Below are 72,089 nucleotides of genomic sequence, written 5' to 3'. Positions count from 1 at the left end.
ACATGGAAGAAACTAGGGTGACCTGGTAGGAACGTTAGGTCGGCACGATGACATAGCACGACCATATCCCAAGAAGAGGCTAGAGCTCCCGAGCTCCCCAAAAGGAACCCACACTTCCTGGGAGGTGAAACCCAAGCTCTCCCTAAGTATCCCGAGGTTAACAGAGAAGCCCGCAAGGGGCAGAGCCCGGACTAGCCCACCTCGGGTTAGTCCAGACCATATGCCGGCACCTCGGGACAGTAGGACATACTCCCATTCGAACTCAATACTTCACCTCGCGCACCACTCTGGCACCTCAGCTCCAGGTCGCGCAACTGTGAAACCATACCTGACAGGTTCATACTCTGAGGCAGCACGCCTGACTGGTCTGGATCTGACAGATGGCAATCACACCATAACGGCCACTTGCTACCGCCATCTCGGTTGTGGCAGAGACGGCCCTGATAGAGAGGACAGTGGCGGTTATGTCTGCCCCCCACAGAGGCGGTTATACCTGACTTGGTAAAAACTTGGGAGTGAGTGCACCAGGTGGTTATAAAAGACCTTCTTCCCCCAGAGAAAGAGGTATATGATGATATTTGTGCTTTCTGGTCTTGAAATCTCTTATTTCCCCTTGCCTTCTCAAGAGTATTAACTTGAGCTTCAGAGTTTTTCCACCGGGTTCCTCCCCGGAAATCTCCAATTTCTTCCTTGTTTCAGGCATCTTCGACTCTGTCAGAAGCAAGGTTACTGGCAACTAAGACCGACCGGATTGTGCATCATCAAAAGTGATGCAATCCCTAATTTTTTGGGTAAAAGATGTGATCCCATAAAGAAAGGAATCAGAAGTATTATTTAGGGTGGAATAAGATACGAAGCACTAGTGAAGGGCTGCATAAATAATTTTATTCAAGGGTTGTAAGATTGAAAGTCATTACAAAAAGAAAAATAATTTGTCAAATAAAAATAAACAGTCCTTTTAAATAAAAGAAAAATAAATAGTTTTCTTTAAAATAAAATAAATAAAAGTTAAAAAAAAATAAAACATATACAACCTCTCTTTGCTAAAACCAGGCCCTATCGGGTCCCACATAACTCCTCTCTATCAACACAAGGCCCTCGACATCTCTCTCTCTCTCTCTCTCTCTCTCATGATCCACTTTAGTCATGGTACCAAAACCTAAAATTAACTAAATAAAGTAATTAATTTTATGTGATTGAATTATGTTAAATTGATTTAAATAATTGAATTATGTCAAATAAATTAAATTCATTAAGTGTATGTTTAAATCTTTTGTTAATTACTTTTATATTTAATAATCATCTTTTTTAAAATCACTAAATAAATTAATTTAACATAAGTAATTAAATTAACTTTATTAAAAGCTCAACTATATCAAGTGATTGTTAGGAGATGAGACGGATCAATTGCACCGTGTCTTTCAACTATCTATCTATCTATCTATCTATCTATCTATCTATCTATATATATATATATATATATATATATATTAAAATTGGTCATCCCATGTCAGTAGTCCTCTCCTTGTTTCAAACCCCCTTTCCTAATTTTCTATTTTTTTGAATTTTTTATTTTTAATTCCATATAATTACCCATTAAACCAATAAGAAAATCACATATGTTTTTCTATTTATAACAACCATAAAGAAAGAGGGATTTGCTTCTCTAATGTTTTGCCAAATGGCACCACTTTCCCCCACTTCCTCCTAATTTGTCTCTAATTCCTATTTATCACCTAAATTATCTCTAATTTAGTAGAGATATTCTCTCCTAAACAATCTCTAATTCCTATTTATCCTCTCCCCCACTTTTTATCTATATCTATCTAAAAAAAGTTTCAATTAAAAAATTTAGAACTATTTAAATGTTATAACGAAATTATATACTAAATTTAAAATACTTATTCAAAACACAAAATATTAATAGATTTAATAATATTCATATTATTAATAATTCAATATTTTTACAAAATTCATCATGAAATTATGTAGTAACAACATAAATTATAACTTTACGAATTATTCAATTTAAATGTTATTTAGATAATAAAAGTTTAACATTAAAAAATAAAACATCATTTAAAATTTTCAATAACTAAAAATCTTAAATAAAAGACATTAAAAACGGATAAATAATATAACAAAGTATTTAATATTATGTAATAACATCAAAATAAATAAAATTCAAATAATGAAAAATTTTAAATAGTTAAAATAACAAAATTATGTAATAAATTTAAAAAATTTCTTAAAAGTAGAAATATAATTATAATAGAATTCATAATATTCATATTAATAATAATTTAATATTTTACAAAATTAATAACGAAATATATAATAATAGTATAATAATAATTTTATTGATTACTAAATTCAATAAATAATTAATATTTTAAGAACTTAAATAAAAATATTATTTAAATAAATAAATACTATTGTAAATAAATAATTTCACTTATATCAATTAATAATTACTGAAAATAATTATCAACAAAATTATATTTATTAGTAATAATTTTACAATAATAGTGTATATTCATTATATATTTATATTTACTATAATTAATATTTATTTTATTTTAAATATTTATTTTTTATTTTTTATAAATATGCTTTCAATAATTATTTATAAATGTATTTTTATTTTATTATTTAATATAAAACTATAAATAATTATTGGAGATTAAACAACTATTATTTAACTTTTGAAATTTAATTTATCGTATTTTTTGTATTTTTCTTGTAAAATTATTTTCAGTAATTATATATTTTTATAATTTATAGATTAATACTTATTGGAGGTTAAACTATTTTTTAAGATTACACTATTTATTGACTAATTTAGTATATTTTCAGTATTTATTATATTTTTATAATTATAGTACTTTTATTATATATCTATTATATTTTCATTATAAACTTACTTTCAATGATAGTGTACGTTTGTTATAAATTTTCAATAATTATTGGGGATTAAACTATTGTTATATATCAGAGATTAGATTATATATTTAGTTGAAATTAGGAGTGTTCAATGATTGGCTCAGTTCAGTTGCAACCTGTTTCGCCAACCAAATCGATCTGGTCAAGTCCACAGTTTGTCACTCGAAACCAATTGACCATTAGCGAAAACCCACCAACTCGGGTTGTATAAATTTGGGTCTATTTTCGGTTTAGTTTGTTTGTTCAAAAGATTTAAACTTAAAAAATTAACTTTAAATTTCATAAATTACAATGATATTATTAAAAATTAAATTATAGAATTAAATCTATGATATAAAATTATTTAGACTACCAAATATGAGAATTTTCCACTTTCTTATATTAAAAAATTAAATTTAAAATATAAAATATTAATATATATTTATTAAACCAAAGCCGATCTGAAATACTGGAAAACCAACCAACTCTGGTTAAGTTTGATCGGATTGTTTATTAAAAAGTTCAAATATAAAAAAATTATATACTCTTATGTATTTCTATTGTTTAATTTTTGCTTAACAAAGCCCGTGCATCGCACGGGTTCCTATCACCATGTCTCTCCTTGCTCTATTATCCCGACCTATATTCAATGAGTATTAAATAGTGTTATAACAAAAAGTTAATAAATATGGTTAGTAAATTACCAAAAATTAAATATTCTTATTAGTACGGTAAGTAAATTACCAAAAATTAATAAATGTTGTTATTAATTAACTCATTAGCAACATTTTATAGAAATTGAAAACTCTTTAACTAATTTCTATAAAATTGAGAATTATATTTAACAATTATAATTAATAACCAAATACAAATGGGGGAACAAAATATTATAATGTTAGAAAATGAAATTATTAATTAATTTATATTGAAAAATAAAAGATAAATTAGTGTAATTTTGTTAGTAAGCTACCAAATAAAAAAAATCTATTTAATAACAGTTTTGAAAAATTCAACAAATCCCCATAGTTACACAAATGTAATAAAATTTTCAAAATTTTTCATAAAACTACATTTTGGTAAAATAACATTTTTGAAATTAAAGGATATAAATATTTAAAATTTTATTTATAATGAATTAAATAATTATTGAAAATTATTAGAATATTTTGGAATTATAGGAAAATTTATTACATTTGATAGATTTTGGAAAATCATTGAAACATTATGTGATTTTCATTGCAATTTATTGAAAATCATTAAAGATAAATGACTATGGGAAATGGAAAGCTATAATTTGAACAAATAATTACACAAACTATTAAGATAGATTAGTATAATATTGGAAAAAGGAAATTATTGGTTAGGTTATACTAGAAATTATAAAATAAATTAGTATAATTCTGTAAGTAAACCATTTAAAAAGAAAATAAATTATTTAATAAAAATGTAAATAAATTTGAATAAATTTTCAAAATTACACAAGTATAATAAATTTTCCAAAATTTTCATAAAATTACATTTTTGAATATTAAAGACAATTTAGTGTACTTTTAGAAATTTACCATGTGGTTGATACTCAATATATCCTTTTGATCATTTTTATCATCAAATTGAATATTGGGTTGATGGGGATGTTTTCAAAACTAGATCAAACCAGATGGTTAGACCGAAAAAATTGGGACATCGTTTCACCTCAAAACCGCTTTTTGTCCAAAAACCGTTTATTTGGTTAGCGAACCGCTGACCTTGGTAGTTGAGCTGTCAACATGGACAAACATTTTTGGCCTTTTTTGTTTTTCTAATTTTTTATTTTATTTTTTATCAAAGCGAGTCATCTATTCAACCCCCAGAATGGTTCCCTATCCGGTCCAATTTTAAAAACTTTAGACGAGGAGTGGGTGCCTTGCCTCTTGAGCTAGGCTTGGTGTGCGGCATGGCCTGGCCCAAGGCCCAGCCCATGGACCAGCCCTACCCATGGCATGGAGTGGGTTGTGTCAAACCGACCCCCAAAATTATCCTCGAGGAGGGAGGCACGACCCGAGATGCCTCGTGGGCCAGCACAAAACGACTCGCACTTTGTTCAGGCCACATGCGGGTCGTGTCGTACCGACCCAGCACGACCCAATTTACACCTCTATTTGAACCCACCCAATACTGGGGACAAGGCAGAAAAATTCAAGGATTCTCCATCCTTAATGAGGAGTGGGGTGCCTTACCCCTGAACTTGCCCGACATTGAGGAGTGGTTATTCTGCCTTGAACCCACATGACACTGGGGACATGGCGGGGATGGGGTGCCCTACCCTGAACCCACCCCGTTGTCATTTTTATACAATTATTAATTATTAGCGGAATTAATAAAAAATGTTAGCTTTTATAATTATTTTTATTTATTTTAAAAGTAATCAAATTTTCATTTAAAAATAATAAAAAGAATAAAAATATTAAAATTACTACAAATTATTAATAAAACTAAATTTATTAAAAAATATATTTATTCATATTCAATTAACACTTATTATTTTTTATAAATCAACATTAAATGAAAAAAAAATTATTAAATCTTTCAGATTTTCTTGTACATCGCACAAGTCCCTGCTAGTTTGAAATTAAAGCTCATCGATTCAATAGCTTCAACAAAAACAATTCTTGTTAGGCTTGTATAGTTTATTCTATAAAACAAAACCAAGAAGAAATTTGACACAGATAGAGGTAGCCCGAGAAAGCTATCCTTTTAGGTAAGGTAATGATTCACATAGGACCCATCTCATATGTCAATATCCTATGTTAGTTTTTGGCTGGTCATTGTATCTCACTAGTTTTTATTTGTTATTTTAAATCACTGTCTCTCTCTCATTCTCTCTCTAGGCCCCATCAAGTCCTTCACAACCTTTTCTTTCTCTCTTGACACCAAGCTCCATCAAGTCCGACACAACCATTTCTTTCTCTCTTGACACCCAGCTCCATCACATTGTGTCCCACATACCTCTCTCTCTCTTTCTCTCTATCTCTCTCTTTCTCTCTCTCTCTCTTCGTCCTCTATCTTTTTCTATCCCCTCTCCATTTTGATCCATGTGTAATATAAATTAATTAACTGATCCAAGTAAACTTGATTAAATTAAATAGGTTTTAACAAAGATAAAAAAATAGAAAATAATGAAAAGGTATCAAAGTCAAGCTATTAGTAATATTATAAAGAATATTAAAAAATACAAATTAATTAATTGATTTAAGTTCACTTTGATTAAATTAAAAACATTTTAACAAAGATAAAAATAGAAAAAATAAAAAATCACATCTTCTATTGCTCACATTAAACAATAATAAAAATCATAAAAATATATTTTAAGGATGTTAGTACAATATTAAAAATACAAGAAATAATAAAAAAGTATAAGAACAAAATATTACAATTGTTAAATTAATAGAATCACATCTTCTTCTTTCCTGAAATGACTTGTATTCAAGATTTTTTTTGGCTACGATTTGTGCTAAAGTTTTTTTAATCACCACTTATGATAACGTTAAGTGAAATTAATTAATATAATTAACTTGCTGTAATTTAAGGTTTAAATTATATTGACATAATTGATGGAAGAGAAAACGACTTAAATCATAACACACCACACATCTACCGCAATCAGAGTAAAAAATAAAAAACAAATTCCATACATATAAATGAAATAAAAATGTAAAATATATGCACAAGTTGTTCCAATTGGGGTATGCACACTTAAGTTTAGGGATACAAACAGATTGTATTGGATTTGAAAAGGGTATATTCATCCGATCTAACATTGCTCATGCCGTATCTGATAGGGTTTGATCTGATTCCGAATCCTATCCGATCTTTGGATTTGATTTGATTTAACTTGTTTTCTTTAAAATTTAATAAATTATTAAAAGAAAAAAATAAAATATATCAATTTAAATAAAAAATACAAATATTTTTTAATTATTTTCATCATATGTATATATATTTTTTTCTAAAAAAGTAAATAATATAACAAATTTATAAAAATACAATATAAATAATATATTTATAAATAAATAAATAAATAACATATATATATATATTATATTTATATTTATAAATATATAAAAATATATATTTAAACTTAAATGTTTAAATAAGCTTAAATGTTTATTTAAGGTAATAAACATTTGCACCCCTACTTAAGTTAATAAATTTAAATGTTTTAAGTTAAACAAAATATATGCACAAAAATTAAAGCAAAAAACCATTGGTCGATGAGATTAATTGATGCACCTCACATGGTTAAAGACCCGTCGCCCACTGATTAAAGTCGGGAGTCCAATGGTTAAAAAGACATGTCTAAATTAAAGCAAAAAAACATTTGTTAATGAGATTAGTTGATGGGTTAAAGACCCATCGCCCAATGGTTGAAGTTGAGAGCCTAATGGTTAAAGACCTGTCTAAATTAAAGCAAAAAACCATTGGTCAATGGGTTTTTATATGGTTGTAGACCCATCGCCCAATAGTTAAAATCGGGAGCCTAATGGTTAAAGACCTATCGCCTCACACTTAAAGATATCAATATATAGAAAAGATTCCATTTTCTAAATCCACAGTAATCGGCCGTACAATCAGCCTTCAGCCATCACTCAGTTTGTTCTGTCGAAGAATTAAAGCATCGGTTTGAGTATAACATTACACAATTTGGATATGGATATCTATACGTTTTGAAAATGTATGAATAAAAATGAAATATATGAATATATATATATATATATTTCATAAATACATTAATAACACTAAATTTATGGTCAAAGAGTGGCGGAGCCAAAGGGTGGCGGAGGGAAGCCATGGCCACTTCAAAATTCCTTTTAAATCTATTTAAGTTCCACTTGTATTTTAGCCCCTTTATTCATGTTTCTTAGCTTTTGGCTCCCCTTATCCATGTTTTCTAGGTTTTGGCCCCCTCAATAAAAAATCTTAGCTCCACCCCTAAATAATGTTTAAATATATAAGAAAGTGTACATAAAAATATATCATACAATGCATTAATTAAGAGTCCAAGATTGACTTATTACATTTATCGTAATTATTATATCAATTATTTTCTATTTTATTATTTTTACATTTTAACATTAACAAAAAAGTTAACCAAATATTAAATTCTCAAATATAAATTAAAGTATCTTTTAATAATTTATAAAAATATATAATTTTAACTTAAAATATATAAAATTGGTCAAAATTTCTAAGATATATATCATATGCAAATTCATAATTTTTAATTATTGAAATTTTTATTTGTAATTTTTTTTTGAAATTAAAAATCAAATTTTCATATAAATATAAATTAATGGATTTGATAAATTCAATTTAATATTATATTTTTGAATATTTTGCAGACAAAATTTTATTTTTTGTAAATAATAAATATGTTGTCATCTAATGTTAATTAAAATATTAATTAATAATTATAAAAACATACAAAATTTGTAAGATATATATCATGTACACATTTATAAATTTTAAGTATTAAGATAATTATTCTACTATTAATATTTTATTTGTATAAATTTCTTGAGATTAAAATCATCTTTTGATAGAAATATTTTTTTGTACTTTTATTGTAAGTATAGAATTAATATATTATTATTTATTTTAAATTTTAATTGGAATTATTAAACATAAATATTGATTATTCATTTGGATAGGCGTTACGCCCGGTGTTTCTGATTAAAAAATCGTGCCTCACTCGAGACGCTCTGTTAAAACCGTATCAACGCCCAGTTAAAAGCATGCCTCAACAACTTGAGACCTCCGGTTAAAATCGTCTCTCAGCATCGGGTGCGAGTGCCCGGTTAAAAGCGACGTGAGCAGCGATAAACGTTCGGTTAAAAGTGGCTGGCCCTCGCGCGCTCAGCAACGTTAAGCATACACTTGACCCACACGCTTCTCGTGTAGATACCATTTTGTGAAAGAAAAGAATCCATTTGGCAAATGGACAAGCATCGTCCGTACGCCCTACTTCTTTTAGGATATACATATGAAAAAAAATACAGATAAAAATTAAGACTTACAAGTTTATTTGCATCAGTTATGTAAAATGTGAACTTAAGTGTGCAAATGAAACAAAATTATAAATCAAACCATAAATAAATGGGAAAGTGAACCAGCAGGTGCAAAACCTGTATCTAGTTCAGATTTGCAACGCAAACAAGCAGAACTTCTTAATTTAGTCCATGAGAGGAGGTGTTGCTGCAAAATCCTCCAACCCATTTTTGAAACATAAAATTGCTATTCCCGACAATCGCCCACTAAACAAAAACCTAGGCGATGTACTACAAATTGAGTGATGGGTGGACGTGAATTAGAAAGAAAAGTAAGGAAAACACCATTTAAGGCGATTGCTGGTTTTGGGGGGCATCTCTTCATTCACAAAAATCATAATCACAACAGTTGCCTTGGATTTTTGTGATCGTTTGAATCAATATGTTGACACAGGCACCTGAACTTATGCTTCTCAACTCAACACAGTGTTGAATAAATTACAAAACCAAAATCAATATTGTAAAATCGGTTTATACATACCACGTGAAAATGGGAGTTGAGAAGCATTTTGACACCTTATGATAGGCAAAATGTGATTCCCATTATCCTATGTCGGAATCACCAAAATGAATAAAAAAAGAAAAATGATAATAGTGGGATTTGAATTCCCATTTCTACTGGAACAAACCAGTTAACATATCAACGAGATATTCCTCATTTGGCGAGAAATCAAATAAGGCTGTACGGTTTTTCCTTTCTTTTTTTTTTTCAAATCAAACACAACTTAAATTTTCATATTTTAACAAGGAATAAATACGGCATTAAACAGATCGAAACAGCAAAATATATAATTGAGATGAGACTTGGATGTTGATGATGATGACAGACAACGATTTCAATAGTTTGTCAGGCCTTATCAAAATTGAAGTATAAGTCTCTTTCAGGACAATTGAGGCAAAGAAAAAAAAGTGCTTTGGGAGGGTTTTCATTCAGTGGCTTCTGGTTTTCTAAGATAGGCATTACACACAAAAGTCCAAAAGTTATATTTGGTGAAAAACCTAAAACGTCAGAACACGCTGAAATTGAACTAATAAATTATAAATCAATAAAAATCTAATTCTTGATTGCAAGGCAGGTGGTTCTCAAGTTGAAGAAATACATTTTTTTTTTATCTCCTTATACATAAGATAAGCATTATTAAATAATAACTTTTAGTATTCATTAATCGTTATGGAACGATGATACCAAAAAAAGAGCTATCTCGACTCTTGAGTTGAAAAGTTGCTGGTATTCGTTCATTTCTTTAGTTGGAACTTGGAAGGATGACCGGGGGTTAGCTCGTTATTGGAGTAGAATCTTTAGGTGGGTCTGGCTCTGGGTGTGGAATGGTGTTGCAAGATTCCTCATTCCTCTGGAGCAGTCAGGATGGCTCGTCTGTCGAAGGTTTACTGCTTCTCGCTCGGTTCAGGTGACTGAAGTGTTAGGTATTCATTCGCTTTGGTTGGGGTCGAGTTAGGTGCGCCTTTTGCATTGATATCACTAGGTCAGGTATTTATAGACCAAGGTTTAAAATTTCACAATATCGGCTGATTGGAATATATCCAATTATATAGTTTTAAAGTTTTCCGTCCGTATCGGACTCATATCAGACTATTTCGGGTATACATTGGCTGATACAATCCCGAAACAAGCCGATACTCATTATGCATCAGCCAACTTTAATTTCCTCTTTTTCTCAATTCAAATTTAAATTTAATTCTTCTCTCATTTATTTCAAATTTAATTAAGCCTTTATGTTTGAAACGTCATTAAATGCTAATATTATTTAATTAAATGCTCATTTAAGTTATCTTTAATCAAGGCATTTAATACATCATTAAATGTTATTTAAATCAAATAACTAGTTAAAAATCATAAACTAATGTAACAAATTTTGAACCCTAGTCATTTGCTTATGACAGCAATTAATTAACCACTATGCCAAGTTGCCAACTTTAATTACTTATCATAACAATAACATTTTTTTTTTACATAAAATAATCTTTCTTGCTTTGGTGGATGTTTCTCAACAAATACTAAAATTTGGTTATAAAAACATTATAATAATAAGATTAGTATCAATTATATTTATTTATTAAAAAATAAGATATATGTATAATAAATACTAACTAATAAATGGCTTCTAAAATACATTAAAGAATAAATATTAATAAATTATATACACATACATTTTAATTCTTCTATTATTTTTCAATGGTTCACGTGTATCTATATGGTGTAGCCGCTGGGCCTCACGTGTATCTTACCGTCTGGGCTCAGGGCTGTAATCTAGAAGAGTCAAGCTCAAGTATTTGGGCTAGCTTGAAATTCGACCAGAGCCAATTATAAATAAATTAATACTAACAATATTATAAATAAGAATATATCATAAGCCTCAATTATATATTAAAAATTATAAATAATTAATATCAAGAAATTAATATTTATTTATATTATAAATAAAAATATATTATTATAAAATCGATTAAGCTCACAAGCCACTCGAACTAGGTATTGCAAAACTCAAACTCGATTCAACTAACTAATCACGTGTAATGGTAAAACTTAAAAAACAAAATTAAATTTAGGCCAGTGGATCAGAAAGAACACGTTGAGAAATACCTTGGAATCATGATCAACTAAGTCAGGGTTGAGGACCTTGAGGTTTTAAACTTTTAATACATTAAATTGAGCCAAGTAAACTCAACCCGGCCCAATCTGGACCGAGTTAGAATTAGCAGAATGCCTAGAAAGCAAGTTCTGAACGCCTGTAAATTTTTACCATCTTTCTCTTTGTTCGAAACGGAAAACTGAGGATTAATGTCTACCCACTTACCCAGTAATACACAACACAAAAAATAACAATCTGCCAGTAACCAACTAATCAACAGGTGAATAAATACATTATAGCCTATGATTACACATATGTATGGCCTGAGGCTATCTATTACTTGCGTACACATGTGCAACCACACAACTCATTACCTCAGCAGCTATATGACTACATTATGTCAGAAACATCCTCCTCCGTAATGTGCGATACAGAGACACCTTCTGTAGGATGCTTATGGCTTCTATATACCTCAATCACACTTTTTTAATAATCTGAACCACATCCTCGTCATCAAGCTCATGCTCCTAGTAAGAGTATCAAACAAAAAATCCATTAGTAAAGGAAAATCCATGCACATAATGCAAGGAATAAAAAACAAAGAAACCTGAAATGTAGAATGTAAAATTCTATCAAAGATTATAGATAACCGACCTTGCCCACTCTCTGTGGCTTGTGCTTCACGCTTGACCCCCAAACCAATGCGCTGACCATTTTGATCACCACAAGTTAGCAAAGGGTAATTAAAAAATGGCAAAAGCTAAAAAAATATACTAAATACGGAAATAGGAAGAAGATATCTTTCCGACCAGTGTCGTCAATCATGAATGCGCACGAGATCGGAACCCACATTTCATGAATGTGCATGGTTGCAGAGGCTTTTACTCAGGTAGGAGATACTGCAGTTTGGCGTCCAGTGTTCAGAAGGAATTTAACTGACTGGGAGGTTGAGCAGTGGATGGATGTGATGCTGCAGCTATCTGGTATAACTCCTGGCTCCACAGGCAGAGAGAGGAGAATTTGAAAGTGGGATAAAGAAGGATTTTTCACAGTGAGATCCTTCTATAACAAACTCACGGAGGTGGAGGTGGTGGATTTCCCAGAAGCTGTTGTATGGAAATCCGCAGCCCCTCCAAAAGCTGCTTTTTTATTATGGATGGCAGTAGCGGAGGTTTTGGCCAGAAGAGGGATGAGTGTGTTGCCTAGCAAATACGTTATGTGTGGGGAAGCATCTGAGGACTTGGAACATTTACTAATCCATTGCAGAGTTGCTCGCCTCCTCTGGACAAAGTATTTGGGGCTGCTGAAGCTCAGTTTTGTTTCCCAGAAAATGTGCTAAAAGTACTTCAGAGTTGGCATCTGAGGGGCTCTCAAAAGAAGGCAAGGTAATTTGGAGAGCAGGTCCAGCTTTAGTGATCTAGACAATATGGACAGAAAGAAACAAAAGAATGTTTGAAATGTGTATGTTTCAGAGGGTAATTTATGTAAAGGTTTTTGGGGTAGGATGTATTCATGGGTAGAGCCTCATAATCTGTTCAGGAATAGACCTTATAGCTCCTTTTGTAATGCTGGAGCTCTTTTTGTATCTATGCATACTAATTGAGTAATCTTTTAGTTGATGTACAGCTTTTGATTGGGCACTGCACAGCTCCTTGTTGTGCAGATTTGGTTCATGCTTTTGTCTAATATATTACTTTACCTTTTTCTCAAAAAAAGGGATTATTAACCACATTTCTAACCTCAGTTACCTGTATGTTTCAAGAATTTCTTTGATGGGACCTATCAAATTTTGATTTTCATCTGCATGAGCACCACTTGTGCAGAGCAATTTCAAAAACAGCTTGTTTTTCTTCATGGTTCTAATTCCACTTACAAAAAACATGAAACAATGGAAAGGCAAGAGAAGGAAATACTCACTACTTGAATTGTTTAAGCATGTCTTTGTGTATTCTGTTGCAGAAGTCCTCAACAGTCCTCCTCTTGGAGGACAGGATTACTGGGTCTTCATAGTCCGGATTCATACCCTTGGGCTTTGTGTATATGCGAGTTAAGTCTAGATACTCCCATATCTTCTCCAGAAGTCCATCAAGGTTCCATTCCAGGTGAGCACTGCAACAACATCAAAAAGATGCATCAAGTAGAAAGGTTCATCATGCAGAAGTTGGACACACTGAAAAACCATAGTCAGCTAATCCTGTTTGGTTGGATAGCAAATGAAAAAGAAAAGGTAATTCTCAACAACAGAAAGTCAAATGTCAGACAGTAAAAATTTGGCGTCAGAATCTTCACTTCTAGAATGGTGTTGCCTACAAGTTTTTTTAATGGTGTAGCTCATGATTTTCAGACACCAAGAATCCTACAACCTCACCCCTTTTAGGTCATGCCATGAGAACACAGATCAATCATGGTAAAGTGGAGACAATATGTTTGAACCCATCTTTTTTTGATAAATAAATTGTTTGATTTGATCAAGGAAAAATACAGATACAAGCATATGGAGAGGCATGAGCTGCATCCTCTCCCAACAAAACATAAGACAAAATCAAACTACGAATGTGCCCCAAACAACTGTTCCCTAATTAACCCTTGCTTGGCTAGACAATCAGCTTGGGCTCAGTTTGGAAGGAGTACAAATACAAATATGTGAGTGCAAAACCTTATATTTTGTATGTATTTGCATGGTACATGTTTGCATTTGTACTCTTTAAACTGACCCTTACTGGTCTCCCCACCCATTGCATTCTTACAAACAAACTCCTTGCCAGCCACTTGAATTTTTTAACTTCAATTTTAAAGCACCACACTATCAGACTCTAGGTTCTGTAGCCAACCCACTACCACCTTGGAGTCCCCTTCAATTAACAGCTGTTCCACACCTAGCTGAAACTGCAAACTGTATACCTTGAAGGGAAGCTAGTAATTCCGCTCTAGTAGAGCCCCCAACTCCTAGAGGACCCGAGTAAAAGAAAACCAATTTTCTGTCTCATTCCTAAGATGTTTGAACCCATCTTATGTGCCTTGTCATAAGAAAAATATTTGTTTCAAGCATCAAGGTACTCATATTAAGCATCCTGAATTTACAGTCTATACGTGGTTCATGGGGTAAATTTTCCAAATTTTCACTGGCAACAAGAATATAGTATTGCTGTTGTAACAGAACCAAAATTTTATTAAAAATGGGGAAAAAGAAAAGGCACTTCACATACATTTCTATTAACCAATATATATATATATATATATATATATTGATAATTTCTATTAACCAATATATTTGAACCAGTAATAATGCAGATTCTTAATTCTATGGAGTGTCAGCTGCTGATGGAGATGAAGGTTACACTTTTAGTGAACAAAGTTTATTAGGGCCTGAACTAGTTTCAATCTCGTCCCAGACTTAAAAGGGGAAAGCTCCCAAGGAGTGGTTATTAGGGGAGGAGGACGAGAGAGGGTGAAGGTTACACTTTTAGTAAACAAAGTTTATTAGGGCCTGAACTAGTTTCAATCTCGTCCCAGACTTAAAAGGGGAAAGCTCCCAAGGAGTGGTTATTAGGGGAGGAGGACGAGAGAGGGTGAAGGGGATGGCCTGGAACCAGTTCTCATCTTTTTAGTGCTGGATGATGCATGCAGGTGATTTATTTGAGCTTCAAGCAAAAACCAAAGAAGTAAACAGAAAAGAAACTCAAATTCATCCCTCTACCTGTGATCTAAAACTGAAATATATCAGAACTTGCCCATTCAGCTAGACTACGGAGCTATTAGAGAAAGCTTACTCGGTTCCCATCTGAAATGCCTGAGATGGCATGCTTTATACAAGAACTGAATAAATGAAAACCAATTTAACTAATGAATCTGTGATAGATCATAGGATTTCCTATTCTAGAGTTGAGTCCTGTTAAGGTGACGAAAAGGCATGGTACCTAACAAGCTGATAAGCAGTCAGTCAGTATTTTCTTTCAAATTCATATGAGATCTTGATTGATTAGTGTTTTATGCAGTGATTTAAAGGGCACACCTAGGTGCACGGGTGGCGCACATTAGGATATGCACCTCGCCTAGGTCCCAAGCGCCTGGTGTGCCTTGCACTTCAGAGTTCAGCTCAGGCACATGCCTTCTAAAAATTTGTGCATTTTTTCTGGTTTCTTTTCTTTTTTTTTTTTTTTTGCTTAGCAGATGGGTCGTGGAATTCACCCCCTGGACCCCCAACGAAGCCCCTCAAGGCAAATGACCCCATATTTGCTTGCTAATGTTGCTCATTCACTCATCCTAATAAAAGATATTTTTAAAAGTTATAAAATCTTTTTTTCATAGGGATTAAGAATTTAAGACCCTAATATGGACTTGTTTGGGCTTGCCTCGAGGGGCTTGGTACAAAGGCGGCTAGAAGAATCAGGAATGCATAATGTTTAACATCACATTATCTATTTGAACTAATGCAATTGGGAAAAAAATAAAGAGATTAAGAATTTACCTGCTTGAATATGTTTTATATGTTATGCTTGATTTCATTTTAAATATGTTTTACATGTTATGTTTATGTATTTTAATTTGAGATAACAAGTTTTTTAAAACATGTATTATAAAATTTAATTTTATATTTTTAATTAATAGTGCATTTAATATTGTGCATTTTTTTGAATATTTTTGCTTTTCTCATTTTCTGAATTTTTTAGCTTTTTTTTTTTTGCATTTTTGCACCTTGCTTCAAAAAGGCGCATGCCTTGCCTTGTGCCTTGCACCTCGGGCAAACTATGTTGCAACAGATACAGGAATAGTTAACTTTAAATGTTCAAAGTTAACCATTACTAAGCAAAAAAAAATCTCAAAAACTAACTACACCTTTTTGCATTGAACAACATTGTAAGATAGTTGACAAAGCTACAGATACAATTAGAGATTAAAATACCAAAGAGGTAATCAATTACATAATTACCTGATTGGACAGTAGTGAGGAAGTTTGTCCAGAATTTCCAGCTCTTCAAGTGTTATCTGGTCAATCTTGTTCACAACATAGATGCAGGGCATATATATTCTACTACCCTCGATAACATCTATGAGGTCATCAGCAGTTGCATCATACCTAAGAGTGATATCAGCATTGTGAATTCTGTATTCACCACATATTGCCTTCACCGTTTCAAGGTCTAAGTGTGTGTTTGCCACTGTTGATGTGAAATTAATCCCACCCTTATCTTTCTTCCTAAAGGTCAAATTAGGTGGCTCCTTATTTAACCTGTAAACAGGAAAATGAAAATGTTTGAAGAAGGGAAAACACAGAAATAATACTTAGCAATATACACAAATATCAGAGAAGTAGCACAACTGTAACCACACACAAGTCAGCAACTAAGAAAGTAAAGTTACAGGGTAGAACTGGTCTAACAAAAATATCACCCAAGTAATTTGATCAAGTAAAACCAATACTTAATCAAGGAATAATCACCTGACAATTGCTAAGGTTTAAGGAAAAGATTACATTTACCCTATATAGATATATAAAAGTCAATTTTAAATCAATAGAAACATATAGTAGAAGGAAGAGGATGGGTCATCTAATATCTGATCAAAATATCAAAAGCTTGGGAATATTTGAGGTATAATGGAGCACAGAGGATTTGCTCACATTAGAGACAGGAATCATTTCTTGATCAAGACTGAACAGGTGAATTCCATGTCACACTTTGACCATGCTACACCCTTGACATGCATGTGTAACATATTGAACAATTGACAACATTACACTTCAAGGGCCATGCTACACCCTTGACATATATGTGGGGGCCAACAGTGATATGATCAAATAATAAAAGTAAAAAAAGAAGAAGATTCATTGATCTATTTAAATAATTTTCCCCTTCAAGGGCATAGCCCATATCCATGTAAGATACCTCAATTTTTAGTATACATTCGATGTCACACTTTGGCCATGCTACACCCTTGACATGTATGTGTAACATATTGAACAATTAACAACATTACACTTCCCAAGACATGAAAACAAATGCCTACAATCAGGGAATGACAATGATGTTTTAGCCAATGGACAGTTGCCATGGACCACATCTTTCTGGATGCCCAAGAAATTATATTAATTTTTTTTTATGAGTAATAGTGTAATTTTATTAATTCAGTAACTGATTTAGAGTTGTGACTTTCATACAATATCCCACGGAGAGGCACGAGCTGCAGCCCCTCCTAGAAGCTTACAAGTAATCTAGGAATAAATTACAAAAATCACAGCTGATCCCAAAAATGTTCTTCCCTATTTACCCCTTCCTTGGCTAACACATCAGCCAAAGCATTTACTGATCTCCCCACCCACTGTATAGAAACCAACATGTTCCTTGTCAACCAATTAAATTTCTTCATTTCATTCTTGTAGCACCATATAGCATCCTCAGGGTTTTTCAACCAGCCCACCACCACCTTGGAGTCCCCTTCATTTATCAAATGCTCTACCCCCAACTAGTTTGCAAATTGCACCCCTTATACAGCAGCAGATAGCTCTGCCCTAATAGAGTCTCCAAATCCTAAAGGACCCGAGTAAAGCAAAACAATCTGCCCACTCTCAATCCTCAGAATACCCCCATTAAACAAATTGGCAACCTCCACTTGCATATTGTAGTTCCCAAATTGCAATTAAAGTGGGCAGGTGCCTCTTAGGTGATTTGGCCTGGCAAGGCAAGTCAACATCCAAGCAAATAATTAGGCCTCGTCTAGACAACAAAAATAATAAATAATAAATGTTTATATTCTACAATGTGTGCATACAATAATAAATTAGTATTTAACTACATGTTAGATGCAAAGAGGAATAAAAAGCCCTAATTAACACAAAACCACACTCATATAGACTGAAAGTGGGTAATACATACTTGTATCAACATATAAAACAGTGCATAATTACTTATTTGCTCCCCCTAAATTGTTTATATTGGTACCACCTGCCTAATTGATCATATAGGTGATACATAAGCCTCCCAATGCCTAGTCAGTTGCCTAGCCAAAAACCAGGCAACAATTCAACTACACTGTTTTTCACTTTTTTTTTATCAATAACACCAGCTTCATTAAATTAAGAGAAAAGAGGGAGTATGTATACAAGAGGGAGATATTAGCTCCCCAAATACAGAATACAAAGAGAATACAGAGAGAGAAAATTTAAAAACTAGCCCAAAATACAGACTCCCTATTCACCCCTTGCTTGGCCAACCCATCCGCAAATGAGTCAGCACTCCTTTTCACCCAGTTGTATTGGATCTCAATGTCCCTACACATCCATAAGAACTGTTTCTTTTCATTGTTAAAGTTCCACAAACCACTGCCGTCTTTCTTCAACCAGTTAACCACCACCTTTGAATCACCTTCCAGGATCAATCAGCTGACATTTAATTCCTTTGCTCTTCGAATTCCTTCAAGCGCTGCAAGGATCTCAGCCCTAAGAGAGCCACCTTCTCCAATAGGGCCAGAAAATAGAGCACTAACAACCCCTTTCTCATTCCTGAAAACTCCTCCAATCCCAAAGGGTCCTGGATTCCTTACACTGCTGCCATCAAAGTTCAACTTAATGAAACCCGAGGGGGATGGGACCAAGAGGGACAAAGAGTCCTCTTGCATCTAGCAGTGGAAACAATCTCTTTCTAGTTTCTTAGGAAGTCATCCACAGGAAAGTCTGAAAACAACTCCAAAGATTTCAGCCAGTGGGCAGCCCTTAAAAGGATTAGGTCTAACAGTTCTTCCAGGGTTCTTTCCTTGTCTAAAAAAATACGTGAATTTCTTTCTTCCCACAATGACCAGCACACTGCTGCCCTAACACTCCTCCACATAGTCTTCCCTCGCTTCTTAGGCCATCTGAAAAAAGGAGAGAACAACCTTTGGACACTCTCCGGAGGAAACTAAGAACATCCAAAGCGGGAGCAAACCCACTCCCAAACAGTTTTAGCAACCTTACAAGAGACCATGAGGTGGTAGTCAGATTCCCCATCAGCTTTACAAAGAGTATATCTATTAGGAAGTAGACAATAGTTGGGTCTTAATTCTTTCCAAGAAATTTTCCCAACAAAAAAAGCCAACCTAAGGAGGAATAGGCCTGCTCCAAATTTCTTTAGCCGGAAAGGACAACCCAACGGGGACAGGAGGCTGAGTTAAGGTTTCAAAAAACGAGGCACAAGAAAAAGTACAAGAGCTAGGAGTCCAAAATCTGGTGTCTTCCTTAACAGGATTTAGGAAACATTCTCAAGGGAGGCAGGCAAAGATACCAAGCTATCCAAGTCCATATCCCTAACTGCCCTACACAGGCCTAGGTTCCACCCAAAGCCAAAAGTGGAGTCTGAAGGAACCAAGAAAGAAGAGATAGGTTCGTTTTTCAAATCCGATAGAGCATACAAGGAAGGAAATTGGTCCTTCAGAGGAAAATCCCCAACCCAAAGTTGTTCCCAGAATTTTATTCAGTTACCAAAGTTTAGACCATACCTTATCCAAGGGGAGAAGACAGGAAGCAGATTGTGAATGGATTTCCAAGGAGAAGCAGTTGTAGGCCTTGCCATGATTCCAAGATCCCAACCATTGTCTTCCATCCCATGTGTTAGAATGTTAGAGTGATGTTCGGCTGATAAGAGTTCTTATTAGCCCATACTTATGTTTAACTTATCTTGTAACTGGGTCTGTATTAATGGGCCTAATCCTGTTTAATGATTTAAGTCATTTGAGTGTCCCATCACTAATCAGGGGCATCCCATTAATTTCTTGTACTTTGTACTACATTCATATATAAGTAATAGCATGGTCGACTGACTAGTACAGTTCGACATTCACTGCATTTCAGAGTTTCTCCTCTCCTTTGCTACTTCGAGTACAGCTCCTAAGATTACATGGTATCAGAGCAAGTTCGAACCTAGGGTTTCATCGGATGCACTCTCTTCTCTAGCTGTCTTTTCATCTTCTCTCTTCCTTTTCTAGGTTGCTACAGTAAAGACCTAGGGGTGTAAGAGAGTAAAGCAAGTTCGAACCTAGGGTTTCTCTTGGTTGTAGGACTCAAGGGAAGTAAGACCCAGAAGTAGATGTCCTACTAGATTGTTTCCAGTGTAGTAGCTATTTGGCTACTAAGAGAGGTCTGTATAGGACAGACCTAGTTGAGGACTGATTTCAGCAGTCCTAGCACTAGCCGAAAGGGGGGGAGCTTCCTCCACAGTTGCAGCTTCGGTGCTCCAGCAAGACTTGCGCAGAACAGTGGTAAAGACTTAGCCTCTTCTACAGTTGCAACTTCGGTGCTCCAGCAAGACTCTTACAAAATAGTGGTAAATAGCCCTATTTTTAGGTCGGTTACCAGCCCTAGTTTAGCCCTGCACAGCACAGTGGTAAAGACTTGCACTGCACAGTTGCAGCCTCGAACTTTTACTTGCTATTGTACCCGAACTGGTTCAGTCCAAGTGAAGTTTATCTAGTGTGCTACCAGCACTGTGAACACTTCTACCAGCACTGTGACCACTTCGGCCAGCCCTAAACAGAACCACCTACAACATTGTGAACAACTCTAGGACTGATCAGGATGTCTTCACTATCCGGTGAAGTTTCCTCTAGAGATAACAGACCTGTCACTAGGTCCTCATACCTGGAAAACCCTAATCTGCACAGTTTACAGATTACAAGTGTGCTGCTGGATGAGTATAACTTCAGAGAGTGGTCCGTCTCAGCAAGGTTGTTCATTACCTCTCGTGAACTCACAAGCTATTTGGATGGAGACAAGCCTAATCTGCACAGTTTCTATGACAAAGTGTCGATCAATTTCAATATGTTTTGTCCTGTCATGCTTCAGGTATAGCCTCTGCCTACCTGGAAAACCCTAATCTGCACAGTTTCTATGACAAAGTGTCGATCAATTTCAATATGTTTTGTCCTGTCATGCTTCAGGTATAGCCTCTGCATTTAGTGCAACTTCCACCTCTCTTGCCAAATCAGGTACAACCTTTGCATTTAGTGCAACTAGTTTCATTAATTCTACCTCTTGGGTGATTGATTCCGGAGCCACCGACCATATGACACATATGTCCTCCTTATTCTCTTCGCATCATTTGTTGTCTGGCCAGGATAAGATGAGAGTAGCTGATGGGTCTCTCTCTACCATCTCTGGAAATGGGGTGGTTGACCTAAGCAAGGATCTCTCTCTTAAATTAGTCCTACACGTTCCTAGTCTTACCTCATTTGTTGTTTGTTTCAAAGCTTACAAAAAATTTGAACTGCAGTATAACTTTTTTTCCTTCTCATTGTGTCTTCCAAGACAGATTGACAAGGAGAACAATTGGGAGTGGTCATAAGTATGGGAGCCTCTACTATTTTGATGCAGATATCAACTCAGCCCTACAAGTTTCTGCTACTACTAGTCCGGAAAGTGTAGAGTCAATAGCTAGGCTGCACCTGTGGCATGCTAGGCTAGGTTATTTGTATTTTTCTTCTTTGGCAATGTTGTTTCCCAAATTATGTAAGGGCATTCCAAGTCAGAGTTTAATTTGTGAGGTGTGTCAAATGTCAAAACAATGTAGATCAATGTATCCAATTTCTAGTAATGAAATTCAAGCCCCTTTTGATTTGGTTCATTCTGATGTTTGGGGTCCACCCATTGTTTCCATTGATGGCTTCCGTTACTTTATCAGTTTTATTGACCATTATTGTCGGTGCACTTGGATTTATCTGTAAAAAGGACGTGATGAAGTTCCATGGATAACTATGATGTTTTGCAAGATGGTTGAAACACAATTTGATAAGAATATTAAGCAATTTCGTTCAGAAAATGCAGCTGAATACTTTGAAAGATCCCTGAACTCATTCATGGAAGATGCAGGCATGTTACACCAATCATCGTGTGCTTATACCCCTCAGCAAAATGGGGTTGTTGAGCGCAAGAACAGGCACCTATTGGAGACAGCTCGAGCTCTACTTTCCAACATAATGTGCCCAAGCAATATTGGTCTCAAGTTGTTCTCACTGCATCATACCTGATAAATCGGATGCCATCTAAGGTACTGGGTATGAAGACTCCTTTCTCTGTTTTGTGTCCCACTCCTCTTCCAGAATTTCCTCTTTCCCCACGGGTTTTTGGTTGTATATGCTTCATACATGTGAAGGATCCAAAGAAAACCAAACTGGATCCCAAGGCTACAAAGGGAATTTTTTGGGGGTACTCTCCTACGCAAAAGGAGTATAAGTGTTATGATCCTATCTCCAAGAAAAAATGTCACCAGAGATAGTCTTTTTTGAGTCTCAACCCTATTTCTAGTCTTCTTAGAATCCTCTTCAAGGGGAGACTAGTGGGTTAGAAGAGGATTCTCATTCTCCCTTCTTTTGTGTTCCCCTTTCATCACCTTCCACTACTCCTAGCTGTAACATTCTGGTTCAACCTTCTGAGACTCCCATTGTGCCAATTACTTCTCCAGATTCAGCTTATGCTTCTGAAGGTTCTAGTAGGCAAGAGAAAGAGATACTTACATACAGTAGAAGGAAGAAGGGCCCTCAACCTCATGATTGCAACCAACTGAACTCAGATCAATCTGTCTCTGCAATCCAAGGTAATTCTGACTCACTCAATTCAGATTTGGATCTTCCTATTGCTCTCCGTAAGCCTGTTCGTTCTTATACCACTCGGCATCCCATAGCTGATTATGTTTCTTATTCACACTTATCCCCTGCCTATCATTCCTTTGTGTCTACTCTTTCCTCTGTATGTGTCCCTTCCAGGTACTCAGAGGCGGCATCTGATCCAAGGTGGAAAGAAGCCATGAATGAAGAGATGAAAACCCTAATGAAAGCAAGAACGTGGGAATTGGTAGACCTACCAGAGGGAAAAGGCATTGTTGGGTGCAAGTGGGTATTCACAGTAAAGCACAGGGAAGATGGGTCAATTGAGAGGTACAAGGCTAGACTTGTGGTAAAGGGATTTACACAAAACGAAGGAATTGACTACAAGGAAACCTTTGCCCCAGTAGCAAAGCTCAACACAATCAGGGTTCTACTATCACTAGCAGCAAAATTCTCTTGGGAACTCCATCAACTGGATGTGAAGAATGCCTTCCTAAATGGTGATCTCCATGAAGAGGTATTCATGGAACCCCTACCTGGATATGATGTTCGAAAGAAGGTGTGTAAACTAAGGAAAGCATTATATGGTTTGAAGTAGTCTTCCCGGGCATGGTTTGAGAGACTTTGTATGGCCATGAAGAAAGTGGGGTACACTCAGAGCAGTGCAGATCATACATTGTTTACAAGGAGACAGGATGACAAACTTACAGCACTCATTGTTTATGTGGATGATATGGTGATTACTGGAAATGATGTGAAAGAGATGAAGAGGCTGAAGGAGTTCTTAGCTTCAGAATTTGAGATCAAAGACTTGAGAAATCTGAGATATTTTCTTGGGATTGATGTTGCTAGATCAAGAGAAGAAATCTACATATGTCAACGAAAATATGTGCTAGATCTCCTAGAGGAAACAGGCATGATGGGGTGCAGGCCAGCAGACACTCCAATAGAACCGAACCATGGATTACAAGAATCAATGGGTAAGGAATACTGTGATAAAGAAAGGTACCAAAAATTGGTAGGAAAATTGATATACTTATCCCTTACTCAGCCAGACATTGCTTATGCAGTGCATGTTGTCAGTCAATTCATACACTCACCAAAGACCCCTCATATGAGAGCAGTGGAAAGAATTCTCAGATACTTGAAGACTTGCCCAGGGAAAGGAATTCTATTCAGGAAAAACAGCATACTTGAAATTGAAGCCTACACTGATGCTAATTGGGTTGGGTCTATTGGAGACAGAAAATCAACCTCAGGTTACTGTACATTCTTGGAAGGAAACCTAATCACATGGCGTAGTAAGAAGCAGAATGGTGTGGCTAGATCAAGTGCTGAAGCAGAATACCGAGCTATGGCACACAGAGTTGCTGAACTCTTATGGCTCAAAACTCTTCTTAATGAGCTTGGTATCAAAATTGAGGGTCCTCTCAGGCTGTATTGTGATAATAAAACTGCTATCAACATTGCCAACAATCCCATGCAGCATGATAGGACAAAACATATTGAAATTGATCGACACTTTTTACAAGAGAAAATTATTTCAGGAGAACTCCATGTGCCTTATACTCCATCAGAGATGCAGATTGTAGATGTAATAACTAAAGGGCTGTCAACAACAAAGTTCAGGGACTTACTTGGCAAGCTAAACATGATTGATATCCATGCTTAGCTTGAGGGGGAGTGTTAGAATGTTAGAGTGATGTTCGGCTTATAAGAGTTCTTATTAGCCCATACTTATGTTTAACTTATCGTGTAACTGGGCCTGTGTTAATGGGCCTAATCCTGTTTAATGATTTAAGTCATCCGAGTGTCCCATCACTAATCAGGGGCATCCCAGTAATTTCTTGTACTTTGTACTACATTCATATATAAATAATAGCATGGTCGACTGACTAGTACAGTTCGACATTCACTGCACTTCAGAATTTCTCTTCTCTCCTTTGCTACTTCGAGTACAGCTCCTAAGATTACACCATGTATGCTAGCCACAGTCTCAGTCCACAATTTATCCCTTTCCACTGAAAACCTCCAACCATTTCCCCAGCAAAGCCATATTCCTTTTCTTGAAGTTACCAATCCCAAGACCTCCTAGTTTTTTACACCTAGTAACCACCTCCCAACTCACCCTATGATCTTTCTTCTCCTCTCCAGGCTCCCACAAAAAATTCCGTATTAATTTTTCCAAAAGATTAGAAACCTTTGAGGGTATCTTAAACACTAACAAATAGTAGACAGGTAGGTCAGCTAGGGTAGACCTAATAAGAGTGACTCTCCCACCTAGAGAAAGATAATTTCTCTTCCAAGCCGCCATCCTCTTCTCAAACCTCTCCACTACCGGATTCCAGAAGCTTACATTCTTAGGATTGTCTCCTAAAGGGAGGCCCAAGTATGTCAAGGGCCAGTCCGAGATTGCACATCCTAGCTCACCTGCATATTCCCTTAGGTCCCTTACATCCACATTCACTCCCACCACACAGCTCTTATCAAAGTTCACCTTGAGGTTAGAAATTTGTTCAAAGAGATGTATTGCCAACTTTAGATTCTGGATCCAATTAAGGTTTCCTCCTTCACAAAACAGAATTGTGTCATCTGCATGGATAATGTCATCTTTATCATATCACTTTAAGCCACCGTAAAGTGACTAGCAAAGTTCAGTTTCAAGTCCAAATTGCAAAACTCGTCCCTCACTCAAGCATTCTTTCTCCTGAACCCTCTTAAAATTTTGAATTATGCCTTCAAGATAGTGGGTTTTCCTATTGCATAGTTATTACCATGTGACTATGCCTAACTAACTTCTAGAGGGCTACTGTCAACTTTTGAGTTGTTTTGCATTGCCTTCTCTATAAGAAAAGTTCTTTTTTTTTTGCACATCATTATGGTTACTGTTCAAAAAAATGTGTTAACAACTTCAATCCACACACCCAAGATATTTTAAGATAACCTATTTTAATTTATGTACCTGCAGCCAAGGAAGCAATCAATGAGGAGGATTTTTAAGACCACACAGAAATGAAACCATTTCATTTTGTTTCTGAAAGCACTTTGGATAGATCTATTATGGACTTTTATGCAAGTTCACAGAAACAAGGTTGAGATTCTATTATAGGCCCAAACCTCTTTTAAACAAAGATTATTTTAGGACTTAATTTTATCAGCAAATGAAAAATATTCTGTTAACATATAAAAATAAGATGTAAATATGATAATGACAGTCCATTACTCGACAGTAAAAAAAATAAATAAATAAAGATTCTGGGATAAGCCCAATATGGGATCCCTTTCCGTACTGTACAGGGAAAAAATTCTCATATTACACAGAGATGCCCTAGTAAAGCTCACTCATCAAGAATCCTCTTGTATCCTTTCTAAAAACAAACGAAAAAAAAATGCTAGTGGATTGGCAACACTACAAGCCCAAAAAGGATAAAAGCAATCTCATGAAACCAGAGATCTCACATTCTGTTGAACTCCCAAGGCAAATCACTTTTATATTTTCAGTAAATTCCATTTCCAAATGTTTCCAAATGCCCCACTGAGTACTTTATCCACAGACCTATTTATATGCTATGTCATCACATTTAAAAATTTTAGGCATAAAAAAAAAAAGAAAATCGAACAAAAGTATATGCAGGCAAACTATAGTTTCTTACACTACAGGTGCAATCTTCTCCACTGGACCTCAAATTGGGTATATTCATCAAATTGCAAGCATAACCATCAAATTTATTAGTAAGAGAAACTTTTAACTGTCATGAACTAATCTAGAAAAAAAAGGAAAGGAGGTGCAAGTAGATTTGAGAAAGCAGCCACACTTACACTCTAGAACTACACAACAACTAAATTAGAAAAGCAAACTCCCACAATGACCCATAGAAAAATGGGTAAGAGCGCTGATAACAACCAAGATTACCTTATGCCAAATCCTTCAAGTTCTTTCTCTATCAGACGCTTGTGAGTTATTGGTTTTATTGCATCAAGAACAATTAGAATACAATTGCATGTCCTAGCAGTGCTGATAACCTGGATTACAATGTCATTACATGTAATGCAGAATAATCTAGAAAATCCAGCACATGAATCAGAAACATCTCAGAATAACAAAGTAACCATAAGTAATGTGCAATTTCTGACTACAAAAAGTATCAGTAGCTTAAACACGCATAATGTCTTAAAATTAAAAGAAATATATGAAGTGCACAGTCCAATAAAAATGAATGTTTGATGGCATATCCAACTTCAAAGCAATCAACTAACAAAAAGAGGGTTACCATCCATGGTGCCTTCAAAGTGAATAGTACAAGTTATAAACAAAAGTACAGTACATATTGGAGAATCAACAATTTGAACCACCAAAATAACCTTAAACTGCCTCCTTAATCCAATGAAATAATGATATAATTTCAGGGTATATTGTTCATGTTAGTAAGTCGTATCACTTTGGCCACCCAGCCTTGCTCTATGACTGAATTCAATTCTTTTTCTATCAATAATTTCAACTCTCTTTGGATCACCCTGATTTTAACCATCAATTAAGAAAACAAATCCCACTTGATGTTAACATTTAACAAGTGGAATTTATGCCTAGATTTCCTCCATTAGGATGGTGGCCAAGTCCCACACAATATTTCTGTTCCATTTTTTATAATCATTTTTATTACATTTGATCACATTGGTAGAGCCTCCTGCCACAGAGGAAAACCAATATTCACTAGCTATCCTAAATCCTGTGAGAAGGGCCAGAACTCAGCCTTTGGTCCTAGGTACCAATAAAAGGGAAAGAGAGAGTTGAAATTACTGAGAGTGTTCCCATCTGCATTGACCCACCAATGTCAGCTGGTCCTAGGTTATCAACATCAAACAGAAACATCAACCTCTAGAAAGGAAAGAGAGGGAGGGGGGAACACAGCCACCTGCCTGGGATTATCAAGGATGAATTGGGGTACTTCAAGTTCAAGCAAATTCCATCCAAAATATAACTTTTATCATTGCACCTTAATCTGAGGCGCAATAACAGTTCCTGCTTTAGTAAAATAACCAAATTTCCATTATTACCATTCTTCAAGGCCTAAAGCTCAGCTTTCCTTTAGGCTTTGAACAGGTGATTGTGGAAAGAGATACCCAAGTTGTAATAGGATGAATGCTCTCAGCAGAAGATGGTCCTTAGACACTATCTGATTAGAGAAGATTGATCATTGCCATACTCCTTGAACAGCTTGTTCAGGTGGATACCAAGATCATCAAACTCCTTGCTAATGACTGACTAGAGAAGGTACAGGTACAGGAACAGGAAAGAGATACCAAGATCATCAGTATTAACATGGTTTTGTTTCCCCTACCTCATAACTGTAGGGGGTATATTTCCTTTTTTTTCTAAATGCAACATTTTCTTATCTAAGTACACTGAAAAAGGAAAAAACTGGAACCTATTCTTCATCTTAAAATTTATATACCAAGTTTCTCTTCTATGGGAAAATATGTCCTAGAACCAGAGGGTTTGAACTGTGTCCAAAATTTTCACATAGAAATATAGTACCCACCCAAGTACTTGTTATAATGGCTTCTTTTCTTTTCTTTTTAAGATATTGATGCAATCTGGTGGCATTTTATAAATCGTCTTGATAAACATTGGGTCATCCCTGGTGCTAGCAATTAGGCTCAGTTAATCTTCCAAGGCTTAATGGAGAATAGGTTTGTAGAAGTTACAAGATGGAGGAAAGCAATGAAGATTGAAGCAAAAGACCTCATCCTTGAAGAGTTGAAAATCAGAGGCTTGCAGAGCTTGAAGATTAGGGAGGCAAAGAAAGCTACAATACTGTTGGAAGGTTTGGAAGTGATCGAATGGGTGATGAAGTTTTCTTCAGAAGCAAGTTCTAGAGGTAAACAAGTGAGCTTTATGTAGTTCAACCTAGATGGAAGAAAAAGATATGAGCTGGAATGTAAAAAGAATGCAGAAGGACACTATATAACTCTGCAAGAATTCTTTGGAGGAAGAAAGAAGCAGTTAGTTTGCTTCCCAGAAGGTAGAAGGGGAATTAGGTGGAAGGCTGTGGCAGAGGTACTGAGTGATTTTACTCAACAGCTGAAATCATAACAAATAGAGGTGGTGGCAAAGGAAGAGAAAGTGGGTAAACAAAAGAGAGAAGAAGAATCTATTGAGAGGAAATGGATGATTGTAGAAAAAGGAAAAAGAAATTGTAAACTGGTAGCAACAGCAAGAAAGGAGGACTGGGAGAGGAAATTTGTGGTGGAAACTTCAAGGCCACCAAAGGATTGGAGGGGTATTGCGCAGTCGATACTCAGAGAATTAAACCTGCCAAAACCGATGGTGATTACACCTTATGAATCTAGTAAAGCTCTGATAGATCTGGGTGAAGTTGAAGTAGAGATTTCAGCTTTAAATATTCAAAAAGAAGTTGGTGCTGCCACATTCTCGAAATGGTGTCCTCTCTCAAATACTAAAAGTTTTGAGATTGAGGACAATGTATTAGTCAGACTGCTTGGGTTAACTTTCAATCTCTGGAAGGAGGTATTACAGTCCATTGCCATAACCTGTGGTGCAAGACTAGATGGTGTCTTTGATCTGGATCTTCATTCAGTCGCATTGAAGCTAGGCGGAGTTAAACCCAGTGATATCCCAAGGAAGTTAGAGGTTGTTTTAGATGGTGTAGTATACCCTGTCTGGCTTGCTACCTCCATTGAAGCCCAGCTATGAAGGGGGGGACGAAAGGAGGAAGGTGAAGGAACAGAACAGGCCTGGTTACGTGGGTTGCAAGGCAGTACAGTAACTACAAAAGGGGCTAAGTCATCTGAGGAAATCAAGAAGAAAAAGGAAAAAGAGGAAAACATAAGACTTGGGGAAAGTCAGCATGGCAGGGTGGGCAAAGGGATGGCAGATCCTATGTTCAGACTGCCAGGAGGATTAAATGGAATCAGATATGAGACAGAAGTTCAAATTTCAAAAGAAACTGAACATAGGTCGGCAAGGGCTCAGGTTTCAAACCGGTCTTTGAACCGGTTTATTCTGGTCCAGTGAACTAAGGCCAGTCGCATGAAATTTTAAGTAGACACGTGACTGGTAAAGAGATTGGGGGTTTGGGCCCTGGCCCATCTGAAAATAAAGGGCCTCTTCTTCTGACTGGGCCGTTGTTTTAAAACAGATGGACCCAAGTTTTAAGAAGTCATGTGCCTCTTTAAGTGGGCACGTGACTGGTAAAGAGATTGGGGGTTTGGGCCCTGGCCCATTTGAAAATAAAGGGCCTCCTCTTCTGACTGGGCCTTTTGTTTTAAAACAGGTGGACCCAAATTTTAAGAAGTCATGTGCCTCTTTAAGTGGGCACGTGACTGGTTAAGAGGTTGGGGGTTTGGGCCCTGGCCCATCTGAAATTAAAGGGCCTCTTGGACTGGGCCGGTTGTTTTAAAACAGGTGGACCCAAGCTTTAAGAAGTCATGTGCCCCTTTAAGTGGGCACGTGGCTAAAGGAAAAGGGTTGATAATAGACAAAAACGTTGGTCTATTATCGTCCCCATTGAGCAAGAAGCAGCCACCACTCGCAAGAAAGAAACCCAGCCACAGTGGAGCGGCAAACCAGAACTGGGCATGGGCCCCAAGCTCTAAGAAAACAGTCATCTCCCTAGAACGGCGCATCCTGAGGTTCAAGAAGCACCCGACGACAGTGGAGTCAGGGTGTTCTTTCATTCCAGAGACGGTAAATCAGGAGGTTACAGACCCTTTTGAAGATTGTGTGACGGAGGAAGAAAGCAGTTCAGGATCAGATATGGAAGGTTCCTCAAGTATCGGAAGTGTGGAACTTAAAAAACCAAATCACTCAGTGCTGATGAGAGCTTACACACGGAGCTGTTATTTTTGGAAAATGATAGCTCTGAAATTACAGACTCAGCCCAGAAGAAGCACTCTCAACTACCCAAGGAAATGGAGTTTACCGCAGCTATTATAGAGGAGAGGCAGGGGATACCGGTTTCTAAATATGCTCCCAGTTCACTAGAGGACTAGAGGAACAGAACGAATCTCGGTCACCGATCACAGAGTCATCAATCAGGGGACAACACCTAAAGACAGATTCTGATGCAAGGACTAAAACAACCTATTCTGGAAGGATTAACCGTGACCTTACCCCATGTGTCGTCTCTCCGGAGTCATTGCCCCCTTCCCACAACCTTTCAGGTAATCTTGTCAATTCGCTTTTTTATACTGATGTGGGTTTTGTGCCGGGACCAGGTACCTATGCAGCTCAACTTGAAGCAGCAGCCCATGGATGGAAAGTTTTTAAGTGGGGACAGGGGGGCAAAGAACAAGCGGAAGAGGTGAGGAAGAAGAAATCCTAGGAAGAGGAATTAGAGAAGATCTGGGATCAGATCTGTATGTATTTGGAGGAGTACAAGAAAAAAGAGGAAGTCGTAGGAAAATACGAGGCTCAAGAAATTTTAGTAAAAACAAAAAGCAGCAAAAAAGTTGGGGATGAATCAATCTTGGGAAAGATGCAAAGGGAGGAATTATAGAGGATTTGGGGACAGATTTGTGCTTTCGAAGAGTATAGGCAAAAAGAGGAATCTTTGGAGAAAAATCAAAGAATTGCGGAAGGGCGAAACATAACAAAAGCAGTCTTAAGTAGATCGGACAATAAACAACCGAAGGAAAAAGAAAACATCAGAGGTGGAAAGGTTGATCTCAGATATAGAAGGAGATTTAGAATGCGGATGAGGGGAGAGAAGGAAAGCCTCCAAGTAGGGGCCAATCTTGGGAAAGATGCAAAGGGAGGAATTATAGAGGATTTGGGGACAGATTTGTGCTTTCGAAGAGTATAGGCAAAAAGAGGAATCTTTGGAGAAAAATCAAAGAATTGCAGAAGGGCGAAACATAACAAAAGCAGTCTTAAGTAGATCTGACAATAAACAACGGAAGGAAAAAGAAAACATCAGAGGTGGAAAGGTTGATCTCAGATATAGAAGGAGATTTAGAATGCGGATGAGGGGAGAGAAGGAAAGCCTCCGAGTAGGGGCCTAACCTCAGAAGCGAAAGTCAATTCTCTTATTTCCATGAAAATCATCAGTTGGAATGTGAGGGGCCTCGGAGTGCTAGGAAAAGAAGGCTAATTAAGAACCTCCTTAGAAGAGAAAGGCCGGACATAGTGATGTTACAAGAGACCAAATTAGTTGATATTGATAGAAGATGGGCAATAAGCATATGGAAATCTAGAGGAATAAGTTGAGTTTCAGCACCTTCTTGGGGGGCTTCGGGAGGCATTGCCACTTTTTGGATAGAGGATACGGTGGAGGTTTTGGAGGAACTAATAATTTTTCAGTGTTGTTAAAATTCAAGATGGTAGAGGATGGATTTACTTGGGCACTAACTAATGTGTATGGACCAAGCAACTATAGAGAAAGGAATGCTTTTTGGGAAGAACTTTATGGGATTCAAGGGATTTGGGATGGCCCGTGGTGCTTGGGGGGGGGGGGGGGGGGATTTCAATGTAATTAGTTTTACGAATGAATCAAATAACCCCTAACAGGTCATTACAACCAGCATACGGAGATTCAACGATTTCATTAATAATTGTGAGTTGAAAGAACTCCCATTGTTGCAAGCCCTCTATACTTGGTCCGACGTTCAAGAGACACCAATCTACTCCAAGTTAGATAGGTTCCTTTTCAATGAAAGCTGGGAAAACAAGTGGGAGGACTTGATAACAAGAGCTCTACCTAGAGTCACATCTGACCATTGCCCCATTGGCCTAGGACAGGAGCCGTTTAAGCAAGGACCCCGACCCTTTAGGTTTGAAAACATGTGGTTAACTCACCCGAATTTCGTAAAGAAGGTTGAGGAATGGTGGAGAGAAGACCTAAGGGGGGTGAAGTGGAAAGGAGTAAGATTTCTTAAAAAACTAAAAAGTTTGAGAGCAAATGTGAAGGATTGGAATAGGGAGCATTTTGGAAGAATAGAAGAATTGAAATCCTCTTTGATGACCCAAATAGAGGAATTAGATGCCAAGGAATCCCAAAGAGTCATAAACTCTCAAGATAGAGATCGGAGATGGAAACTAAAAAGAGAGTTAGATGAAGTCATTTTGAGAGAAGAAATTTCTTGGAGACAGTCTAGATGCAGGTGGCTCAAGGAAGGAGATGGGAACACTAAATTTCTTCATGAACTAGCCAATGGAAGGAGAAGGAAAAACCTAGTTTCTAAACTGGAAGTCGATGGACTAGTCCTCGATTCCCAAGAGAGGATAGCCAATTGTTTTGTTGACCATTTCAAATCCATATTAAGGAAGCCCCTAGGTCCTAGTGTGGAGTTGGAAGGTGTGACCTGGTAGAGGCTTCCAGAAGAGAGTAGAAGCTAGATAGAAAGGAATTTTGAGGAGGAAGAAATAAGAAAAGCTGTCTTCTCCATGAACAGATCTAAAGCACCAAGGCCGGACGGTTTCACAATGGCTTTCTTTCAAGATTGTTGGGACATAATCAAGGAAGACTTGATTGAGGTCTTCAAGGTATTCGAGGATAATTCAGTGATTAGTCGTGGAGTTAACGCTACTTTTTTAGCCTTAATTCCCAAGAAGAAAGAGGCCAAGCATCCAAAGGACTTCCGACCTATTAGTTTGGTGACTAGTGTATACAAGATTGTGGCTAAGGTCTTATCTTTGAGGATTTAAAAGGTGCTTCCTTGTCTTATCAACCAAGCCCAAGGAGCTTTTGTTCGGGAGAGACAAATAGTAGATTAGATCCTAATAGCAAATGAATGTGTGGAGGAAATGAGGAGATCGGGTCGTAAAGGTTATGTTTGTAAACTAGATCTTGAAAAGGCTTACGACCTAGTGGATGGGGGATTCTTATTACTCGTGCTAAGGAAGTGTGGGTTTGGGGAAAGATGGTGCAAAAGGATAAATGGTTGCCTTTCCTCTTGCCATTACTCCATCCTAGTCAATAGGGTAGTTAACGGTTTCATCCCAGCTAGCAGGGGTCTGAGACAAAGTGACCCCATGTCACCTTTCCTATTCACTTTAGTTGCTGATGCTTTTAGTAGACTTCTCTCAGAAGCGGATAGGGTCGGATCCTTAAGAGGGTGGAGAATAGGTAGAGAGAGTTTCAGTAACCCATCTTCAATTTGCAGACAACATAATAATCTTTTGTGAAGGTTGTGATCTGATAGAGGTAAGAAATCTGAAGGATTTGATAATTCACTTTGAGAGGGCCTCAAAGTTGAAGATAAATTTTGAGAAAAGTTGTGTTGTGGGAATAAATTTGAGTAGAGAGGAGATGGAGTTTATAGCAACCTCGTTAGATTGCACTTGGTCTTAGTGGCCTCTATCCTACCTAGGACTTCCTTTAGGCGCAAATCCAAAAGAAGGTAGGTTCTGGAACCCGGTGGTGGAAAGGTTCGAAAAAAGATTGACAACTTGGAAGAGAAACTATATTTCCATAGGGGGTATAGTTACTTTGATTAAAGCAACTCTAGCCAATTTGCCTTTATACTTCCTGCTAGTCTTTAGAATTCCTAAAAGGGAGGCAAAGAGGTTGGAAAAACTGATGAGGGACTTCTTATGGGAACCTGGGGAAGAGAAAAAAGATCACTTGATTAGGTGGGAGGTGGTGAGTAGAAGCAAAAATGAAGGAGGCCTAGGCTTGGGGAATGTGGTGAGTAAGAATGAAGCTCTTTTAGGTAAGTGGCTTCGGAGGTGGCCCTTAGAGAGGGAGAGGTTGTGGCATGAAGTAGTGAAGAGTATCCATGGCTGTTCTGAATCAGGTTGGGATGCAAAGGTATCCTGAAGGGCTTCTCTCACAACACCTTGGAAGGCTATTTATGGCATTCTCCCAAAGTTCTTCAGATTTGTAAGGTATGATGCTTGTTCTGGAAACTCCATTCTTTTTTGGGAAGATATTTGGGTGAGCACTTAACCCCTAAAAGACCGTTTTCCTTCTCTCTATTCCATCTCCCTCTTTAAAAAGAAACCAATTTCATGGTTTCTTTCCCCTCCAGTTCGCCCTTTGGATTTAAACTGGAATTTTGGGTTTCAAAGAGGGTTAAGGGATGAAGAACTTCTTTGTGTTTTAGAGCTCTTCTTGCTTCTAGACTCAGTGTGCCTGGACCCCCCCTAACCTAGACAAAAGGGTTTGTCTCTAACCTCGGTTGGCTCCTTCAATTGTGCTTCTTTAAAGCCCTCTGCTCCAATCCCTCCTCTCAGGTGTTCCCTGTTAAAGAGGTCTAATCAAGGCCAATTCCTCCTAAAATAGCAGTGTTCTGTTGGGTAGCCTATTTGGGTAAGATCAATACGGTGGAAAACTTGCAAAAGAAGAAACCTTATTGTGTTTGTCCCCAAATTAGTGCCTTCTTGTGTAAAGTGAAGGGTGAGGACTGTAACCATTTACTGATATCGTGCTCTTTTGCTGCCAATATTTGGAACTGGGTTGTTGCACTATTTGGGTGCAGGTGGAACTTGCCCTCCGAAGTAAAGCTGCTGTTCATTCTGGCTGCCTTTGGGAGATTGACAAAAAGAGGGAAGCTAATGTGGAAATGTATCAAAGCCGCTACCTTGTAGACTTTATGGGAGGAGAGAAATGCTAGAATATTTCAAGAAAAGGAAAGAAGTCTTCCTGAAATTAAGGAATGCATAATGACAAGGACAGTCTAGTGGCTAAAATCTTCACACTTGTTGGCAGATTACTCCTTTGATGACTTAAGGAGAAACTGGGCAGCAGTGGCTTCTCCAGTCTCCACAAAGAACGAATCACAAGCTGAATGAGAATCCCCACTGGATGGAGTGGTAAAACTGAATTTTGATGGTAGCTACCAAGGTAACCCAGGGCCATCTGGAATAGGAGGGATTCTGAGAGACAAAGATAGCAACATGTTGTCTTTATTTTCAGGACCAGTGGGTGTTGGTGGTTCTGTAAGGGCAGAGATACTAGCAGCGGTACAAGGTATACAAATGGTCAGTCAACTTGGAGTGAATAAATTGATAGTAGAAGGGGATTCCAAGGTAGTAGTGGGCTGGTTGACAAGTCCAGAGACAGCTTGTTGGGGCTACAGGGATCTGTTAAAGGAAGTTAAATGGCTGACAAGGAATATGTCAGTCAGGTTTCAGTGGGTCAACAGATCAGCAAATGCAATGGCTGATTCTTTGGCCAAGCAAGGGGTGTCAAGGGGAGATCTGTTTTGGGCCACTTTGTAACTGTGTTTCAGGCTAGTGTTTGTTTAGTGTTTATTACTCAGTCCTAGGGGGAGGTAACACCTCGTGCCTCTTCCTAGGCTGAATGTACTACTATTTTTTGAATTAATAAAACTACACTCATTTATCAAAAAAAATAAATAAAAGCTTAAATATTGTTAAAATTTAAAAAAAAAATCATTTGTTTCTCATGTAGAAAACAACAAGGACAAGAAGAGTTGGACACAATAAAAATCTCAGGAACTATGTTGGAATGATAGCAAGATTTCCACAAATCCAGAATTTCAGCTTGTGTAAGTTTAGGTGAATAAATGCAGGACATGAAAGAAACAGCTAATTTTGACCAAATTACTTTTTGAATTTGGTAAATTTGGCAAACAACAACATTTTCTGCTGATCTGCATTTCCAACACAATCCAAAAGAAAAGGAGAAGATGTGGACATGAAAGAAACAGCTAATTTTGATCAAATTACTTTTGAATTTGGTATATTTTGCAAATAACAGCATTCTGCTGGTCTGCATTTCCAACACAATCCAAAAGAAAAGGAGAAGATGTGTTACCTGCCTCCCTCTACCTTTTCCATCCTTTGCACCTTCAATAATCCCAGGGAGATCCAGTAGCTGCCAATAAATGTGAAACAATAAAAATAAAGCTTACTCATAAAAAAAAAAACAATAAAAATAAAGCTTGAAAGTTTCTATGCAATGACTGATCTATCATAATAAACTAATTTAGAGCCAGTGTTGCATGGACATGAACACAGGAACTGGAATCCAATGTGTGTGCAAGAATCTGATTTGGCAAGATGAGAAAACATGGACTTCTGGGCACATCTATGGGAAAGTATATACTATTAAAATAGTTTTTTTATTTAACATTATATACCTGCAAAATAGGGTCTAAAATATTATCTTCATTACCAAGTAACCTATGATACGAAAAGTGGCTTAAACCTGTACATTAGCTGTTCATTTGTCAAATAAGCTACGAGATAGAGAGGCAATGTTAAGTAGAAATGTCCTCAAGAATCTGTGGAGTGCCAAACTCCAAGGCAATGTTAGTGAAAGGAAGCAACGGAGAAAAAGAGAAGACACTCAATTGGATCTATTATCCATTATCCTTTACTTTATAACACACTATTAGTTGGCCATCAGGTAGAAAGGTGGTTGCTTTTATTGAACATATATCTTACAACACCTGCTATCTGAACTGATTCTCGGCTGACTTGCAGGGAGCCATAGTTTTCAAGGCGCCAAGGCGAGGCTAGGCGACTGGGAGGCGCCTTGTCGCCTAGTTGCCTAGGTGATGGATTTTTTTACGTTAAAAACATAGATCCTAGGGTAGTTCCCTAGGTAGTAGAAGAAGAAGAAGAAGAATATATGGAAGAGAAAAATGTGCTGATTAGATAAAATTTTAAGTTCTTCCTTACTTATTGGTTCAGGTTTTTAAGTCTTTGAGGGTTCAATACAGCATTTAGAAATGTTTGTATTGATTAAACCCTAATAAATAAGAAAATAATAAAAAGAAGTTAGTATATAAACACACAAAATGATTATTTTAGTTTAATAATGTCTATTTTATAATTATAATCTCAAAAAAGAATGAATGAAAAAGTAATTTATAGTAGGAAGTAGAAAACTGCTTGGCGATTAGGCGAGGTGAGCCTCAAAGAGCGCCTTGTTGTTGCCTAGGCGCCCGCCTAGGCGTCGCCTTGACAACTATGCAGGGAGCTGAATCAACAAATATGCCAATAATGGAACTCTTGAAATTCTTATGATACTAAACAAAACATGAATCAAGCATATATTCTAACTCTAATGAATTCAGCGTGTCATTTTGCCAAATTTTTAACTCAAAAAGAAAATTGTAACCTTCCTACATGCTTACATGAAATTAAAAGAAGAAATCACAGAAGGAAGAAAGACAAGATTAATAATAAGTACCTGAATTTTAGCTCCTCTGTACATAATCACACCCGGAATGCAAGTTAAAGTAGTAAATTCATATGACGCAACCTGAAAACAATAAGATCTATTAAGAACCCCAGAAAAAATGGCAAAAATTTAGTTGTAGCTCTCACTCTGGAGAATATTAATATGAGAGATGGAACCATTTAAAATGGATTTGTATTCCAAATTTAGCCCAAGATTTTGTTAAAGAGGAAATCGACATATAATTATGTGCATGCATGTGCTTTTGTACTGTGTAGCACATGTTCCTAGTCAATTCATCCAGAGAGCAGATCTAACCCTTCCTGGAATCTTCAATATAGCACCATGATTAGGGTCCCAACCCTTCCTGAAATCTGCAATACGGCACCATGGTTAGGGTCCCAAAATGGACCTACTGATTTTCCTTCCCAACCTTCATTGTTTTTTATAATAAATATGAACTCAACTTTCATTGTTGAGGCCAGTCTCAACCAAAAGCCCTTGCCATTTGTCCCAATTAAGCCTTTCATTTCTGCACATAAAATAATGAAACTCTGAACTATTACTTTGGGATGATCTAACGAATAGTGAGCCTATAAGGTTGAAATGAACTGAGGGAATGAAATATGGCCAATCCAGAAAGCCCCCTATCTGATGGATGGTTTAGATCAACCATATCATCTCTCCATATAGCAGAAACAAGGTAGCTTCTTTACAGAATAAGCCAAAGTAACACCATAGCTTCAGCACCATGTGGCGTATTGTAGCCCATTTGGCAGAGTATAACATTTTTCATCCTTAAGAAGAATAATATGAAGATCCTGCTCAATCTTTTTCTTTTTTTTTTTTTTTTTGTGGAAACACACAATGTTTAAAGGATCATGCAGACCTTTAAATTTCAGTAATCAAAGCAATAAGGATACAAGCAAAAGTTGCATACCTCTGAAAAAGTTCCAGTTAATTTATTCAGAAGGGTTGATTTTCCAACTGAAGGAAAACCAACTAGACCAACCCTTGCATCTCCACTCTTAGTAACATCAAAGCCTTCACCAGCACCAGCACCTCCTTTTGATGGAGGTGCAAGAAGCTCCCTTCTTAGCTTTGCAAGTTTAGCCTAGCACCATGACAAAAATAAATGCACATTATAAATAAGTGATTTAGTATTGTGCATTCACAAAAGATGCTAACAACAGAGGACCATGTGACTCCTGTCGTGACATACAAGAGCTATGGTAAACACCCATAAAACAAAAGGGATGCTTGGTGGACTTAAGGGTCTTAGTTCCTGGTGTTGATTGAAGAAATGGTCCAGTAGAGCTGGAAAACAGCAACAGCTTCCTTGCAATGAGGAAGGACCACCTATACATGGTGGTGGAAGTTATAAGAAAAAGACATTTATAGGGAATTCCCTAAATACAAAGAAGCTACAGCTGTTCAGCTGAATAAATACATGTACGCCTAACATGGGTACACCATCAAATTTGAAAGATACTACAGAAGAAAAAGATTTGTTATCATGAAAAAGTTTTGGCCTAAAAGACCTGTTCACCTGTTTAAGATGAATCATTTTTATAGAGAGCATCACATACCTGATGGACAGCCTAGATTAACCACAGTTTTTCTTAGCATAGCAGAAATTATTGGGGCCACCTAGGGAGATTCCTTATTTGACCCAAGTAGGAGAACTTTTTAATATATAGTGTAGAAAAAATAATTTATGAAAATCAAAAACACTATATAGCAATATAATTTTTAATAATTGTATTATAAATTTATAACATAGACAATGGCACAAATAAACATACTAGCTTTACTTTTGCAGCTAGAAACTTTCTTCATGCAAGGAAAGAAAATAAGGAAATTATATTGGTTGAAACAAAATCTAGTGAGTCATCAAACTAGACACATCCAATATCAGTACTTCACATTCCAGAGAGTTCCATACAACATAAATACAAGGATAGTTCGTTTGAAACTAATAGAAGAAACAAAATGGCATCATCATGTTGGATGCAAATAAGAGAGAAATTTTAGTAATGTTACTTTGGATTTGGGAAATGAAATCAAGAATCCTGCTCTGATTCCTTTAATGATGCTTACATTTTCCAAGACTGTAAAAGAGATATCTTTAGTTATAACTGTTAGGTGACTGATGAAGAACTATCTAAAATCACTATACTCATATCTAGGTAATAAGCACAATTCAATCTTCAGCGCTAAAGGCCAACAAAGTAAGGGATAATCAACAACCTAAATCTGAAATACAATGTAAATTCTCAGAAAATACGATCATAACATGGACTCATATATGGCCATAGTTTGCTAAAAAGTTGTCCAGATCGAAAGATGCTGGAAAGGTATACAATCCCATTAGCCTTCCATGAGTGTCAAAATCAAGGCATTCAGACACCTATAGTTGTAGAAAATGTCCACAACTGATAGTCCTCTGGTTGAACACTATTTTGTCCATAGAGGCCTACATGCATAAGCTTGCTGTAATTCATTTCTAGTTTGAATAACTGCCACCTCACACCTTAATGCAAAAATATGTCCACTTTATGAGGATGCATTTTTCTGGACAATCTGTTTAACAAATAAGCCCATTGTTTCTTGTACGTAATAGATTCACAAATGATATAGCCACCAAAATTGAAGCTTCTAAAATAGATATTAACCGATAGAAAAAGAATACCTTTAGCAAACCGAGATGATGTGCAGTTGCTTTATTCTTTTGAGTCCTAGCCATCTGCAATAAACAAGAAGGTGAAGTCAACATTATAAATTGCGGAAGAAAAAACAACTATTACCAAATAAAGAACTTGATAAAATTTGAACAAAGGAGAAGCTGTTATAAAATAATAGAAACATTCCTAAAAATGAAAAAAAAAAAAGCATGAAGATGAATTTAACTCTATTGGTATTTTTAGACCTCCATATTTGAATATGATAAGGTAAGATAATTCTTCAAAAAGGAAAAATATGCACGTGCTATGGTAGGTTTTTAAAATTTATCATGCAAATTCGTGCGAAAGAGATGAGTATGTTATTGTGAAACCTAGGACAAGAAATTCTTATGTTGTCACACAACTTGCTGTAAGAGAATCAGTTCACTGGAGGAAGCTGAGACTCTATTAGTATTTTTAGAGCTCCGTATTTGAATATGATAAGGTAAGGTAATTCTTCATAAAGGAAAAATATGTTTAAGGCTCTAATTGCAGGTATGGAGCAGTCATATTCCTCTAAGAGTTTGCTTCTTTGTTTGGGAAGCATGTCTACAGAGAATAAACACATGTGATCTTCTTCAGAAGAAAAGCCTGGGAAGGTCTTATATTTCTCCTCATGCATGTGTGCTTTGCCTAAGTGAAGGGGAATCAGCAGTTCATCTACTCATTCATTGCAGTTTTTCTCAAAAGATTTGGTGGCATTTCTTAAACCTGACTGGTTATAGTTGGGTCTCTCCTAAGCACATTCAGGAGTTCCTCAACCAGTGGCATAGGTCAGGCTTGAGCAGCAGAGGCAAAGTGTACTATCAAATTGTGGTTCATGCAGTTTTGTGGGGAATTTGGGAGGAAAGAAATAGGCGCATATTTGAAAACAAAACTAGATCTCTAGAAAAATCAATTTCAGATATCTTCTTCTGTTGTAATTCATGGGCTGCTAACACTGAGATGTATCAGGACCTCTCTCTTAATGATCTTAACAGAAACATCAAAACGATCTTACTTCTCCCAACTCACTCTCAACCAAACAAAAGACTTCAGATACCACATATTGAAGCAGGGAATGATTCTAAACTTCAATGGAAGTGCTGCAGGCAATCCGGGCAAAGCTGGGATAGGTGGTATTTTGAGGGATGAACAGGGATTTATCTGTTGGGCTTTCGGTGGCCCAATGGGTATCACAGACTCAACAAAGGCTGAAGTGATGGCAGCACTCATTGGTATCAGAATAATAAAAAGTTTAGGCATTCAGAAATTACCCATAGTTTGAGATTCAGATAATACCATCAAATGGCTGAAAGACAAGGAGGGGGGCCCGTGGAGGTTGAGTCATTATCTGTCAGAGGCAAGAGACTCCTTGGAAAATTTGAATGTTAATCTGATGTGGATACCGAGGGAGATGAATCATATTGCAGATGGATTAGCTAAATTTGGAGCAAACCTAGAAAATTTATACAGCAACAGACTTCCCCCCTTGTAATTTTGTGTGCTGTTTAAGTTCCCTTTCCTTTTTTTAGTACATCTGCTCATGTACTCCTTGTCTCTTTTAATGAAATCTGATTAACTTTTTCTCAAAAAAAAAACGCACGCACTATGGTAAGTTTTTAAAATTAATCATGCAAATTCGTGCGAAAGAGATGAGTATGTTATTGTGAAATCTAGGACAAGAAATTCTTATGTTGTCACACAACTTGCTGTAAGAGAATCAGTTCACTGGAGGAAGCTGAGACCCTTGAGTCTTCTAACTAACAAAAAAACTTACATCCCAAACACCTTAAAAATACAAATCTAACGAAAAACGAAAAAAGTAGAATAAGAACTAGATGAAGCTTGCAATGTAACGGCCAAAAATAGACCGTCAACAGAAAAGAATAACCTTCTTGAACAAAAATTGCTTCCACCATTTGACAACCCATATAAAATGTTAAGACCTTGCCAGACGCGCAAGATATTATAAACGCGTATTCATTTACAGGAGGAACCTAAGAAGTTAGTTCTCTCAATAACTTTCCACTAATGCGAGTTCAACCGTGCACAAAATAAAACTATTGTAATAACAAGCACGTAAAATCATCTACCGTTATTCATAGAAATGTAAAACCTTACAGAACAGAGAAAAATAATCCAATTGAAAATCATACGAAGTACGAAATGTTGGTTCTTGGTTTAGCAGATTCCAATCAATGCAAAGATAGGGTTTTTCGGAAGAGAAAAAACAGGATTTCTGAAACGGGAAGTGATACCTCATCCTCGATGTCTTTGATCTTCTGCATCACAGTCGCCATTGTCGAAGCACACAAGAGGGGAAGCCTTCGCTGATCAGTGAAAAATATACAGTAGGACTGTACGGTGTTTGTTGTCAGCTTCGATGGTTCTTTCTGCTCGATCCGGAAGGGAGAGAGAAGAGGGTGATACGTATAGCTGGTGAAAATCACAATACTGCCACAGGGGCAGACCTGGTGCCGTTTTAGAAAGCAAATAAGACGAAAATAGACCTTAAAAATAAATTAATGACCAAATCACCAAAATCATTTAGGCCCGTTTGGTTTGCAGGAATATGGGTCTAGAATCGGAATCGGCTAATCCAATTCCCCGACCGTTAGTCTTCAAAAAATATTCTCCAACTGTTTGGTTGAGGGGAATCAGAATCTCATTCCTATTGGAATGGCATTCCCTCGTTTGAGAGAATGGTCATTCCCTACTCCCCACTCCCCCCTTAGGAATGAAATTTCATTCCTGCTATTCAAATTCCTAATCACATTCTTATTTAAACCAAACAGGTTAAGAATAGATCATTTCAATTTCGATTCTAATAACCACTGTGAACCAAATAGACATTTAAGCTATGTTTGGCTTGAAAAAAAAGGTAAAAAAGGGAAAGAAAAAACATGAAACCCTATACAAATTTTATAAAGATTTCCCTATTTTTTTCTCATATCAAACACAGCCTAAAACAAACCCTCATCAATTGTAGCCATTTAGGTTTTGCCTTCAACAATGACAAAATAAAATAAATGTCATCGTTATCAAACTTTTTCGTACAAAGAGTAGTGATCAAATGAAAATGATTTGACGCGATAACTCTACCTTGTTTATTATTTGAATAAAAAAATAAATCATAGCCTTATCCTACGTACTACATAAATTTTGTTTTGCCATTGTGTAAATTGTAAAACCTTTGATATCTAAAATGCATAACATATGAATGATTGATATGTCATTCCTTTTATCCACTGGCCAATGAAATTGTTCCCATCAAAAAACATCACTCTCTATAAACATCTACTTCTCAGAAACATTTTGTCCCAAACATGGATCTTTCTTCTCTACAATTACTTTTGAATTAAGAACAAAAATTCTAGACATCTAATGTCAATTGGATTGGAAAAACTGACAATATGCATTACATGGTGCAATTGCTTTTTGATTTAGAGTTCGAATTCAATATGTAGGTGCATTTATTAATCGAGCCAAGTTCAAATCTACTGAAACTTAGCTGGTATATATTATGTGTATCTCTATTATTTTTTTTTTTTTGTCTTTTATGGTGAGTTTAAGTTGAATCAAGGTCTTTAAAACTAGATTGGATAGAAAACCATTTTGGAGTCCGGTTCTTGGGTCAAATGGTTAGAATATACAGCTTGTTCTGACAAAAAAAATTAAAAAAACTCAAGAAACAACCAAAAACCATTTCTGGGTCAAACTGTTCAACCACCCAAGTCATTAATTCGCTGATCAAATCAATGATTTTTGGTCAAATAGCGTTTTTGGGGTAAAACTTTTTTCAGTCCAACTATTGGGTCTGGTCCAGTTTTGAAAACATTGAATTGAATAGTCTTATATTCTCGGCTCGACTCAACTAGATACACCCCTACCCAAGGGATTGGATTTGCCAATTCATTTCTTGCGCGCGCGGGGGGTTCGGATTTCAAAAGGGGTTGACCAAGAATCCCATGTTCTTTTTTCATATTTATGTGAGGACCAAATTTTCTTTCGTATCACTTACCTATCTCCTAGGTGGATAAATAACTTTCACATCTAAGGGAAAGTTGCCAACACCTGAATGAGACAAAAATGTCATTTTTAATAATGGATTTTTATGACTAAAATGGTCATTACTTTATTTACATGAGAAATTAAAGAACATGGAAAAATAGACTTACCCAAATAAGTGTTTCCAAAAAAAACTTATCGAGATAAGTGCCTTACCGAAAAATATTTTCTACATTGGCGTGGGTTTGAACCTGAAAAGATAACTAAAATATCTCCAGCAGATCTTGATTAATTACCAGAAGAACCAATCCATCTATTTCCAAAAGATATTTTGATTAAGTTATTTAAAATACATGTCTTAATTGCCGATCATCCAGTAAAATCCAAGCGAGCAAAAAAGTTTGAAGTTTGAACCAATAAAAATACAAGGCTTAGAACATAGCAAGTCATCCCGAAAAGTCCAAGCGACCCATGCATGAACCGAATTAAGTCTATACTTTGTTCCTTACTAGTCAGTCACCTTCTATCCAGAGAAGACCCTTCTCTCATCTCACGTGTTCAAAGCATCTTTTATGTTTACACCAGTTGAATTTGTCCTTTTCTTTTCGCATGTTCACACCTGTTAAATTGAATTGCTTATTAATTTGTCTCTTGGTGATAATTAATATTGTCATCTAATAAATATTTAGTCTCAGTTTGGTATAAATATATACAGTATAAATATAAAATATTACAAAATACAAAGTTTTAATATATATATAATATTTTCTTATAATTTTTATCATGTTTTATGATTCTAACGGTAAATTTGATAGATAATAAATAATATAATATTAGTTAAAAATGTTTAATTTCTTAACAATTAAATAATTTAGTATTTTTATTATTTTTATTAAGATTATATTATCAAAATTTAAACTTTAAATTATCATTTAAATAAACAAATATAATTTTCAATATAATCGGGTGGACCTGATAGACCTGATTATTAGTTGGGATGGTTGTGGGTCTATGATTTTGTCTCAATTAACAATTGGTTTGAGATTAATTCCACCTAAACCCAGCCTGTTGAGAATCCTAATGGTTTTCAATTATGGATCAATTAGTTGTCTTTTGACCAACCAAGTGGTGGCTCTGTTGGCATGTAATTAGGTAAGCCCCGGAAGAGATGCGGTTTCGATCCCTGCTATTAGCGGCTCCAAATCCACCTTTGAGAAGGGTATAATATTGCTAAATAAAATAGTGTGGTCCTATGCCATGGAAATTGAATTACGGACCCTATTGGGGCAAAGGTGAGTAATCAATACCTAAAAAGATTAATCGTCTTTTGTCGTAAAAAATTCCCCAACCAATATGATTAAAATTCTAATATATAATATAATTATGTATGTAAATTAATAACTATATAAATTGAAAAAACTCAATACTTTATGTTTAAATAAATTTATTATATATAAGATAAAAATAATTAACTTTTCAAAACTTTTTTAAAATGTTCCTTATTTTTTAAAAGAAAAAATTAATCCAATCCAACTCTAATAATATTTCAGATTTCGGATGTATGACTGGATCCGAAACTACAACCCTATCTCATCACATGTGTATTCTCATAACCATAGGTATTTACACGTCCAATCGATTGAATTGAAGGGAGTCAAAGATGGACTCAAGTCTCAACATTTTTTTTTCTTTTTTATTTAAGTTAAAAGAAGGCAAATAGACCTGTTCATGGATGGGTAGCCCGATGAGTTGGCCTGGCCTGATCCGTCCTAAATTGGGCTTGGACAAAATTTTAAGCCTATGGGCTCGGACTCTAAAAACCGGGTCCAATTATTTTTTGGGTTGGGCTCAAGCTTTCCCAAATAAGAGCAGCTCGATAATATTAAATATATAACAGAAATATAATATATATATATATATATATATATATATGTTAATAATACATTATATATATTATATAATAATAAAAATAATAGCAAAAAAGTATTATATATTATATTATTAATAATATATAATTAATATGTTATAAAATACCTATCAACATCGAACTTCAGGCTTTATATAGGACTAGGCTCAGGCTCAAAATCTAGGCCCAATGGTCGGACTGGGCTCGGGCTTAGGCCTAATAATTTTCTATTTATAAAGAGGCAAAGCCCGACCAAGCCATAAACAGGTTTAAAGAACTTAACAGCCCGCCATAGCAACGTGTCCTGTGAAAGCTGCAAGTTCCCTCTCTCTCTCTCTTGAGAACTCTCTAGATCTCTCGAGGATCACTCATTTTTTTCTTTGTTTTTCTCATCTTTCTATGCTTTTCTTTGTTCGCTTTCTTTTTGCGGGCATTTTGACGTCCTAGTTGATTGAGATAATGCTAGATGGGCGAGATAATGCTCCGACGATAGTTCTCTCTCTGTTTCTATGTTTCTCCAGCATCCTAGATGGCTGTGATAGTGCTCCGACGTCTTGTGTGATAGTTTCAATTCTCTAGTTTTCCGGATAGCAATTAAAGTTATTTGGCATTTTCCGACGTTGTGAATGGACAATCTGCTCTCTGACTTTCTTTAGAAGACAACTTGTAGTTAGCAGTTCTTTAGTGTGCTGGATGGCAGTTATAGATAATGCGTCTTCTACAGTTTTTTGGCGTGGTTGGAAGTTATTGTGGCTATGTAACACCCTCTATCAATTTTTGGTTTAATTGGTAATTCCACTTATCAGTTTTCTCGCCAGTTATGGTGGTTTAAAGATGTTCTTATCTACTTCTGTTGTGATGTTAACTCACCTTGCTTTAGTTGTATAAGTTCTTTTGATTCTCCTAATTCTATATATTTATTTTTTTCTTCCTTAGAATGTATCTCTGTTCTTTATTTGGCCTAATTGGCATATTTGTATACCAATCTCTTGAATGAACGAAACATGATTAAAACCTTAAAAAAAGTTTAAAGGAAAAATTTATGCCTACAAAGGATCAGTAAAGTGATTAGATGATCGTACCTAATAGCAAATTAAATTAGCACATGCATGGACTATTTGATTGCCCAAATAAATCAGTTACTAACTAAGTAATTATGGTTTATTAAAGAAAAATACTGCATTATCAAGGTTCAAAATAGCAATACGCCAAAGGAGGTTCAATGTTTGAGGACCAAAAGACTTGGCATCACTTTGTCAAAGACCAATTAAATTACATTTGTGAAAGAGGACAAAACAACATGAAGACTTTTATTTTTGTTTGGAAAAAGCAAAGTAGTATGAACTCGGATGTTTCCTGACTGATCGTCATTTTCATCCAAGTATTCGTCAAAGAACATGGATTGAACAGAATGTTTTCTGATTGGCCGTATTACGCCATCATCCCAAGACGTGGCAGCAACGATGTAAGATAAAAAAAAATGAATGGGAAAAATACTGAAGTGTTTAAAGCAACGATGCCGTATTACGCTATCTGCTGGGGGATGAATTAGTTTTTAGTCGGATGGCGAGATAGGTGAAATTGCAAGACATCAGAGAACCCGAGGTGATTAATCTGACGAGGTTGCTCCGATGTTTAAGTTATTAATTTGATGTGAGCTGAATAACTTTGAGAGCTAGAGAGCTAGAGAGTAGAAAAATCATGTGTACCTTGAGCCCTTAGGGCTGGTGCCTTTATATATTGAAGTAGTCATAGAGGGGATATTCGGGATGTGAAAATAGAGTTCGCTCCACTTCCGAAAAAGCAGTATACAGGTAAGGCTTATCTCGTTCCACTTCCGATTCCGGTGGAGTTAGGATAAGTCCTCATCGTGATCCCAGAAAAGTCAGGATCTGTTAGATCATCATGATCTCGAGGGATTCGGGATCCGTTGGAGAGACCTCCGGAATTGGTTACGCAGGAGTCAATTACGTGGCAATTCGAGTTGTTGGTTCCGAACCGGTACTTTGGTCTTTTAGTTCCGAATTGACTTGAATATCGATGTGCCTCAATGCCGAGGCCGCCCTGCACCGAGGTGAGCCTTAAGCCGAGATTGCCTTTGTGCCAAGGTGACTGAATACCCAAGCTCAATTGTTGCGAACTAAAATTTTCAGGCTGAATTGTCATCTCTTGGTCAGGTTGTGTCCACGTGTCCCCCTTTTACTAGGTCGGGCCAAATCACCCTTCATCACTAATGAAGTCATTGATTTCTACCTTTAGATCTTAAACACATTTTTGTCTAGTTATTTCATTACTTTCTGTTATTATTTCCTTCTATCATATTTCATGTTTTTTTTCCTTTTCTTTGAAGATAACTGGTTCAGTTTCAAAGTAGAAGACAATAAACAGTCTCTTCTTTTGAATGGTAGTTTTAACATCTTCAATAGATAACTAATGGTCAATTAACGATAAAGACCAAATTGACACTTTTTGAAAGTTTAAGTATTGCAGTGACACATTTGAAAGTTCAAGTACTAAACACTACCCCCAAAATTCAAGTACTAAAGTGGAATTTTTCCAAAAAGAAAAATATTAAAGTGTCTGTCATTTTCTTTATTGCTCGAACAAGTTTTCAATTGGTGTGTGGATCGGTGGATGAATGGAGACAATAGTATTCCCAAGGGTTTGGATTTGGGGTTGGAGAATGGGAATCCACCACCAAACCAACTACATCGTAGATAGCTTAAGCCTTGAGGTTTCATGAATCTATATATATTAAAACAAGGAAGTCTATAAATTTTCTCCTTGTTTTTAATTTTTAATTTTTTTTAATCCATGTCATTTGAAACTACCAATTAGAAACTCTACTTCCCCAAAAAATCTTCCTAAAATCTCTCTCTCTCTCTCTCTCTCTCTCTCTCCCCTACATGTTCTAATAACCTAACTAATCTAATACTCCCCCACTATCCCCAACTTTCTCCTAAGTTATCTCTAATTTAGTAGAGAATTTCTCTCTTAAATTATCTCTAATTATTATTCATCTTCTCCTCCACTTTTGAATTAAAAATTTAAGAATTAAAAAGTTTGAATTAAAAATTTAAGAATTAAAAGTTTGAATTAAAAATTTAAGAATTACTTAAATATTCTAACAAAATTATATAATAACTTCAAATATTTATTACAAAGACAAAACATAATTATAATCACTTTAATAATATTCATATTATTAATAATTATATATTTTTGCAAAATTCATCACAAAATTATGTATAAACAATATAAATTATGATTTTATGGATTATTCAATCTAAATGTTATTCAAATAATAAAAATATAACATTAAAAATGAAATATTATTTAAATATTTCAATAACTAAATATTAAAATTATTATTTTAAATAAATTAATAATATATTTTAAATAGCTACTAAATAAACTTCAATTATAATAAATAGATTAGGATTTTAAATATTTAGTTAAATAACTAAATATTTTAAATAAAAAACATTTAACATAACTAGATTTTAAATAGTTAAAATAACAAAATTATGTAAATAATGATATTATTTCAACAAGTTATTATGTAAATATTTAACATAACTATAATTTTATGGATTTTTAAATTCAGCAAGTAATTAATATTTTAAATTTTAAATAATGATATTATTTCAATTACAAAATAATACTGTAAATAACTAATTTCATTTATACCAATTAATAATTGAAGAAAATAACTATTAAAAAAGTATTGTTTATTAATAATAAATTTAAAAATTTAATCTTTAATTATTATATATTTATCTATACTAAAATTAATGTTTATTGTAATGTAGTAGTTATTTATTATTTTTTGTTATAAATACATTTTCAATAATTATGTATAAATCTATTTTTGTTTTTTACTTAATAGAAAATTTTCAATAATTATTGTAGTTTAAACTATTATTACGTAGCTTTTTAAATTTAATTTATTATGTATTTTTGCTATAAATTTTTAATAATTATTGGAGATTAAACAATTGTTCACAGGTTGGTTTGGTTCAGTCGTAGATTGTTTGGCCAATCAAATCGACCTGGTCATGTTGGGGGGTTGGTCACTCAAGTTATATCGGTTTGGGTCAATTTTTGATTTGGTTGGTCGGTTCAAAAGATTTAAAATTAGAAAATTAAAATTATGATATAAATTATTTTAGCTTATGAAATATTAGAATTTTTCCACTTTCTTGTATTAAAAGAATATATTTAAAATATAAAATATTAATCTATATCTATGGTTGGGTTATTCGATTTTAGTCAGTTTACAAATGGCCAAAACAAAACTGATCCAACCTAGTCAATTTGGGAAATTGTTGAACCAAAACTGACTGAAAATACTAGAAATCGGGTTGGTTAGTTTCATTAGTCTGATTTGGAATGGCAACGGGGTGGGCCCATCCCCATCCTTGCAAAAAATCCCCATCCACATTCACGTTCTCGTCCCCAGCCCCACTAGCGGGGACAAAGTTATCCCTATCCCCACTCCCAGTGATTCTTTATAATGTCAATCGTTATGTTGTGTTTTTTATTTTAAATATAAAAATAAAATAATTAAAATTTACAATTCTATTAGAAAAGATCAACATATTCAACTATATTTTAAAAAATATTAACATGGGAAAATCTATGATGTAGAAAAGATATGATATGGAAAGAGTTTTGACCAATTAAAACCTACCCATGAATTTGATAAATAACACTTGATTGGCTATTACGTTTATGATTCCAATTGACTGGCCAGAAGTTTTTCATATATCATATCTTTTCCATATCATAGTTGAACCCTATTAACATATAGACGTATGCGTACATATATACATATATAAACATATGCATGTATATACATATATTAGTAGAGATCCCATGGGATGGGGGATTGAGGTCCACACAGGGCAGGGAGTGCTCTCCCCATCCCTACACCGTCCCTGCTAATGGGATGGAAATTCCCCATCTTTGTCCCCACGGGGAGAAAACCATCCATATCCCCACCCCATTCAGAATAGATCCCCACGAGAATCAGGGAAATGGAAAAAATTATCATCCCTAAATTTGATAAACAACTCTATCTAAAATTAATTATTATTATTTTGTATTATAAAAAATATTAAAATATATATAAAATATAAATAATTATTAATTATTATATAAAATAATTGTATACTCTTAAATATTTCTATTATTTATCTTTAATTTAACAAATTCCATACATTATATAGGTCCCCACGAGTTATTCTTATATTTTTCTATCTTGAAGGGATGTCGATTGAGGACCGATTATCTTCATTCTTCCATACACCAATCCATTTATATACATCTTTATTCAATTAAACTTATATATACAAGTATTATATTTCAATGCTGCGATGTCAACGGATTGGTTTAAGCATGGATCCACTCCAACCCAAAACCTAATTAGGTTCAGATCAGTGCTAGCTTATCACTTAATTCAATCCATTGACATTCTTAAGATCATTTGAGAGAGGAATTTGGATTCCCTCTTCACAGAAACCGTCCTCCAATCCTTGTAGCCAGTGCATTGAGAGAATTTCTCCATGAATAAAAGGACAGCCTGACGACGAAATCCAAATTACCCAAAGAGGGATTCAATGGGACAGATCATTCATTTAACATTTAAATGTTAGGAGCTGGCCTTAGCGGCTACGTTGAAAATTACATGGCAAATTATAAGCATGTAAAAATTATGTTAAAATAAACTGAAAATTATATATATTTAACATTCAAAAAAAGAAAAATGTAAGCTCACTCATACATACTGGTTCAGCTGCCATTAGTATTGAGAAGGTCCAACCGTGTTGAGATCTACGCAACAAAGCTTGTTCGAATATCCTTCTAATATAGTCTGATACATGGTTTTTAAAATCCAACCAGACTGGAACGGTCGGACCAGTTGATTCGGTATCATCCAGGTAATCAATTCCATCTCACCTTAAACTGCTATTGGACCAAAAACCGTTGACTTGAAATCAATGATCTACTGACCTGGGTGGTTTGATCCATCGACCTGTTGATTTAAATCACAGTTTTGGCCCTTTTTTATTTTAATTATTTTTAATTTTTAATTTTTAAACTCAAAATGAGTCATTCATTCGAACCAAGTGGTTGGACCATTTGTAAGAATACGGACCAATTGATTCCGTATCTGATCCGGTTTTTAAAACATTCACTGACACCACACATCTCAGCACGAATCCGATACAACAGATGACAGAATACAGATGATGTAAGGATCCCGTATCAGAAAAATGCGGTGTCAGATGATAGATGATGTAAGGATGTTGGAACTTGGAACGTATTTTGTTTGCAGGAGATTCGGACTCGTCCATGACAGGCCGGGTCAATTCATTTATCCAAATCGTAGAAGAAATAGAAAAAATGGGTGGGTCTTCCAGAGACGAACCTGCCTTACCCTTTATTTTCAGTTTTCCACAAAAAATCCATTTATTATTCTTTACTAAAAGAATAAAAAAAAAAAAAATCATCGCAGGAAGCTTCCTCCAACCAATACCTGCAGCCAGCGCCAATCTTCATCATCTCTTACCTCCGAATAGTTTGACCAACCACTCTCTATCCCTCAAAGTCTTTGGGGCTGCGTTTATTTATGTCTCTCTATCACTTCCGTTGGATTGGATTAGGTTAGGCAACTAGAGTTTTTTCGCTGGAGAGTCTCGATTTTGATCTCAAAGAAGAGATCCTAAGACTCTTCAGGCTTTGATTTTGATCCTGGATAGGAGAGAAGTAGAACAGAAAGAGGGCTTTCTTACAGTTTTGACTTAATTTTGTTGGGGTTCTTTTCTGATTTTTCTGCTTCTTTTTCTGTTGATTCATTCTTTTATCGGCAACAGAGCAAAATATTCTTCTAAAAAACAATGAAGACTACACAGCTATCTTCTGATGACTTTGGAGATGCAAAGGCTTGGCCTCCTGGGTTCCGATTCCACCCCACCGATGAGGAACTGATCCTTTATTATCTAAAGAGGAAAATGTGCCGACGCCGAATCCAGCTCAATGTAATCGCAGAAATCGACGTCTACAAGTGGGATCCTCAAGAATTACCAGGTATCATTATATTCTCTCTCCCGTCAATTTCTTATTTCTCTGTATTTTTTTTTGTAAGCTCGATCGAGTTGAGACTGTTAACTTTGTCTGTACTGGGATTTAGTCAGATTGACCATAGGTTCCCCTTTCTTGTCGATCTATCCTTATTGTTACTATTTTAGTTTTGGCATCCAGGATCTTTAATTATCACTCTTACCATTAGAATATCTGGTTGGGAGAACTTGATCGATGGCTTTACCAGTCAAAATGTTTTCTTTTTTTGTTTAGTCATCCTAGTTTCAACTTGTTCCGATGTTGATTCGTTTTTCACCAAACGAATGCAGGGCAATCGTTGTTGAAGAATGGGGATAGGCAGTGGTTTTTCTTCAGTCCTAGGGACAGAAGGTACCCAAATGGAGGTAGATTGAATAGGGCTACCAGACTTGGCTACTGGAAGGCGACAGGGAAGGATCGCAATATTACTTGTAATTCTCGCACAGTTGGAGTGAAGAAAACTCTGGTTTTCTACAAGGGTCGCGCTCCCAGCGGTGAACGCACCGACTGGGTGATGCACGAGTATACCATGGACGAGGAGGAACTCAAGAGATGTTCTGCTGTGCAGGTATGCTTAAACAAACCTGTTCGAATTATCTTTTTTTTTTTTTTTTTTTTAATTTTTCGAACAAGTCATTCTTCCCTTAGTCGTTTAGATAGCGTTTCCCTTTCTTAAGCTCCTCTTCTGTTTGTCTTTCTTCAGGATTGTTATGCACTGTATAAAGTTTACAAGAAGAGTGGACCAGGCCCGAAGAATGGCGAACAGTACGGGGCGCCTTTCAGAGAAGAGGAGTGGGCTGATGATGATAATCCTGCTGATACAATTACAGTACAGCAACCAAATGGGTTCTCTTCTGTTGAGAGCTTCACAGTTTACGATCAAGGTCCACCACCAAAAATTGATACGGAAGAGATTTGGGGGCGAATTGCAGATGAACCCCAAATTAATCAACCTCACATCGATGATTTTGCCGATCTACTACAACAGGTATGTGAAATCTCCACATGGTGGTCTATATAATTAATTGAATCTGTTGGTGTGGCAATCTTCTTACAGTAGCTCTTTTTCTTCTCTGGTTAGCTACAATAAGTTGATGGGAGCTTGTCAGCTTGACCATTAGAACCTGTTGATTTCATCCCTATATAAATGCCATTATCATAAAAACTAAGTGAACATTTGGAAGGCACGTTAAATAAAACCACTTCATTTTAGTTCTGCTTTGCATTTCTATATGTGGTTTCTCAACCAAGATGGATTAGTAGAAATGAATTGATTTCTTGATATCCTAAAATGATCATGATCTCGTTTTTTACTTTTATGGTTTAAAATTTTAAGGGAAAAGAGTAACTTTTCAAATGAATTGTCTTCGCTGCAAATGTATGTAACACCCCACTAATGACTATTTTTTGTTCTCAATTGGTAATGTAATTACACTTAATTGTTGAATTTTGACATCAATAATTTGTGTAAATGTATTTCTGTAGGTTGATGGCGAGGAAGGAGCCCAAAGTACTATGATTCGGCCTTCATTTGGGGAAGCTACATCTGCAGAACCAAGTACAGTGGCACTCTCATGCGAGCAGCAATATAATGCACAGGCTAGCTTGAATGTCACTCAGTCAGCTACCTCCTATCTGTATTCCTCTGAGGCCCCTGAAGTTACATCTGCTCCCAATATTTCTGAGCAGTATCCTCTCGGATTTGCAGAAGAGGATTTCTTAGAAATTAATGATCTCATGGATCAGGAAGCTGCCTACCCAATTATGGGGAGTTCCACTTCCAGGGACAACTTGGGCTTTGAAGAAACAACTAGGTTGGATGGAATGAATGCTTTCTTTGATGCAGAATTGTTTTTTAATGATCTTGTACAGGAAACAGCATTGCACCCCAATCTTGATAATCTTGGGGATGGCATGGCAAACCAGTTAGATTACCAGTTATCATCCCATTTGGATGATGCACATCAAATTAGCAGTCAGCTGTGGACACATGACCAAAGGTCTAGTGTCTTTCAATCAACAGAATCCAACCAGGTTGTTGTGGCTCCATCCACCTCAGGTATACATATCCCACACAGTTCTCAGTACTTTGTTAGCAGCAACAGGTGGTAAGCTTTAGCTAGTTCTGATCCAACCATCTTCTTTAGGTGTGATACATGCTGCTAATTCAGCAAATCCTAGTGAGACAAGACAGAATCAAGGCAGCAACGGGAGAGCTTCACCAGATTCTTGGTTTGCTTCTGCACTCTGGTCCTTTGTGGAATCAATTCCTACTAATCCTGCATCAGCCTCAGAGAGTGCTTTAATAAATCGGGCATTTGAGCGAATGTCGAGTTTCGGTAGAGTGCAAATAAGTGCCAGAAACGGCAATGTTGCAAGAGGTCGTGCTGCTCAGACTAGGGGTGGAAACAGGGGATTCCTTTTCCTTGCTTTTCTTGGAGTGCTATGTGCTGTGTTATGGGCGATGATGATAGGAACAACTTTTAAAGTTTTCAAGACTTTCTTGTGGAGATATATATCCTCGTAAATATGTAAAGGACAAAGTTTTTCTGGTTTGATTACCGGGAAAACCATCGTGGAGAACTGTTAGATATGAACATAAATAAAGCTCACTGGTGTTTTCTACAAAAATTAACAAACTATTAATACTGCACTTATTATTATTTTTTCTACCAAAGACATTGCAGCCGCACATGTACTACATTTAATGTTATCATTCGCGGGGAGATGTTTCCAAGGCTGCGAATCCGGTCAGTGTAACAGGTTATGTAGAGTGCTGGGGTCGGGGCCTCGGGGGTCACAAATCACAACATTTGATTTCAGGGCATAGGTACCCATTTATATGCTCAAATACAAATACCTCTAGATACTTAGTATTCAATCCATTGATTCAAGTCCTCTAACTAACTAAACTCAGGGGGATAGCAAGCTTGAATCAAGACGACATTCACATGGTAGTTAATTCCTTAATATGTCTATAATCCTCACTGTTGATTACTTGATTACATGCACCCAAAATTTATGGGTACAGGCTTTTGATTCTTGGACCCAAATCCTATCTGTCTCGGTGTCTCCTATTATTGTCTTCTGGACCCGGAAGCTATAATACAACCATTTAGAAATTAAGATTAAAAATTTAAAATCCCTAGTAATTTTTAGAATACTAGCCATTTGGCCTGCATTGTAGTGGACCTATTGGTAATTTTTAGAATCAATATTGTCCATTCAAAGTTTTATTTTTTTTATTTTTTTTAATATGAAACCTTACCTATAAAAATGGGCTTAGTTTGCATTTGGCATTCCTTATTTTAAAAATTTATCTTCTTTTTACAATTAAAATGCTTTTATGAATGAATAATGAGCTTTTAACAACAAAAGGGAGATAAGTCCTTAAAATAAGGAATGCCAAATACAGCCTTAATTTGCACGGATGGCAAAGTCTTCTTTAGATTTTCCTTGATCTTTTTGTAATTTTCTTTTGTTTCTGGGGGATGTGCTACGCCCAGTCTTCTTCCACCATTCTATTCTATTATAAATGTCATATATATTGTTAAACTAATGAGTGATTAAATCATTTCATACTACTTTTATCCATATCTTTTTTTTATAATTTTTCCTGTCCTTTTTAGCCTCGCATAGCCTCATTATATCTTATAAATGTTGTAGTGGTCTTCTATATGCACATGATAAAATTATTTTAGTTTATATTTTTCTCATTTTATCACATATTAGAGTTATTCCTAAATTTGCTTGAACCGTTTCATTTCTGATCTTATCTTTTCTAATTTTTTATTTATACATCTTAGTATATGCATTTCTACCATATATTCATTTTTGGATATACTGTTTTTTAACTGCCCAACACTATGCTCTACATAATATAATTGACCTTAGGGCCCTGACCTCACATTGCATTTACTGTGAACAGCTCTATCAATTCTTTGCCAGCCCACTGAAGAACATCTTATTGTTCTTAAGTGTGTCTTACACTATTTCAAGGGGACTTTAGATTTTCATGGTTTGGTGTTTCACAAGTCTACCTCCATGAGTTGCATGCTTACTCGGATGCCGATTGGGCTGGTTGTTCTGATGATTAGTGCTCTCACAATGGGTTTTGTATTTATCTTGAACCAAATTTTATCTTTTGGATATCCAATAAGCAAGCCACCGTATCCAAGTCCAGCACGAAGTTTGAATATTGTAGTCTTGTCATTTCCACATTGATTTGGCTTCGCTCTCTCTTCACTAAGCTAAAATTCCCTGTCACCTTGTCCACCCACTCTATTGTGTGACATTCAATGCCCAACCCTGAATTTCATGCACAAATGAAGCATATCGAGATAGATTTTCACTTCATCCATGAACAAATTGCTCGCCATAAACTTCAGGTTTAGTACATTAGCACTGCTGATATCCTCACCAAGCCCCTTCCAGGACCACACTTTAGCATGCTATGAGACAAGTTGAATGTGAAATCTTCCCCTTAAATTGGGGGGGTGGGGGGATTTTGAGATGAACTCCAACACTATCTATTTGTTGCATTTTATTTCAATCTCTTTTTGTATATCTTTCTACTTTCCTTTCATTGTATAACTCTAACTGTATATATCTCACAATACATGACCAATGAAATATACAATTCAACCCAACTCTTTTAGGTAGCCAATATGTATGCTTTTGTTTTTCTAAAAATCAAGACAAAACAATTGATCAATTAAGGGGGCATTCTACAATGTGAATTGTTTTTCTTGCTGTTAATTCTATAAATAAATCAAAACCATCTTCTTTGAAAACAGATTGTCTCTCAAAACAAAAACACAAGCAACATGTTCTTGGTTGTGTATGTAGTCCTTATTTTCAAAATTGAAACAAAAAACATATTCTTGATTCTGGTTTCAAAAACATGTTTTCATCTAATTATTCAACATCTGTTCCATAAATAATATAATTTCTATACTAGAAAAATTGTTTTTGTTTTAAAAATCAATATCAGGCATTCTCCAACATGAATGATTTTGTTTTCATTTGTTTTTGAAATCACCACATCAACAAAAAAAAAAAAAACATGTACTTGAATTCTATTCTTGTTTTAAAAGGCAAAAAGAAAAGACACATTCACAACCAAGAACATGTTTGTTGTATTCTTGTTTTGAAAAACAATATATTTTCAAACGAGATGACTTTGATTTGTTTTGTTTTTGGGATTGACAATAAGCAAAACAATTAACGTTGTAGAACATCCCAGAGCCTGTCTTATTTGAGCCCAAATCTACTATTCATTACGCTTAATGTAAAAGGCTACTCCATCTATCACAAGTATAGGCATAAAACGGGCCAGGCTGCCCATGGGCCGGCATTGCCTAGCATGACATGGACGATGTTTGGCATGGCCTACATATACCCCCATAAAATGGGCCGGGGGTTTGAGGCCCATGGGTTGTACCACCTTTGGCCCATATGGGTCTATGCCAGCATGGCCCACATGCTTGGCATGGCACAGCCCAGTCTATTTTCCACGGGCCTGGGCCCATGCTGGGCCCCTCCTTGATCTATCAGGCCTTGGAATGCCGCCCACAATACACCTATAATCACAAGTTAACATGCTAGTATTTTGTGTGGATTGTATGTATAAGGAATATTGGCATATTTACTCGTGATTGGTTACGTATAATGTGACGAGCAGGAGATTCCCATTGATCTTATTGGGAGTGAGTCACGATGCACTGAAAGAGGTAGATTTGATTTAAGACGGTTTTGAAAATCGGACCACATCAGACGGTTAGACTGGTTGACCTGGGAATTAATTATGGGTTTAAATCTGGTTTTAAACCCAAAAACCATTCGACCCAAGTTTGGGTCAGACGTTGTAACCATTTGACCCGAGTATCGGTGACTAAAACAGTTCTATTTCTGATCCTATTTTCAAAACCATGACGTAAGAGAAAGAAAGTACAAAGAATGATCAAATCAAAATAATATAATATAATTTATTATCACTTGTAAGATTATAAACCTTAACCATCGTGATTGCATATATCTATATTTCCATAATTTTTTTGTTTATAAACCATCCATCTATAATTATTTTAATATTTAAAAAGATAAATAAAGTGGACTACTTAAAATTAACTCTGATCTTCTATTGGCTATTTGACACATGGTTTTCAAAATCGGACCGTATCATATGGTTTTTAAAACCGATCAGGTGATTGGTTTAGTTTCCCCCAAAACTGGATTTTTCCTCAAAACTTTTGATTTTAGTTAATGAATCGTTAAATCGGACGGTTAATCATTCAAACCGTTTGAACGATTATAATCATTTTTTATTTTTTTATTTTTTATCCAAGCATTCGATTCAAACAATCAAACCATTTGACCCGATAAACAGACCACTGACCAGTTCGGTCTCCTCCAAATCGGTTTTAAAAACCATGATTTGACATGTGAAATGGACGAAAGCAAGCTCTGGGTAAATTACCTAGTCTGTCTCTGTCGTAATTTTTTTTTGTGATGGGGCTACACAATAGGGAAGCGTATCTCTATGCCCATAAAAAATGGAATCATTTTGATTTATTCTTTACGTGAAATATATTGTTAATTTCAAGCGCAATCAAGGATGGTGTGGCCGATTTAAACCAGATTGGATTCTATTCACTCTCTCACGACGATTTAACTCCATATAATCCTTCATTTGAGATTTTCTCCTCACACCAACTACATAGCCATATTCCATCGTGTAGTGTGAATATTTCCCATGAATAAATAACATATGAGTATAGGAGATGTTCCCTATGGGTAGAGACGTAGAGTAGCTTCGTGCTAGCATCCCTCAGATCTCTACAGAAGTGGACAAGCCTACAATTTGCCCTATGATACCTCCGGTGAGAGAAGAAATCAACTAACTGAGTACTAGTTGGTTGATATCCATCCACTTCTCATAATCTAGATTATGAATAGTACCCATGCTGTTTGGATTTTGGATCTCTTTGGAAGGAGCTTTCTTCTTTCCTTGTACTAGATCAATCAAGTAATGATGTTGAAGAATGGGTAAGAACTGAGAACGCTAAATGATGAGGGCAGATTTGGCTCTCCACTGACATAATGACGCATTGCATTTTAGAACAGTTGGATGACATCCTAGCATCACCTAGGTGACGACTTGCCTTAGCCAAAATGATGAAGTCCCAATTAGTGACCTGCCTCCGCCACTGACTTGGCGATTTACCTTCGCCACCGACCTGGCAACATGCCTTCGTTGCCGAGTTGGTGGAAATCTAGCTGACAACCTCGTCCACAACTCAGGTAAGCTAGCAACACCTCGTCTAGGGCTGACCTATGGTACCTCATTAGTACCGACCAAAGTGACCTCAACGTGAGGAACGAGATTGAGGTCTAGGTGGTGACCTAGAAGATGTGCTCGCTAACCTATTTTGCATGAATCCCGTTACTCATGGGTCTCTCGAAAGTCAGCTCTCACATTGAATATTCCAGAAGAAATCGAATACGACACAAAGACTGGTTTACGTGCACAACTACTTCCAAGGACTTCGAACCAGTTATGCACGCTTTCCTGAAGATCTCAGATGCGGTGCGTGATGCTCATGCCAAACAATGCCTATATAAAAGCCTTACCTCTAACCTCAGAAGGTAGATGCGCAATTTAGTTCTCTCAGCTCTCCAACTCTCTCACATTTAGCTATCTTAAAAATCTTTGATTCATTGACTTAAGCACCGGAGTGTCCACTTCGGATAAAGCAACCAGGGCACTCTAACACTGTTTCCTTATAGGTCACACCAATAAACTATGTAGCTTGTCACCATTCAGTTAGGCATCAGAGTCACATTCTAGGTAAGAACCGTTCAGCTAGGTGCCTGAGACTCTGAGCCACCTCCCAACTCGTTACCATTCAGCTAGGCATCCGAGTCACCTGCTAGTTAGGAGCTACCAAAACATGCATCATTACTAAATAAGATAATTTTCACTGCTTAATTTGATAGGCAGATGGTATGTAACATTTTGAATCGAGAGGTAGATCTGATGTTGCTTGTTTCTGGATTGGTCACCATAGGGCTCTGATACCAAATTAGAATAAAAGAGAGAAAATATAAAACCATGATTGAATCTGAATTGAGTGGTTCAGTTGTGCAAGCCTACTGAATCGTTATTGTGTTTGTCGAGTTTTATTGATATGGGATTCGATAGGTTACCAAAGGGATAACGTGTATAACTAACAGGTTAGACTTTCCTGGGTGCCTCCTATTTACATAAACCACACTCCTCTCAGTCGCTCACCAAATTTGTTGTAAAAAAAATATAATGTACATCTTCTTTTGTTTTTTGGGGCTTTGGATACTTTAAAGTTCGGTGATTCTTCCAATCTAGTCTCGAAGGATTTGAAGGGGTTTGTTGATTCTCTCTTGGTCTTGTTCTGTCGTTGTGGGCTTTGGTTATGGGTTGTATGGTTGTATTTTCTTCCTTTTCTCTAGCCGTGGGCCTCCTCTTGTAGGTCTGTGTATCTTCTGGTTTTCTTTTGTAATGAATTTTAATTTACTAGAAAAAAGTTGTTAAGAAACAACATTACAAACTTATATTTAAACATGCCAATTAAATAACAAAAAAGGGAAAGAAAGGAACAGGAAAATCCCAACATTTTATTTCATATTAAGAGGAAATACAATAAATTAAACATTGACTTTTCATCCAAATCGACACTTGGCCAAGGAGAAATTGAAAAAAGGAAAAGAAACAAACAGTCACGAACACATGTTGGGAAAGCACCTTTTACTCCACCAGCTCAAGGAAGGATAAACAAAATTTTAAGGGTTCACAACCGCACACTTCTTTCTAATCTGTCCAGAACTCCCAGTAAGAACTTCAATGGCGCCCATCTTCTTCATTGACTGGGCGAACTCCGTGAAGAAAGTGTTCTGGTTCAGCAGCTCCGTCACAATCTTGCTGGAGATCTTGTTGGTCAGGAGGGCAGCGTCAGATTGAAACAGGCCTTTGTGTTGCTTCACGACAGCATAGTAATGGCTATCAAACGAGACACCACTGTTGGGATCCATGAATACTTGAGTTGTGTTGTCTGAGAGGCTTCGACATTTGGTTCTCAGGAAATCTGCATATTTTGGGTATAGAGATGGATCTGCATCTCCCTTCCCACTGAAGTTGTACAGCCTCTTGCTGAAGGAGTTGCAGTGTGCTTGTCCGATTGTATGTGCGCCTACAACAATTTTTAACACAAATTGACCATGTGGATTAGGACGTGGCTGACCACCATTATCATTATGTTCTGGGTTAGGCCAAGTTGGATTTGCAGTAGGAAATAAATACCAAATCCAAGCCCAGCCGGCCCAGTAATATTATGAAAGGCTGTGGATCTATGGGTCAGAACTTATTATTATTTTTTTTTTAGATTTTGAGAGTGGAGAAAGTTGGTCAATAGAATTTTGATTCTTATTGACCAATATATTCATATTCTTTTTTTTTTCAGATTTATATGAGTTTATTTTCTCAAACGAGATTTTCTACTCACTAATCTCTTCCCATCGTGAATTGCAGCCACACATCTGCAATTCATGGCGGGTAGAGTATGGGTAGTAAAAGTGAGTAAGAAATCTAGAACCCAAATCTGCCACCCACAAGACTGCGCCCCACAGATAGTATTAGAAGAGTTCAAATCATTCCCCTACAAGATTGCCCCTCACAACACAGTCCTGCCATGTATTGGGAACATCTCATGATGATGACAGTCATTTCTGGGATTATCATCAGGAGATATTCTTAATACACCGTGGAGATGTTCTGTGGGACATTGTGGGGGGGTCGATTTGATCTATTATCAGAAATGATGATATCATTATCGGGAATGTTGTGGGGCGCAGTCTTGTATAAGAGTTGAATTGTTCATATATTTTCAAAGCGAAAGCAACAATCAAACCATTGCGACAATTATATGAGCCAAAACCTTAATGTCAGACCAGCCTGAGCTGAAGCTGGATAAAGTCAAACGGGATCCAAAGGGGTTGGCACAACATGAACCCAAGTCTAAGTCTAGCTAGCTGCAGCCCTATAGAGAAATTATATATATATATATATCAGACGGGATCCAAAGGGGTTGGCACAACATGAACCCAAGTCTAAGTCTAGCTAGCTGCAGCCCTATAGAGAAATTATATCTCTCTCTCTCTCTATATATATATACCAGTAATACCAGGCCAGCGGCCCTTAATTACCTGATAATACCACAAGGTCATGAACAGTGAGTCCTTTCTTAGCAAAGTTTTGCTTCAGAGATGCAAAGTTGAAGGTGGGTGGAGGGATGTTGGAGACTGCCTCGGAGGCCCGGGACACAGTGCCGTCTCTTCTACCGGTAAGCACCTCCCACATTGGCTTCTTGAACTGCAATTAATGCAACATGTATGAGATCGAATACATGCAGCTCCATCTATCTCTTGCTTCTACTTCTGCAAAATTCTATTGCCTTAAATGGCAGATGTTGGGTCCCAGCTATCTTGGGTGGGTCTTATAGCAGGAGTTGATGGTGTTGATGATCATCCCGTCGGTCGAAAGAAGTGGTTCAGAAATTGTTGATTTATTAATTCTTTCTTTCCGTCTGGTGATTCAACTCCATTTGCCATTTGCCACTAAGATTTATATTAATGAATGCTACCTGATTTTAAGCAAACTTGGAATTGAAGTATGGAATGAAACTTACTTGGAAGGCAACGGAGTCTCTAGCAGCCAGAGCAATGATATCAGCACAAGAAACAACTCCTGGGCAAGCTTTCTCGACTGCAGTCTTCACCTCGTCGATCACAGCGAAGCCATCCAAAGTTAAGTTGGGAGGCGCATCTTTCTCAGCTTTGTTGTTTTGGGTAGAGTTCAGCAACACCGAGGCATCACAACCCTGAAATACCAAATCATCAACCAAATTCATGACTTGGTAAGCATATATATATATATATATATATATATATATTGTATGTATGTATAGCAGACATGCTAGCTTGTTGCCTATAAACTCATATGCAGATAGTAATTTTCATTACCCTAACAAAGCAATCGTGAAAATGCATCCTAACAAGAGCAGCAGGCAACCCAGAATCGCTGGCGACTCGTTTCCAGACAACATTCTTAACAATCTCCTCTGCATGAGGGCAGCTAGTCTTGTAGAAATTCTTTCTCAGGCCTCCTGCTTGACAAACCCCAACGACACACAACACTGCTAGACCAAACACTAATAACGGAAGATAAGTAATCCTCATCTTCTAAGACTATATACTAATTAGCCAAATCTCACTGCACTCTTTCGAGCAAGGGAGCAGGACTATTGTGATTGCTGGAAGCTCTTCACAAATGCGAGACTACCATTCAACACAGCCAGAGCTTCCTTATATAGGACTCAAATGGCATCTTCCACCGCCTAAACTCAACCAAAGTCAAAGATCCAGTTAAGCAAGACTTTGTTTCAGTACAATAATCTCTATGTACAGAGAGAAAGTGTCAAATTGCAGAGAAAGAGAGAGAAGAGAGAGCGAAACGATATAATTAATGTATTAACTGTAGATTAGTTGATAGTTAGATAAGAACCCTTCTATTTTTTAATCTTTTTGAATAAACTATGCCTTCATTACGACTTTGTCAGTTTGTCTTTAGTGGGCTAGAGAATTAAACAAATAGCATAAACTATTCCTTCAGAAACAAATTCACGAAGAGTTAACTAAAATACAAGACAACAATTAATTCGTCTTAAGTTACACTCTCTTCCTAGTTGATCCTACCTGCAGCAGGTTTTTCTTTCTCCACTTGGTAGAATAATGAATAGAAAAGAACAAGAAAAAAAGAAACCTCACCACCATTGTATAGCGAGTATCGACAGTGAACAAGAACTGGTCTTCTATGGTTTCCACTTTCCATGACAAATAATTTGTGATTAGGTCATGCATGATGATGATCATCATTTTATTTTATTTTTTTGCATTAAAAAAAATTATTAGTTTTTTAAGTGTAAAGCGCGTGGTACACTCGAGGATGATGACTAGAGAGGAACCTTTCTTTTTCTTATTCATTTTCACTTAATAAGATCATGAACAAATAACTTGTATGCAATACAATTGAATGCCTTATAATATTTCTCGGTCTGTGTGAGTGCCTGTGAATGATTTATTATTACTCTGTTCAAGTTATAACTGGTGAGAAATCTTCCCATTGTAATAATCATAGGCCTCAAGTTGGAGATGTGTTATACAAAAAAAAAAAAAAAACAGCTTGTTTGAAAGCCCTCAACTAGTAAAGAAATAGAAGGAAAGTGGAAATGGAAGGTTCTTGTATAAATTTCTCTCTATTCCTTTCCTTTCCGTATCTTTTACTTTCTTTCAAACCAAACACAGCCTTATAATGTTAGTATTATATAGGCTTGGTACAATATTGGCTATTAGATGACAAGTGCATGCATAAAACATTTTAGTTAGTTAGCATAAATACTAAGAATTAGGATTAATTGAAGGCCATAGCTGTTCAGCAGGCTGTAGAACGGTAATGTCCCCGTCAGTGATAAAAGACGTAAGATCCACAGTGAAAAATTAAAGGGTTGTAAATGAATCCTACCTATTGTTCTATTGGGGTGAAATTTTATCACTGGTTCCACAACCCATTAAAGCTATTATGCATCTGCTAATTCTTACTCAAATGACAAATGATAAATCTCTAAGTACAATTGAGAGTCATGCAGTGTTTGGTTGTACTACCCATACATGATAGTATATGAGTTAATAGAGAGAGATGTCCAATTGAAAATGTTCATCAGATGGGGCCTTTTGGATAGCCTTTGTGTTGTCTAATCCGTGGTCACAGCTAGCTGATGTTGACTCATTCAAAATTTTCCCACCAAATACATTTAAAGTCAAAACAGGAATATTTGAACTAAGTTTTAAAATAATTTATTTAAGGAGGCAGGAAGCCTTAATATGCATGTGCCCCTGGATTAACTCAAGATGGCTATCTTAGATGCGGTGTAACCAATAACACCCACATCAGTCATTCAGATCAATGTTTCAAAAATTAATTCAAAATAGGAATCATTATAACCACCGGTTTTTGGGTTAATGATTCGATTGTTCAGTTTGAATAAACAGCCCGTTCTGATAAAAATTTTAAAAATTTAAACACATAATTAAAATTAAAAAATGGTCAAATGGATTGGACTGATCGACAATTTGACTGTTCAAATCAATGGATCATTGGCCAATTTAACAATTTTTGGCTAAGGATTAAATTTGGGATAAATAAAACCAATTGTCTGAATAATTCCCAAGCTGAACGATCCAACTATCCAGGTCAATTGCAGTTCAAAAGCACTGATTCAGATATTAAATGGGGGTGAAACATTTACATTTTATGACTGACGTGAGGCGTTATTATTGGTTACACAGCCCCTAGCACGATTATTTGCAGAGACTTCAACGTACCCGATTCAACACAACAAGAAATCTACTATGACAAATACATCAACACACTTATTTTATAAATCCAATCTTCACTTTGTATATTATGATTATCGGCAGCGACAGGACATTCAAAGTATGAACCCTAATTAGGCATCTTCCAATCTTGCCAATTTTTTTTTTTTTGTTAAAAAAATCAATAAATGGATAACTGCTGTGATTTGGTTGGTAATATATCGGAGGTTTGTTGCAATTGAATAAAGGTCCCAACTCTTATTATAATATGTGTATCATGTGCATCCTCATATCTCTGTCTTTGCGTGGTTGAATTAATTCCGGCTTAAACTTAGGCAAGTGTGCTGGCTCTCATCATTCATTAATCTATATGTCATATAAATTAAACAACTATCATCGATCCTTTTAACTGCTACATACCTAATTGAGCTTAGTGCCAAACATTACTTGGATTAAGTCCTTCAATCACGTCTAAGATAATTATATTATACTAGGGAACACCCATGTGAAGGGTTTTTACCTTATAATTTATTCATATTTCTTAATATTTAAATTGAAATTAAGACAATAAAGAAAAAAAATTACTTTTTTGAAGCCTTAAAACAAATTTCATTCACCAAAATAAATTACATCTCGTCCAATCAATGACCTAACAAAATCAGGCACCTTAGAGGCTTAGATTAGGTCATTGGATGATTTTGCCTAATAGCAAACTTGGCCAGTCCGTGGACACCCTATTACAAGAATGAGATATATAATACAACACACACCAATAACGATAAGCTGATATAACCCTCAATACGTATGCAGCTTTCAATTTATGTATATTATCTTATGTATTAAACATAAGAAAAAATATATTGAAGTCCACTGCAAAATTCTGAACTTCACTGCAGATTTATAATAATTTAAAATGTCAAACACCCTCACACTAAATACCAATATTCGTCCTGTATTAGCATAAATTTCAAAATGGTACCTATCCCAACTGTATGGTGGGACTAAGAATTCTGACGGTGGACTGAACAATCATTTTCCCTTAAACATGCATTATTAATATCCTTATTAAAAGGGAGGAAATGAAGATCAAAACTAACTATATTATTTTCAAATGATAATCAGGGGCAAAATTGAACCATAAAAACTATGACCTTATAATTTTCTAGGTTTCTGTTTATATAAGGTAATTAGAATTGCACCTTTTGTTTATTTGAACTGAATAAAATTAATTAATTAGCTAGTTTAATTGCAAATTAATGGGCATCCATCCATATATTCATTAAATATTTAATACATGCAAGAAAAATGAAAAAAGGAGAACCCTTGCATGTTTGACAAGCAAGAAATAAGCTGAAGCCAGACTTTTCTAATGGGAATTAAGCCTAATATATATCATAGACTAATTATATATGTAGCCACTAACTGTATATTTTACACTATGTTAACAACGAAATATCAACTAACTCAAATGGAGAAATTAAGATTAAGCTAATTAAAGTTATGTTTGAATAAGCTTTGCGATTTGTGCTTTTGAAAAAACTTTGGAAGCCCCAAAGGATCCTGTTGTTCCATTGAACCTTATGGTATTTATATACATACGGCGGTGGAGTTCCTTGCTCCCCAAAACTTTCTAAAACGAAGTTCCTAATCCATAAAGGAAAGAGACTTCCTATATTAGTACAAGTACAGATTAGGATAAAGACTTTCAAACCGGGACTCTCGTGAATCTTCTTATCTTCGTCCAATACTCCCCCTCAAGGTGGTGCATGAGGATTGCGAATGCCCAACTTGGGAAGGAAGGAATCAAACTGTTGTTGTCCGAGGGCCTTGGTGAAAATGTCGACAAGTTGTCCCCCAGTATGGACATAGGTAGGTGCAATAGTGCCGGCTTGGAGCTCATTGCAAATGAAATGACAACCAACTTCAATATGTTTGGTCCGCTCATGGAAAATAGGGTTCGCGGCAATGTGCAGAGCAGCCTGATTGTCACAAAACAGGCATATAGGTTGAGGATGAGAGATACCTAAAGATGATAGCAAACCTTTTAGCCACTTCAACTCACAATTGGTAGTAGCCATTGACCGGTATTCAGCCTCAGCAGAGGACCGGGAGACAGTATGTTGTTTCTTGGTTTCCTAGGAGATGGAGGAATGTCCAAACATGATAAAATACCCAGTAAGAGAGCGATGAGTGAGAGGGCAACTCGCCCAGTCAGAATCACAATAAGCATATAATTGTAGATCACTATCAGAGCGCAAAAATATTCCTTGACCAGGACGTCCTTTCAGATAACGAATTACACGTAAGGCCGCATCCCAATGATCAACTCGAGGACTCTGCATAAATTGAGCTAGGACATGGACACAATAACTAAGCTCCGGTTATGTAATGGTTAAATAAATCAAATGGCCCACAAGACGTCGATACCGTTCCAGGTCATCCAGGAGCTTGCCATTAGCAAGGGCAAGTTTAAGATTCTGAGTAATAGAAAAGTGAGCAGGTTTGGACCCTAACAAGCCAGTTTCGGCAATAATGTCAAGGGCATACTGTCTTTGGCAAAGGAATATCCCTGATGATCCGCGAGTTACTTCGATGCCCAGAAAGTATTTAAGAGCATCCAAGTCCTTCATGTGAAAGCACTGGTTCATATATTGCTTAAATTTGTGGATGAATGCCGAGTCATTCCCACCAATGATTAAGTCATCAACATAAACCAGCATGTGCAAGACAAGCCCCTCCTTGCGATAAGTAAATAAGGAATAATCGAAACAACACTGATTAAACCCAAAGATTTTTAAGGCAGAACTTAATTTACAAAACCAGTTCCGGGGGGCTTTCCGTAGACCATACAAAGACTTATGGAGTTTGCATACCTTGCCTATTCCGGAGGTCAAAAATCCTGGAGGAGGTTTCATATAGACCTCCTCATAGAGATCACCGTGCAGGAAAACATTGTGGACATCCATCTGATGCAATTCCCAATGTTGGGCCGCAACAACTTCTAAGAAGGTTCGAACTGTCACCATTTTAGCCACAGGGGCAAATGTTTCATTGTAATCAAGACCTTCAACTTGAGTGTTGCCCACGGCTACCAACCATGCTTTAAATCTTTCAATGGATCCATTAGAGTTGTACTTAATTTTGTAGACCCATTTACATCCGATTGCCTTTTTTTCAGGAAGGAGGTCTTCCAAGGTCCATGTCCCATTGTCTTTTAAATAATGTATTTCTTGGCACATAGCTTCACGCCATCGAGCATCAATCATTGCCTTAGAGAAACGAGTAGGTTCTCGGCCTACAGTAACAACTACCAAGAAATGCTTGTGTTTCACAGAAAAATTATCATACGCCACATAATGAGTTATGGGATAAGGAGTACCTGAGGACTGAGATGATGCAGAACAAATAGTGGAGGGGTCTAAACATTGAGCAAAGTGTGTAACAAAGTCCTGTAAATAGCTGGGGGTCTACTTTTCTCGATGTTCGTGCCCTAATAATTCCGAGGTGGGCTGAGGAGCAACTGGAGTTTCATTATTCCAGCAATCTGTATGGCTCCTTGTCTCATCAGGGGGGTTTGCCTCCTCTTCATTACCCGTGTTCTGATGTTCTTCTTCATAGATCGTGCCGCTCCCCTGACTTCTATATGAGGTGACTCAGATACCATGTCAGGAGGAGTAGTTGAAAAGTTCAGGTGTTGGACAACCCAGGACAACCCAACATTTTCTGTGGCTATGGGAGGACTGGGTTGATGTTCCGGAGTGGCAAAGGGAAACTCGGCCTCACTAAATACCACATCTCGTGAGACAAAGTAATCACTAGTCTCAATATCGTATAATTTCTACCCCTTTTTTCCAAAAGGGTACCCAACAAAAACACATTTCCTACTCCTAGCGGCAAATTTGTCACGGTCCCGAGTATGCGAAAAACACAAGCAACCAAAAACTCTGAGGTGTTTATAAGTAGAACTTTGTCCAAATAGCATCTCGTAAGGTGTTTTACCACCAAGAAGGGTTGAAGGTGTCTGGTTAATTAAGTACTCTGCGGTCAAATCACACTCTCCCTAGAAGTTGATCGGAAGATGTGCTTAAAACCTTAGTGCTCTCGCCACATTCAAAATATGACGATGTTTTCTCTCTACACGACCATTTTGTTGTGGTGTTCCAACACAAGAAGTTTGAAACAAAATTCCCTGCTCATCAAAATATGATTTCAAGGATTTAAACTCTGTGCCATCTTACCTTAACTTTCTTATTAAATTGCTATTCGACCATTGCACATAATTTTTTGAGTGTTTGACCAACTTCACTCTTTTCAGCCAGTAAATAAATCCAAACTGTTTGAGAATAATCATCAACAATTGTCAAAAAATATGCAGCACCACAAGATGCATGTACTTTATAAGCACCCCATAGGTCACAATGAATTAATGCAAAACAATCAGTCACCTTATTGTTGCTTTGAATAAAAGAATCTCTAGTTTGTTTTGCCTTTAAACAAACATCACAGGTTTTGTTCTTACTATTACTGAGATTAAGAAGTAAGCTAATCGTTTGATAAGAAAGGTGTCCCAATCTCCAATGCGACAAATCGCATGACCCAATTCCATC

The 72,089-nt window shown here is 36.2% G+C and overlaps 3 protein-coding genes across 3 annotated transcripts; 1 reads left to right on the top strand and 2 right to left on the bottom strand.

The window, feature by feature from the left end:
- Positions 1 to 11,746: 11,746 nt before the first annotated feature.
- Positions 11,747 to 43,583, bottom strand: LOC148876918 (GTP-binding protein-like protein). Its single transcript, XM_088978423.1, has 10 exons — positions 43,241 to 43,583; positions 40,970 to 41,023; positions 39,218 to 39,391; positions 38,290 to 38,361; positions 36,907 to 36,966; positions 27,078 to 27,187; positions 16,527 to 16,826; positions 13,514 to 13,705; positions 12,251 to 12,302; positions 11,747 to 12,123 (listed from the first exon to the last, which is right to left on the bottom strand). The coding sequence occupies exons 1-10, from the start codon at positions 43,280 to 43,282 to the stop codon at positions 12,073 to 12,075; spliced, it is 1,107 nt and encodes a 368-aa protein (XP_088834549.1). The 5' UTR covers positions 43,283 to 43,583; the 3' UTR covers positions 11,747 to 12,072.
- Positions 43,584 to 53,286: 9,703 nt separating this feature from the next.
- LOC148876917 (NAC domain-containing protein 17-like) lies at positions 53,287 to 56,652 on the top strand. The gene is made up of 5 exons (XM_088978319.1): positions 53,287 to 53,988; positions 54,312 to 54,589; positions 54,725 to 55,009; positions 55,507 to 56,080; positions 56,169 to 56,652. Exons 1-5 carry the CDS (start codon positions 53,799 to 53,801, stop codon positions 56,546 to 56,548), a joined length of 1,707 nt encoding a protein of 568 aa, XP_088834445.1. The 5' UTR covers positions 53,287 to 53,798; the 3' UTR covers positions 56,549 to 56,652.
- Positions 56,653 to 62,647: 5,995 nt separating this feature from the next.
- On the bottom strand, positions 62,648 to 65,398 carry LOC148876916 (peroxidase 3-like). The gene is made up of 4 exons (XM_088964955.1): positions 65,074 to 65,398; positions 64,740 to 64,931; positions 64,258 to 64,423; positions 62,648 to 63,245 (listed from the first exon to the last, which is right to left on the bottom strand). The coding sequence occupies exons 1-4, from the start codon at positions 65,287 to 65,289 to the stop codon at positions 62,839 to 62,841; spliced, it is 981 nt and encodes a 326-aa protein (XP_088821081.1). The 5' UTR covers positions 65,290 to 65,398; the 3' UTR covers positions 62,648 to 62,838.
- Positions 65,399 to 72,089: the final 6,691 nt, after the last annotated feature.

This window comes from Nelumbo lutea, chromosome 1 (genome assembly GCF_056320005.1).
Source record: "Nelumbo lutea isolate HS-2025 chromosome 1, American lotus-T2T, whole genome shotgun sequence".
NCBI lineage: Eukaryota > Viridiplantae > Streptophyta > Magnoliopsida > Proteales > Nelumbonaceae > Nelumbo > Nelumbo lutea.
The sequence above is the reverse complement of the archived record's forward strand: the minus strand, read 5'-3'. Positions and strand labels throughout refer to the sequence as shown.

Excerpts from the sequence above, each read along its gene's own strand:
- LOC148876916 (XM_088964955.1), bottom strand. The coding sequence starts at position 65,289 with ATGAGGATTACTTATCTTCCGTTATTAGTGTTTGGTCTAGCAGTGTTG. Across the intron at positions 64,424-64,739 it reads GAGACTCCGTTGCCTTCCAA|TTCAAGAAGCCAATGTGGGA; the intron begins GTAAGTTTCATT and ends CATTAATTGCAG. Across the intron at positions 63,246-64,257 it reads TGACCTTGTGGTATTATCAG|GCGCACATACAATCGGACAA; the intron begins GTAATTAAGGGC and ends AAATTGTTGTAG.
- LOC148876917 (XM_088978319.1), top strand. The coding sequence starts at position 53,799 with ATGAAGACTACACAGCTATCTTCTGATGACTTTGGAGATGCAAAGGCT. Across the intron at positions 54,590-54,724 it reads AGAGATGTTCTGCTGTGCAG|GATTGTTATGCACTGTATAA; the intron begins GTATGCTTAAAC and ends GTCTTTCTTCAG. Across the intron at positions 55,010-55,506 it reads TTGCCGATCTACTACAACAG|GTTGATGGCGAGGAAGGAGC; the intron begins GTATGTGAAATC and ends GTATTTCTGTAG.
- LOC148876918 (XM_088978423.1), bottom strand. The coding sequence starts at position 43,282 with ATGGCGACTGTGATGCAGAAGATCAAAGACATCGAGGATGAG. Across the intron at positions 27,188-36,906 it reads GAAAAGGTAGAGGGAGGCAG|GTTATCAGCACTGCTAGGAC; the intron begins GTAACACATCTT and ends ATTGTAATCCAG. Across the intron at positions 13,706-16,526 it reads CCTCACTACTGTCCAATCAG|TGCTCACCTGGAATGGAACC; the intron begins GTAATTATGTAA and ends ATGTTGTTGCAG.